This window comes from Zalophus californianus, chromosome 8 (assembly GCF_009762305.2).
Source record: "Zalophus californianus isolate mZalCal1 chromosome 8, mZalCal1.pri.v2, whole genome shotgun sequence".
In the NCBI taxonomy this organism is placed as follows: Eukaryota; Metazoa; Chordata; class Mammalia; order Carnivora; family Otariidae; genus Zalophus; species Zalophus californianus.
The window spans coordinates 136,638,435-136,708,942 of record NC_045602.1 but is presented as its reverse complement, the minus strand read 5'-3'; the positions used below and the strand labels follow the sequence as shown (position 1 = coordinate 136,708,942).

The window sequence follows — 70,508 nt, the reverse complement described above, 5'->3', positions numbered from 1 at the left end:
CGGTCCAGAAAACGTCTTCTCTGGAACTCTCACGCCCGATTAGAACATCACCACTAATTCCCAAGGGAAGAACAGTGCCCGGGGCACAGGAGGGGCTTGGTAAATACCAGAGGGAAGGAGGGGTGGAGGAGGGAGGCAGAGAGGGAGGACTCCCTGCATTGAGAGGGTCAGATGAGGCTAATCAAGTCCCCCCAAATCATACTAGTGTTCTAGAATGCTGTCAAGTGCGAGGCCAGTACTCCGCATGAACAATGGTTGTGATTAACGGGACCCTGAGTCATTAAGAAGAGATGAAATGGTGCTGAGCGTGTTCTGTTAACCAGGGCGGGAGCCCAGGCAGGTTACCTGCAAAAGCGTCCATCAAGAGAAGCTTCGAGGAAGGAAGTGTGGGTGTTCAGAGTGGTTTCCGCCGTCCTTATTGGGAAAGCTCCCTTATCCAGACCACTTTGCACCCCAAAAACACCAGACACTGAGTGCTGTTGGCCGAGCTTCTGGACAGCGTTGCTGAGTTTTGACATTCTTTTACCGTGCTCACTTGAACTATTGATTAAAATCAGCAGTTCCCTTGCAGGTCATTTTCTCAATAATGCCAATTTTAGTAATTCATTAAGTTAGGCCTGACAGTGTGTCTGCTTCTAACATGTGTAATGAGCCAAATCACAAAATTAGATAATGTATGAGCTCCATGGCGAAACAGGTAATTGGCCAAGCATCGCCAATCGACTTGGCACGCAGCTGTGAGGACGTGAAAGCCCTGGGGCACCCGGACCAGCGAAGACCCCGCCCTGCTCCAAACGCCCATCTCAGAGCCAGAGTGAAACTTTTACCATGAGGATAAGTGAGTCATCTTGTTTTTGAAGCTCTTTGTATTGGAACGATCTTCTGCCCCAGACTGTCATCATTCATTTCAGAGTTTAATATCCTGAGACATCAGGAAACTTTCCACAGTATCTAAATTAAATTCTTTCTTCTGAAGCTCAGATCCATTTCCTTCTGAGGAGATAGCAAACCGCCAGCCACAACTGTCTCTGATAACCAGAGATTCATAGATTTTTAGGACTATCTGATCCAGACCCCTCTTTCTGAAGGTGACCGCACGCATAGGTGGGTAAATGTCTTGCCTTGCGCAAGACCACATGCGGAGTTGGGTGCAATGCTAGTTTTGGAGCCCAAGACCCCTGCACCGCCTCGTGTGACCCTGCCCCGGATCCACCCCCGGTCACCCACGCAAGGAGATCAGAGGAGCAGCATGGGAGAAAGCCACGGGTGTGTCCTTTGAAGGACCAGACCAGCTAAGTCACAGGGAAGGAAATGACAGTTGGTCTTGAAAGTATATGAAAAGTTGTCCAGCCTCACTCATAGTAAGAACAAAGCAAATGAGGCATCTGTCAGATCGGTGTGATCACAAATTTTGGCAACATCCTGCTTTGCCTGGCAGGGGAGCCCCTGATGCTCTCCGAGGTCGTAACTTCTCAAGGGCCCTTGGCAATGTCTGCGCAGATTCAAAATGGACACACCTTGGGACCTGGGCGCGCCCTTTCTAGGACTCTGTGCCGCAGACAGTGTCCCGCCCCAGCCGAAGTTCCGAGGAGATGCCAAGAGTACAGGTGGGCAGCTCACCCGTACCCAGCTGCGAGCCGTCTAAGAATGGCTCAGTCCATTCTGCACAGACGAAGAGCTGTTGCCCCAGCAGCTGCTAATGGAGAAAAGTGAGGCGCGCAAAGTGCACGCACGTGAGATGCAGCTATTTGCATAAAAAGCAAAAAGAGGGTCATTACGTATAAATATGCATGAAATATGCATATGAGTCGAACATCCCCAGAAGGGTACCCAAGAAAGAGTCACCTGTTGCTGCTTCTGAGGAGGCAGCTGGAGAGCCAGAAAAGGACAGAGACTGATTTTCCTTTGCTCCCTTGTTGTTTGGAGGCGTGCCCACGTGTGTGCCTTTCTCCTGCACGCAGGATGCCTGTACACGCACATGGCTGCATCCTTCCCCAGCAAGCTGATCACAGCCTTAAAACCAACCAGGCCGGGCTTGAAGGCCAGCTCCACCGCTCCACACTCTCAGTGTCTAAGACTGGGTTTCCTCATCTGTAGAATGGGGAAGCCCTAATCTCGAGAGTCTGCCCAGACAGGGGTGCAGCTCCGTAGGGAGCACGTGGGAGGTATGGCGTTGGCATACCCTTGGAACTACAAGGGGAGGCCTTCTCTGCCTGCACGTGAGTGTTCCTAGATAGCTGAGGTGTCCCACGTGATCTCATTTGGCCCCACGTGGTGCAGGACCCCGCCTGCACCCGAGGGGCCTCCCCCTCCCCTTTGCCGGCCCCCGAGCTCTCCCAGGGACTCCTCATCCACACCCCGCCCTTGTTTGCCGTGTCGCAACGTTCCCCCCTTTCTGTCTCACGACTGGCTCGACACTGGCAAGGATACAGGACGTCTGGGGATCCCCGGAAACCACTGACGGTGGCAGAAAATGGCACAAGCCCTTTGGAAATTTCGACAGTTCCTGATAAAGTTTCACACACAGGGATCACATGACACAGCAATTCCACTCCTAGGAATTTACCCAGGAGGAATGAAAACATAGGTACACCAGTGTTCAGGGCGGCTTTATTCCTAAAAGCCCCAAACTGGAAACAACCCAAACCTCTACCACCAGGAGAGTGGTAAACAGATTGAGAGATCTCCAAACAATACAATGTATTTGTGCAAGAAAAATAAAAACAAACCATTGCTGATACACACAACAACACGGATGACCTTCAAAAGCACGATGTTTCGTGAAAGAAGCCGGATGAGAATGTGGACATCTGTAACATCCCACTTACATGAAGTTCGAGAACAGGCAAAACTAATCTACGGTACTAGAAATTGGAATACCGGTGGCCTCTGGGTCCCCAGGTTGAGGTGGGGGGAGGGAGATTACCTGGGAGGAGAGAAAGGAACTTTCCGGGATGAAGGAGACTCCCTACAGCTGGAGGGGGAAGCTGGTTACGTGGGTACATACCTAGTAGGATTCATAGCACTGTGCAAAATCTGAGCATTTTACTGAGTGTAAATATACCTCAAACAAGCCCAAAACGTGGGTGAAAAACTGCACATTTCCCAAGGACAGATGTCTAGCGGCTTCTCCATCAATGCCTCTTAAACTTTAGACTGTCCTAACTCTGCAGGCAAATACCCTCTTGGCAGGGCCCTCCCGTACTCCAGACATATGCACACGAAAAGTGTGCATCCCTTAAGCGCTTTGCCACACCAAGAACGCTGAGAATGACTCACAGCTATTTGGACGATGCGGCTGAGGCGTATGGAACCGTTCTGTCTATATTAACACTTCTGGGTGTTTCACTGCCTAATAAGGAGAAAGTTATGCGTGCCATTTCTTGGCCTTGGAATTCCTGTTTGGGCAATCTATCAAGGCCAAGGAGGGTCTGTGTTATCAGCGGAGGAATTTTGTTTGCGGACAGCGAGGTACCCCAGAGCCCGCCCAGTAATCTGATGTTGGGAGCAGCCCTTGGGTGACGGCTGACACCCCATTCTTGCTCACATAGCAGCCATGCTGGGGCTGGGTCTCCAGACGCAGATGCCTCTGTGGAGCTGTTGTGTTTGGTCCCCAGCTGGCCACTCATTTGGGCTTCTGAATGTTTAATTACCCTGTCCCAATTCTGGGTGGTGTCTGCTCCTTCCTGACAATTCCAAAGAACTATTGCCCCTGCCCCCCCCCCCCGCCTTATTAGAACCTCTCAACAGCCCAGGGAGATGGGGGTCATGAGCTCCCTCCCACAGGAAAGAAGGGGGAGGCTCTGGATGCTTCTGTAGGAGCCTGTGGTGTTCAAAGATGGAGACCCTCCGCCTGTCACCTTCTCTCTCGTCACTCTCTGGCCCACTCCCTCTGGCTCTGCAGATGGTCCTTTGTGCCCCGGGAAGTCTGCTCCGATTCTCTCACCGCCCCCCCGCCCTGCAATCTACACTGGCTGGGTCTGTCCCGTGTCTCGGACCGCTCACCATTCAGTGTGAGTGGGTCTCAGAACCCCTTCGAGATTCTCAACTCTTTGGACATGGGACCCTCCGTGTGAGTGATTCAAGCACATAGTTCAGGGCTAAAGTGATCTGGAGGAGAGAGGATGCTCAATAATATGGATTGATGGATTGATTGGCTCGCACCCCATTGGCAATCTGTTTTATGAGACTCCTGGGGCATACACTCTTCCTGATTAGATTTTTGCTCCGTCAATTAAGGATGCTGTGTGTGAGCACGCTGTGTCAGCTAAAGATCAAACTCTAAATAATGGTTGGTGTCTACCCTGGAAGCATGCTTGCTGAGCCTAGATCCCAGGCTGGTGAGGCAGGACTATGAAATGTCAAACACGCCGTGCAGTGCAAACACACCGGGGGGGGGGGGGAGGGCCGCATAAATCAATTCAAAGGACAATCATTAGCATTTGGGTGAAGGCAGCACCGTGAAGGGTGATGGGGTATGAGGATTCTGCTCACCTGCAAGGTCAGTTTGCCTTCATCAATCTATCGACTGTTTTCATCCCCAGAATCAAACAAGAAGATGTGTTACCAAACTAAGAATGCCACAGTAAAGTATCTTTATCACTCAAGTATAGCTTCCCAGCTGTCGACTTGGATGATGCTGGGGGAGGGCAGAGGCAGGTGGTTCTGCAATTGCTCCTCGGGTCCTGACCCTCAGCAGAAAGTTTCCAGCAGGTGCTTAGGTTGTGAAGTTCAGGGGCTGACAGCCATCCCCAAGGAGGGCCGATGGAAGATGCTTGGCTCGTCGAGCCGGGCTTGGACCGCAGACGTGCCCCAGCTGGGTGGGCCTGCCTGCACAGCGGGGTAGGATGAACCCACGCTGGGCTCCTGGGCAGGTATTGTTTGTTATTCTTCTTCCTTGGTACTTTATTTTTTTTTTTAAGATTTTCTTGATTTGAGAGAGAGCACATGAGCAGGGAGAGGAGCAGAAGGGGAGGGAGAGGGCGAACAGACTCTGTGCTGAGCGCGGAGCCCAACACGGGGCTCGGTCCCAAGACCCGGATCATGACCGGAGCCGAAACCAAGATTCGGATCTTTCACTGACTGAGCCCCCCAGGCGCCCCTCTTTCTTGGTACTTTACAAAAATCCACACGCTTGGGGACCCTGGTGCCGCCGAGTGGAGCAGCTCTTTGGACTGGAAACAAGCCTGGTAGGTTGACTACTAGCCCAGCCCTGCCTCAGACCTGACCTCGCCCTTCGCTCCAGCCCAACGTCCACCTTCGACCAGCGCAGCCTCCTCGGTCCTGGGGGCTCAGTTGGTTAAGCGACTCATCGGTCCTTCTGAGCAGGCCCACGCCCACCGTCACACCCGGCTGGAGTGCCCAACGCACAGAGGAGGCACAAGTGCGTGCCCTTCAAGCAGCCAACCTCATCAAGGGACTGGATGAGTAAATTGGATTCCTGATGTTATAAATTAAAAATTATGCTAACTTTCCTTCCATAATGCCAACCCTACATACAAAACTACATTAAAATGCGTGGCAGGACCGCGAGGGGAGGCTGACATGGGGCTGACATGAGGCGGGACCGGTGCGCAGTGAGGCAGCAGCTCTGTCCGCCCCTCCCCCACGCTGGAAGAACACTCCAGAAAGTCCTTCCCATGCAAATTCCTGACACTGAACGGAAGAGTTAATATCAACGATGAAAGAGAAACTGACTGTAAAGAACGTCAGCGTCCTGAGGTGCTGCTCTGGGTTGGAGTGGGAGGCACCTGCTAGGTGGGGGGCTACCTCTGATTGGGATTTCCTGAGTCTCGGGCCTGGGTGGCCTCACGGGTTGCTCCCCTCCCAAATTCGCCCAGGGCTGAACACAGGCACCAGGTGGCTGCCTCTTGCTCAGAAAGTAGCCTGGGGAGCTCCCCAGGGCCCAAAATGATTTCTTCAATAGCTTCCATTTGAATTTCTTCCCTACATGCGCAGGGTCTCCAGTTTGCGATCTGCAGGGAAAGCAGGTGTCCGGCGCTCCAGGGCTCCCCCCACCTCGTCTTCTTCTCCCCAGGCTCTGATGCTCACTCCTGGCAGCTGCAGGCTTTGTCAGGAGCCCCCACCCCGCTGACGGACCTGGCTGTGAGAGGGGGTGGCTGGTCGGAGGTGCGGGCGTGGGGACAGAGAAGTGGGGGCCAGACCAGGGGTGAGACAGCCACCTGAGGGCAGATGGCTCGCCCTGGTCTCGGGGTACCGGGGGCACAGGGCGGGGCAGCCCAGCTCCTGCCCCGGAGGAAAATAGCTCTGCCTCTCAGAGTAGCCCAGAAGAGGGCTTTCATCTTCAAACCCTTCCCTGACATCCAGCTCCTTGAGGTCTCACGCCGCACAGCCCTGCGTCACCAGCCCCCACATCACGAAACTGAACGACAGAGATCTCAGAAGCCACTTGTCACCGCCCCGGTCACCGGCCCCTTACGAAGGGCAGCCACGTCCTGACCCCACAGCACTGATTCGCGTTCCCTGTTCTGCGAAACTGTTAAGTGGAACCATTTGGAACGTGCTTCTTCAATCTAGCTGCGTTCACTCACCATGTCTGCAGGATTGCCATGGCTCGGAAGCTGCGGGCAGCGACGGCCATCCTGAGCACCATCCTGTCCCGCAGATGGACCGCAACTCATTCATCCTGGCATCTGGGTAACTCCACGTTTGAGCTCCTGGGGAAAATGCTGCTATGAATATTTAGTCCTTGACCCTTGGTGAACTTACGAATGCACTTCTGTCGGGTATGTGATACCTGGCCTTGGCACTGGGCCATTGGTGAGGCACACGTGCAGCTGGGAATATACTCTGCTCAGCCCCGGAAGGCTGGCTGGTGCTCATCATTCAGGATCCATTTAAATGCCAGATCCCGAGGGAGCCCTTCTCAGATCCACTGACCAGCCTCCCTCCCCTGGAAGGCCCTGTTCCCTCCTCTTCTTGCAGAGCCCTTGGCATCACGTGTACTTGTATGTTTACTTGTGTGTATTTGTTTAAGGCCTGGCTCCCTGCTCTGCCATCTGCAGCATGAGGGCAGGGATCTGGCTCAGCCTTGTTCTCTGCCCTCATCCACTCACGCCCTCAATATCTGTTAAGTGCTGGTACCAGTGACTTGGTCCCGAGGAGGACAAAGCCCCCATCCTCATGCGTCTCAGAGCCCAGTGGCGGAGGGAGATTTTAAGCAAATGGGGAATGTGTAATAAGCGCTCAGAGCACAGTGAAGGGCTGGAGAGAAAGAGCCGGTAGGGGTGGGGGGAGGAAGAGCAGCAAGGCCAAAGTGGCCGCTGCACGGGGCATGAGGGGACTGGAGGGAGTGAGGTCAGGGACGGAGCTGGCTGGTAACGTGGGCTCTGCACACACATCAGGAGCTCCGCGCAGAGGCTGGGCAGCGGGGGGCTGGGGGGCGGGGCTCGGTAGACGTTTGTTGAGTGAATGATGAATGAATGAAAACATGCCCTCCACATTGCCACACAGCCAGCAGAAGTCCCGGGCACTCATCCCCTGCACCCCTCTGAGTCCCTGTCCCTCTGGCAGCTGCAGGTTTAGCCAGTCCACGGAACGTGTCTGCACGTGGAGAGGCTCCGACCGCCCCTCCCTGACCTTGCTGGACAAGAGCACCCACCGCCCGCCCCACCCCTGCCGCTGCCTGGCAGCCCCACGTTGAGTGGCCCCTCCCAGGCAGATGCCACGGGTGAGCTCTGCTGAGGGCACGTGGAACAGTGCAGCTTAGCAGGCATCCCCCATGAGGGCAAGCCTGTTCCGTTCTTGAGGCCACTGGGGCCACTCGACCCTTGGTGCTCTGTCACTTCCCAGCCATCTGTTTTTGCTTCCTAAAAACAGGACTGCGACGGCAGCAGTGCAGACCATGCTTACGTTTTTAACCAACTATTTGATCATCTAAACCTCTATCCTATTAACAAGCATTTTGTTTATCCATACACTCAACTATCCAGACCTTCATCCACTCATCCACTGAACCATCTGACCATCTATCCACGTGTCTGCCCTTCCTTCCATCCTTCCATCCATCTGACAGCCAACCATCCGATGAGACATAGAACCATCCACTCATCACCCCCCATCCCTGCTTTCGTCCAGTCATCCATCCTACAAATGTGCATTTTGCACCCATTAAGGACCAGACACTGTGTTAGGGGATGCGGTGGTGAACAACACAGACCCAGCCCTCGTGGAGCTTCTTTCTTAGTAATAAAATCCAACAAATAGACCATGACTTGCCCACTTTGTGCCTGGGAAACACAAAGACAAAAGACGTAGTCTCAGCCTGTAAAGGGTTCCCAGCTCTGGAGGGAGAGACAGGCAGAATAAGCAGGCGCCCCAAAACACTGAGGAGGTCCAGAGTCTCGGCACGCCTCAAGGAGGCCCCCGGCTCCAGCCAGCAAGTTCAGAAAATGCTTCTCGGGAGAAACAATATATGGGCTCTGGAGGGTGAGGAGAAAGCTGGCCTGCCCTGCCCTGCCACCATGCACTCTCTAGAACTATATGTAACACACAGGAGGGGCTCGGTAAATACTTGTTGAATGAATATTCAGTGAAGAGAAAGAGATGGTGCTTTCCGGGAATTTCGAGGTCTTGCTTGGCACAGGGTCCCAGTCACATTTTTAATGCAATGAAAGGATATTAGAAAGCACAACGGTTGGCCGACCCGTAAAATGGGGATGATAATCGTGCCTTGTAGGGTTATGACTACAGTTAGGGGCGTCTGGAGGGCTCAGTCGGTGAAGCGTCTGACTCTCGGTTTTGGCTCAGGTCCTGATCTCAGGGTCCTGGGATGGAGCCCACCTCAGGCTCCTCGCTCAGCGGGGGTCTGCTTGACTTTCTCCCTCCCTCTCCCTCTGCTTGCATGCTCGCTCTCTCCCTCTCTCTCTAAAATAAATAAATCTTTTAAAAAAAGAAAAAAAAAAGAATTATAGGTCTCAAAACCGTGATGGCCTGGCGCATAATGGTACTCTAGGTTACTCTTAATAATGAGGGTGAATCACATTTGATCGTGAATAATTAAATAATACAATATTAAGCACTAACACTTGATGATATATTATTAGCACATAGCTATTGTTATCTGATTATTGTCATCACATACAGCCCCTCATTTGGTGATGTTTTCTGGTATCCAGCTCGGCAGGAGGGGTTTGCCCAGCGAGCCCAGGGGCAGCCTGTGTGCTGCATTCAGACTCTCTCCCCCCCTCCAGAGCCCTGTAGGACGGGAGGAGCCTGCGTGTGCCCGGCCCCAGGCCGCCAAGCACGCAGGTGGCCGCAGCAGGTCCTCGCTCACGCCTGCCCAAGGGCTGGCCTCGGCCCACGGTACCACGTCCCACTCTCCTCTAATCATGCCATCATGCCTGTCACCCCTGAATTTCGCTAAAACCTTTCGGGAAATTGTTTCTACTTGCAGCTGAATGACCTCTTGGGGTAGAGAGTTTCCATAACGACTAATGGGTGACCAGCAGGCTTCCACCCTGGCTGGGCACTGCCTCCTCTTTCCTTGCATCAGCAGTGTGGTCGGTGGTCCCAGAGATGCAGGGCGGGCACAGAGCCCCAGGCCCAGCAGGCTCAGCGCCCCCCGCCCTACCCTCCGGTGGCCTGAGCCTGTCCCTACCTGGGGGTGAGGGACGAGCTCATGGCTGGCTGGCAGCTCACAGAAAGCATGCCTGGACCCCAAGTGGGGGCACCACCGGGCTCTCCCTTCCTCAGCCAGACAGTGGGAAAAGCTTCCAGAGCAGGAAAACAAGCCCATGAATCGTGTGTCGGCACCCCTGCTTGGTGACCTCCTCTGCCCCGTGTTCAGGTGTTGAGGGGTGGGGAGAGAAGGGGAGAGGGGTCACCTCCAGTGGGAGCCGTGCAGGAGAGGGGCCCGGTGCCAGCCACCCCGTCCTAACCGCGGGCCCGGGGGCAGGAGGCTTTGGCCAGTTTGGGTTCAGTGTCCTGCCAGGAGCCCTCCTGAGTGGGGTTCCCAGTGGAGGGGAGAAATGCACAGAGATGAGCTGGGGGGCAGCGTGAAAGGAAAGATGACAGGGCGCGTCTAAGAGCCTGGGAAGCCCTCGGCCACAGACGAGCCGCTCTGCCTCGGACCCTTCCTCTCTCAGGACCTGCATGACCCCAGCTGGAGGAGCCAGGCTCCCCGCTCTGGGTGCAGCTCCTCGCTTTGGGGCCATGGTCACCACCAAGGCCAGTGGTCCTATCCCTGGACTCAGAGGCCACCCGCCACCAGCCATCTTCTTTTCAGATCCCCCAGCCGCCTGGCATCACTCCCAGTGAAGAGGGGGCAGCCAGAGGACCCCAGTAATAGCTATGAGAGGAACCCTCCCATTATCATCAACCCCACAGGGACCTCTGCTTCTTCATGTATAAAATGAGGAGCTTGAGAGAGATGAACCCAAACTCATAAAACGTCACAGCTGCAAAAGGCCACTAATGAGGGCCTGACTCGGCTCCAGGGCCTCCCAAACTCGTCTGATCCCAAAACACATCCACCCACTCAACGGACGTCCCCGAGGACCTACTGTGTGCCAGTCAGGTGGGGGGGGGGGGTCACAAGCAGGGAAACCAAGAGAACAGAACTGCAGACCCCTTCCACGGGAAGGGCCAGGGAGAAAGTAAAACGCACAGCAGCTGAGCTGAGGATGGAAGAACATGACGGGGCTGGCCACGGACGGATTCTACGCAGAAGAAACAGCACAGGCAAAGACCCTGGGGCAGGAACCAACTAGGAGAGGACCACCAACCGAAGGAAGGCCAGAGTGGTTCCGCAGAGTAAGGAGGGACAGAAGGACACAGCCAGAGACAAAGGACGGAGGACAGTGTGGCCACGGTCCCAACTCTGCTTTCACTCCAAGGGAGGTGAGAGCCCCTGAGGAATTCTGAGCCGGGTTTATACTTTCAAGTCCTCTTTGAGGAAAAGTGGAGGTGGGGGCCAGAGAGGCATCGACCCCTGAAGATTCTGAGTCAGTCACCCTGGGCGAGGCAGGGGTGCCTATTTCTATAGGGTTCGGCATTCAGGCAAAGGGGGTCAACTCTGCAGCCTCCAGCCCCTGGGCCATGGCAGTGGGGAGACCAAGACCCCGAAGGGTCAGCAACTTTCCCGAGGCCAGCCAGGGCTGCTGGCTTCCCCGCATTTCCTTAGCACAGAAGCTGTGCCAACAAAGGCAAGAAACAGGAAGAAAGAAACTTTCTGATCCTCTGTTAATTGTACCTCAAGCAGAATGGAAGAAAGGGAGCTCAAAAAGGACGGAGGGGGGTCGATGAGCAGCACAAAATTGGGCTTATAAAAGAAAAATCAATTTGTGCTCCTTCTCAGGAAGAAGGCTGCATGTGGCCTGAATTACTCCTCTGGGTTATTTGGTTTTGCCTTCAAATCAGAAAATTGTAGTTATTACTGCCCCAGGATTGATTGGCGTGGAGGCAGCTTCGGGTCCGCACCTCTGTCTTTGTCTGCTCCGATCTGAATGGAGAGCGGGGTTCATTTCCTCCCTGGTGGGTGGGGGCGTCTCCAGGGTGGGAAGGAGAGAGGGCAACGGGTTGGGGTCTTCAAGGGCCGGATGAGCCAGCAAGTGGCTTTCCTAATGCATTGGAGCCATGATTCTTTGGGTTCAACACGTGCTCACATACTGTACGCTTTGGGTGTTCGAAGGGGTGCCGTCTGAGCCTCCAGCTCGCCTCCTAACACCCCTGCCCCCGAGATGAGAGAAAGCTGGTGTGCACCCTCCTCCATGGTAGTAATTGCCCGTTGATCATCTTCAGGCTCTAACCTGAATCCCCTTAAGCCCCAGCAAATAACCCCTAATTCACAATCACCTGCAATGCTATTGATTTTTTTTTTAATTTAACTTGCAGTAAGTTTCCACCCACTCTGCCACCCAGAGGGAAGAGAATGATTTCAAACTCCCTCCCCAGAGCCATTATAACACCTCCCACCCCACCTCTCCCAAAAAAAAAAAAAAAACCTATCTCCCGAGCACAAAACAGGAGTTTATTATTATTATTTATTGTAGCTCAATGACCTTTTAAGTCCCTAACAGCGTCAAGAACAAAGGCAAGTCCCTAGCGTGCATTTGTTTTGCAATTTGTTATTAATTTGAAGTCCTAGGATACAAATAACTACCTTCCCTTCTGTGGGGGGGCCGCTCCCGTGGGGTGGGGGGCTGGGTTTCGGATGGCCGGCCAGTCTCCCCGCACCCTGGCTGTCCCCGATCAGGCAGCCACGTGCTTTTGTCCACACGACCACACTGGAGACACATGTAAAACCCTCCACCTGGCCCATCACATCAAGAGCCACGCAGAGACAGGAAGAGACATTGCACCAGACTTTTTGTGAAGCTCTGCCCTTTGTGTATCATCTTTGGAGGAGACAAATTAGCAAGACATTTTTACCACCGGCCACACACGAGCTATGTAGTTTTTCAAGAGCTAAGTTCATCTACAAGTAAAGTCATCTTCCCTTGTCAGTTCTGTTTGCAGCTGGGAGGGCAGGGTGGGGGCATTAGAAAGCCTCACGGGGTGGGGTGGGGTGGGGTGGGGTGGGGCGGGGTTACGGGTGTAGTTTTGGAATCTGACTTTGATGTATCTGGGCTTGGCCACTTCCCCGCGGTGTCCCATGGGGCCAGTCCCTTCAACCTCTCCACAGTCTGGTTTTCTCACCTGTGCAGAAGAGGTAAGTGTGACAACTGCATAGAACCACACACACACACACACGCATACACACCGCATACAAACATGCATACATACATATACACCCCACACACGTGCACAAACACCAAACATACACGCCCACGTAAACACACAAATGGTGTGCGCAAAACCGGTGCTTTGTGACTGAGGGCTGTGGATTGCACCAGCGTCCCAGATGTCACCATTTGGGGGAAGCTGGTGAATGGTACATGGGACCTCTCTGTACTATTTTTGCAATTTCCTGTGCATCCACAATCATTTCAAAATTTAAAATTTGTTTGCTCAAGGCCATAACGACACCTGTTGCGCCAGGGTTTGGACAGGACTCAGAGTCAGTGAAGTTGACACTGAGCACTTAGTTCCGAGCCTGGCAGCAGGATATGTTTGATAAATGGGATTTATTTTTGACCTATTAGTCTATGTATTTAAACCACCAGCAGTTCCTTTTCTCATTAGGAGCATCCAGAAAATCAGAATGGTGTTTGTTGAAAGGGTGTCTGTAGAGCTTGGCAAAAGAGAAACTTTTTTCTTTTGTGATGGCTCATTATTCTCAAGGTTAATCATTGCTAATTGCATTATTGGGTTGCCAGCAGAAGTGCCAACGCAAGCCCCACCACATGTGCTGGTTGCTGATTGGCTCCGGGGAGGTAGGCTGGAGGCAGACCCACACAACCAGACTAGAGGAGACTCTGAACAGGCGGGGGAACAGGGGAGGCTGGGCTGCTGCTTGGCGGGGTGCTCATAGTCGTCCCGTTTTCCCCGCTACCCTCTAGGAGGTCACAGCTCCTCTGTGCCTTTGGAAGGCAGGATCTGTCTTGGACGTAGGTGCGGTCTGACTTCATTCTGGTTCTTAGGCACAGACACCACCTTTTGCAGAGACCTCCCGCTCTGCTCCTGATTCTATGGTTGCATGACAAGCACCTGCTCCTTCTTTACAGGAAGCTGCGGTGTCCCAGGCGATGCTACACCCAGATCTAGGTTCAAATCCCACCATTGCTGTGTGACCTTGTGCAGGTTCCTTAACCTCTCTGGTCCTCAGCCTTCTCTTCATAGACAATTAAAACCACTTCCATGTGAACACGAGGGGAGGCTGGGTAAGGGTTGGACAGAAACTCTCTACACTATTTTGGCAACTCTCCTGTAACCCTAAAATTATCTAAAAATAAAAAGTAAAAATTAACCCAAACACTTCCTCGGTCATCTGAGGACTGGAGATGGCAAAGGTGAAATACCTGGCGTGGACTTGGTGTTCACTAGCTTTTGTACGGAAGGAAACAGCCCACTCATTGTGTCTTTTTTCCCCCCCTTTTATTTCAATTTCCCCCCCTGCTGCCTCCTATGTCTCAGATAAGCAGACTGATCCAACTCTGAAGGGGTGACAGACATGAAGGAAATCATGGAGGAAGGCACACCCCCGATACTATGGAGTGGGGGAGGGCTCTCCCCTTGAGATTACAACCACAACCTTAAAAGCAAGTTCCGGGGTGCTGGGTTCCCCGGCTGAGCTTGACTGCTGCTTCTCTCTCTCTCACCAAGGGTTAGAGGCCACCTTTTCCCCAGTGCCATGCAAGATAAGAGACAGAGGCTCTGGCATCGGACCCATCCCAAAGCCAGCGAGAATAGAAGCGGGCTCAACGTCCTCCCGCGGCTGATCCTCCAGAAGCTCCTTGGCAAGCTCGTAGCGTTGTGTCATTCTGGAACATGGGGAAGGTGAAAAATACCTTCCATCCATTTCCGCTATTAAAGCAGGAGGAGTCCCTGATTATATTTACGGGGACACTTGGCAATGGAAAAGCAATTCAATTAAACACAAGCAGGGCACAGGGGAAGTTTGGAAGGAGGGTCGATGGCCAAAATGCTTCATCCAAATAAAATTCCGTCCCCCACCTGGAGACTGCAGAGAAGCTATGTCCAGCATGAGATTTACAGCCCCAAGCATCGCCTCCACTGGGTAATAAACTGTGTCCTCTAATCAATATTGGCGCTGGGCTGCCTGTCTGCAGCATGGCCGCCCATTTAGCAAAGTCACTGAGTAATGGAAAACGCAATCAAGTTGTATAATGAATCTGGGTAATTGGATGGACTAGGCAGAGTGGTCCAGCTAAATATATTCAGTCTGGCGCATTAATTAAAAGCTTGACACTCCAAGCGCCATCCAAAGTGCCCCATTAATGCGTCTCTGAATCCAAAGGTCAGACGCAGTGGATGAGTTACAAGACAGTGCGACCATTGCTCAACTCTGGGGCCTTTGTGCTGAGCGCGTCCACAGGGGGTTGGGTTCCCTGGAGCTCTGGTGTGCCCTCGCCTTGGCGGCACACCTGGGTGCTGCTGGGCAGGATCAAGGGGGAGGGGCACGCAGTGCTGAACCGCTCCGCCCAGTCCCCGTGCCCTAGGCCACAGCCTTACGTGGTGACATCTCTTGTGTCATCCGCACAAGTTGTGACTAGTCCCATCATCATCCCTTCTTCATCCAGCCCTGAAGGCACACACAGCGGAAGCGACTCATCCAAAGGCAGAGGTCGGCAGGGAAGGATTCAGACCAAAGCTATCTGGCTCCAGGGCCGTAACGAAGTTCTCATTTCATGGAAAAAGGAGCAAAGAAATTTCATATAAAGCAAAACAGCGGGAGCAGTGGAGCTCCCTATGTGAACGCGACAAGCTGGGTGACCTTGGGCAAGTTGCACTGCCTCTCTGGGCCCCTGGTTGCTGTCTGTTATTGAACGGCCCACCTCACCTCTGGGATTCGAAACTGCTTCAAAGAAGGGTGGGCCGTCAGGGGCAGCGGTCCCGCGGGGTAGCGGGGCAGCCCGGCATCCCTCTGCAATTCTGAGGGCATGCTTGCCCAGACATGACTGCTAGCCATCTGTCCAGAATCTCATAAACTCACACGGCAAAGATGGCACTCGGCTTCCCTCGACCTTCCTAGAACAAAGAGCCCTCAGAACTGCTCACGTCAATGGGCACTTGGGCACACCGGTGGCTGGGAGGCGTGCATTGTTCGGATGATTTTTGACATTTGACCCCAGGGTCTTCAATCTCACCTATCTCCTTGAAGACAAGACAGATGCTCCTTGGACTCTCCACAGCCCCAGAGGGCCCAGGACTCAGGACCAGCAGAGGTGCTCCCAGCCCGTGGGTAGCACGGTCCTTGAAGTATGTACCACCAGCAACCCCATTCTACAGATGGGGGATCAGAGGCGAAGTCGTGATAGCCAGAATGCAGCCCATTCCTCCCTGGGCCCCCTCTCAAGGTCTCCACCTTCACTGGGCTCTGTGCCTCCTGGCCCTGAGAGGGTTGCATGGAAAGAATGTACCAGAGTTCGGGGAAAAACAGAAGACGTGCCAAGAGTCAAGGACCGGCCACCTCCTCTGACAGGTCAGCAATTTAACAATATCCTTCAGCATTACTGACCTTGCACCCTCTGACTTAGGGACTGCACTTCTAGGAACTAACCCTCCTGATGTGTGTACGTGGCCAAGCTGCGAGTCTCCTGGGGCAGGATCTGTAACTGCCATCCGCACCCCCAGTTCTCGGGGACCCTAAAATAAATGAAGGGGTGTCCCACCCTGAGAACCCCACACAAGGAGACTGATTTGTGTTCCTTCATTCAACATGTTTCCCAGCTGCAAACTATAAGCGGGTCCCGACCTAGTAACCAGGGTAGAAGCACCTCACCCCTCAAATCCGGAGCTAATGGAAAGATGTCCCAGTGGGTCCATAGGAGAAAAAGCTAGTGCCACCCAGGACATGAGTGGATCCACTGTAGTTGCTAAAATGTAAGATATACATACACGTGTGAGTACATCTGCAAAACGTAACCTTGGGGTGAAGGTTTTCTTTGTGTTGCGTTTCCTCCCATCGTGATTAATTTGTTTTTGCACTATCGTGAACATATTTTATATTTAAAAAAAAAAAAAAAACACTTTGAATTTCAAACTTCCACAACCAGCTCTAAAGTCAGCAGATGAGGTGGAATTCCTCTATGCTCCTGGAACAGCCCCTTACCCTCTGGGGTCCTGAGCGAACCACACTCACATCAAAGTCCAGCAGTCAGCAAATGCCATGGGTGAGCAGCCAGTGTTCCCAGCCTGGCTGGCCCTGGGACCCAGACATGTGTGGCTCCTGCAGGAATATCCCAGACCTCGCCAAGGTCTCTGGGCTGCCTTCTCCCCTCCTTCAGCATGCTCTGGCCACACGGGTGCCCTTTCAGTGTCTGGCTTTGTCCCCTCAGCAAAGGTTCACTAGGTGAACCAATTAACTCTGTTTCCATGAGGCTCTGACATGGCTTTGGCTACGACAAGCTCATGCCCTGGAGGGAAGGACTGAATGGCCCTGATGTGTGAGCACATGCATCCATCCATCCGTCTACCCATCCATCCATCTACCCATCCATCTATCCACCCAACTATCTATTCATCCAACCATCCAACCATCCATCCACCCATCCATCCATCCACCCACCCATCTATCCAACCGTCCATCCGTCCATCCACCAGTATGAAGCTCCTGCTGAGTGCTGGGCACCATGCTGGGTTTGGGGGTCTGGCAATGAGCCCATCACATGGGACTCTCCCCACAGGCCTCAGCTTAACAATCTTCCCAGTCAGCAGGAAAGGGGAAGTCTTCCCAAGTACTGTGGGCACTCGGGGAGGGACCCTACCACCACCTAGCACAGGTGATCAGGCAGGATTTGAAGCCAAGGGAAGACTGCCAAGGAGCCTCCAGATTTTTACCAGCTTCTTGGGACGGGCACATATAATCTGGAGCTGCCTGGGTATCGATGTTGTCCTGTCGCTGATGCTGGTTCTTCTCTGCTAACACTGGGTGAGCCTCTCCTAGGAAGCACTGCCCACTCCCATCCCACCCCCCCAACCCCCTGCACAGGCTTCTCTTTACTCCTTACTCCCTGGGCCTCCATTGCCTTGTTTCTACAACAAGGATGGAATAGCCACCACTTTTGAGCATCACGTGCAGGCTGTCTCCTAAAACCTGCCTGTACTTCTTCTCTGTCACCCATCCAGGCAACCCACGCGCAGGTCCAGGATGGTCCACGACTGTGCGCGGTGGCTGAGTGGTGGAGCCGGGCTTTGAATGCGGCCACATCCGACTTGAACGCCATGCCCTTGAGCACCCGCTTCTTCCCAGGACGGGGCGAGGAGGTGCTGAGCTGCAGTGCGTGAAGCCAGGGCTTGGCATGGCCAGCTCGGCTACAGCTTCCTTCCTTCCCTCTGAGGTCCAGCCGGGGGACATGCCTGCCCGCATCCGGTCAGCATGAAATATGCTGCTGATGACCTCACCCCCAGCTCCAGCCATATCCGGGATGTGACCTCGGGGGTGTGCCCAGAGGGGACCCCCTCCCAAGCGCCTACGGTGCCACACCGTAACCCCGGGGCAGCCATCACCCACTGGGGGACCCTGCTAGGTGGATGCAGGAGTCACCTCCACTTCTGGATAAAACTCCTAGTATTCCATCACCACCTTAGTCCCTTAGAGGGTTGGCCCTGGTCCCGGAGAGCAGGTGGAGGGAGGGAGGGAGGGAGGGAGGGAGGGAGAGATGGGGTGGGGGGGACTGCGCCCATCCCAAAGACAATGGAAAGCAAAGCAGAGGAAGCCCGGCCCCAACCTCCACGGTAGCTGAGTGGGGCTGGGGAGACTGGCGGGGGTCAAAAAGGCCAAGGCAGCATTTCCTGAATCCCAGGAGCCGCTTGGCAAATGGCCCTGTGGGTCTCTTGGGGCCATCCCCGAGGCCCTGCAGCTGGGCGATAAACCTGTGACAATGGGCGTCCCCTGAGGCCCCCTTCCTTCTTCCCCACAAGCACTATTAATAATAATAATAACACTGAGCATATTAAAAATAGTCACTTCCTGAGCTCTTGTGCCCTGGGCATCCTTACCACCCCAAACGCTCACATCAGCCCCGGGGGAGAGGCTATGCGGTCACGTGCATCGCGGGACGAGCAGACTGAGGCTCCTGGAGCCCAGCAGCCTGCTGTCCAAGGGTGTCAGTCCTGAGGCTTGGGGCCGCGCAGCCTCATGTCCACTCAGTTCATCCACCTGTTCCGTTGACTTTAGTCACCTGCGTCCAGGTACAGGGAATGCTGGGGGTGGTCTAAGCTCTCAGCCAAGCAACACAGAAGGAAAACCAGCTCCAGGGACCTTTAAGGAAATGACCAGCTACACCATCAGAGGAGGCCGATCCTGTAAGGAGCAAAGGTGCAGGGGGACCCAAGGAGACCTCCCGCCCCGAGTCTCTAAACCATCACTAAAAAAACGAAATAGAACCATCTGGAATCCAGTGGGCCAGAGGGAGGTGCAGAGAGAGGTGTGTTCTCGGAGAGGGGAAGGAGACATCTCGCCATCGTGTGAGATTCTATCAGCCCTGCATCTCCTCTTGGGAACAAATTATTGATCACTGAGACTATTCTGGTGATTCTAGCCCTGAATTCCTTTGCCGATTGAGTACCGATGTCAGGGCTCAGGCGAGTGAATAGTTCTCGCCTTGGAGAGAAAGACCTGTAGCATCTGCCTCTCTTCCGATGAAAGATTTCCAGCTAAGTGGTGTTATCGCCGTGGTCCGTCAGATACGGCAAGTTTAAACTATTCCAGGCCCGCAGGATGATGAAATGCTCCCATCATTTCAGGGGAGATAAAGTCGTCTCTCTTTTGTTTCTTTTTCACTCTTAAAACTTAGTTTCCTACACTAAGGCCTGCACTGGGGTCTCCTGCTGACAGGCTGGGTCCACATTCAAGCTGCCGGCCTGCGAGCCCCACCCCAGCGTGCTTCTCCTGCCCCCGCCACCCACCCTACTCGCGGGGCAGCGGGCCCCCGTCACCTCTGTCACCACCCGTGATCCGACGGGACTGAAATGTAGGTATTTATTTATCTTTTCCTACCGTGATTAACTAAGCACTTCTAGAACCATCACTCTTGTTCCGAAGGGCTTCAGACAGAGCCTCATACCACAGGGGTACTCAGTGATTGTAGGACAGACGGAGAGACGGACAGAAGGAAGGAAGGAAGGACCTGCCAGTAATTACGGCCATGTCGAGCAAATCCTAGAGTGCAGGTTCCTCATCTTGGAAGTGAAACAGTAATCATATTTCTCTTGAGCCTATTGTTACCTCTGCTTTACAGATGAGAAGGCTCAAGCTTAGGGAACTGAAGTAAAATGATCCCAGTCCCCACAGGCGCCTGGTGACAGAGCCCACGACAGCCATCCACATGGTGAACAAGAAAGACACTCTGTCCTGGGTGCTCAGGTCTCGACGGGGAAGAGGTGGGCCCCAAAGATCCGAGCGCAGGACTAAGCTGTCCACTACCACCACTGGGTAAGGGCGGAAGAGGGGCTCACAGTGCTGGTGGAAGGGGGAATGGCAGGGGAGAACTAGACAGTTCTGGATTCCACTCTCACGGTGAATATTTGCTTTGATTGGCTCAGAGTCTCAGAGAGCTGCAAAACCATGACCGAGCCCAGTGACTTGGTCAACACGGTCATCCCTTGAAAGGGCAGCCTGTATGAGGAGCTCCTGGGAAAGATCCACGGATAAGCTGATGTTGCATCTCTCTGAGTCTCCCCGTGTTCACGGGCGTCCGCCGGGCTGGGTTGTGTCCTGGGTGGTCCACCAGAGCACAGGCCCAAAGCTTTGCTGGCTCCCTGACAAAGGGGCCCGTTTGGCCAAAGACCCTCAGGGAAAGAGGAGGGAGAAGCGCCATCCACACGGCCGGTGACAACCTGCCCCAGGCCCCGGGCATGCTGCCTTACATTTTCATGTCATCGTTCCTGGCTTTGGCTCCTTACAGTTTTGTTTAGTGACAACATAATTCCTGGAAGAGGTAAAAGAGTCTTCCAGAGCACATTTGGAGACCCACTAAGAAATATCTGCAGCATTCAAATGAAAAACAAAAACAAACCAAAAAACCCAGTAAGACCCAGTTTAGCCAACCGCTTATCCGTGTTTGTTTGAACTTGGTATCCTAGGGTGTCCGCCCTGGTGGATGGTCTCTTCTTCTAAGCCCTGTTTTTTATAGACGGGGAAGCTGAAGCCGGCCCCCCCCACCCCCAGATCAGCTTTCTCACTGTAAGACCTGCACATGCAAGGGGAGGAGGCTGAAATGTGGAGACATCAGCTTAATACAGGTGCAGGCGGTGGTTTGTAGATGCGTGCGTACGCACGGGTCCATACACATATCGACCCGCGGGTTGAAGCAACAACACCCCGCAGCCAGGCACGTACCCAGCACCCGGAGCTTGGCCTCCATCGCCGTTCTCCAAGAAAAGGACCCGGGGCTCCTTGCAGAAGTGGTTTATTCTGCACAGGAACGTACCAGGTGAACTTGGGGCATCTCATAGTGCTCGACAGTGAGGAAATGATAAAAAGTGGCAGGAAAGATGAGCAGCCACAATGATGGGCCGTGTCCAAGCAACGTGGGAGACAGTCAGGGCTGGAGCAATCGGAGCGATGAAACAAATAAAGTAGTATTGGGTTATACCCAAAGTTAGAATAAATATCCACGGGACCATACCGATTAAAGAGATGATTGAACAAATAAACTGGGGAGAAGAGACAAATCTCCCATGAAGACGAGTCCCAAATGGTTTATGGGCCCTCTAGCTTCTAGAAGGCGGAGCGCATGCCCTCCCCTGAAGCGTGGCACGCATGGTGACCCTCTTCCCAAGAGGACAGCGGGGGAAAGGGACAAAAAAGCAGGAGACAATACCCAGTAGAAAAGCCTGACAAGCATGACATCAGCCAGGGGATCAAGGTCAACGTCAATAGCCATCTGTCGGGTTGAAAGTGTGGACCCTGGATGCGATGTGACGAGAAGGGCCCCTTTTGCGGTCCCCCTGCCCTAAACCATCACCCCAGTCGAGCCCCGAGAACATCATCAGACCAGCCCAAGTTGAGGAACATTCTAGAAAACAGCCAATGAACGTCTGAGAAAGAGCCACAGACAAGCCCAGGGAGGTGTCACCACCCTATGTCCCATGGGGTCCTGAGTGGGACCCGAGAAGAGGACACTAGGGGACAGCTGGAGAAGTGTGGACAAACGTGTCCACAAAGTGTGGACCTTACTGCTTCAGCAAGTATGATGCTAACAGGGGAGACAGGGTGTGGGGTGCCCGGGGACACTCTGTGCTTTCTTCACCATAACTACGTAAATCTACAACTGTTCTAAAATAAGGAGGTCATTTTCGTAAGAGCTCCCCGCCCCACACACACCAAGCTGCAGTACGCTGAATAGCGGCCCTCCACAGACATCAGGTCCTAATCCCTGGAAACGACAAATGTGACTTTCTTTGGAAAAAAGGGTCTTTGCAGAAGTAGTTAAGGAGCTTGAGTTGACATCATCCCTGATTACCCAGGTGGACCCTCCGTCCACGACAAGCACCAGACCCAGACGGGGGAGGGGCCGTGGGCCTTCCGAGGCAGAGGCTGGAAGGACATGAGCCACAGGCCACCTGGAGCCTCCCAGAAGCTCCAAGAGGCAGGAAGTCTCCTCACCGGAGCCTCTGCAGGGAGCATGTCCTGCTACCACCTCGATGTCCAACTTCAGCCTCTCAACTGCGACAGAGTAAAGTCCTGCTGCTCTAGCCGCCCCCCAGTTCGCGGTCCTCTGTCCCAGCAGCCACAGCACGCTCATCCAGCCAACCGCCTTGTCCTGGAGCTTTGCCCGGAGCCCGGGGCCCTCGCAGCCCTGGCCCTCGGCCCTGACAGTGACGGCGGGCAGAGCAGACGAAGATGGTTTACAAATGTTCACGGGATCACAGCGTGGCCACAAGGGAAGCGGAACAGGACCCCCGCAGCGTGAAATGGGGGAGCTCACCTCATCGGGGCGAGGAGGCTCTGCTCTTTGGCCCAGATCTGAGGAGGAGAGGGCGCGGGATGGTGGGGATGTGGGGAAGAGCGTCCATGCGCAGGGAACGGTGCGAGCTAAGACCCCGAGGCAAGAGGAGGGATGGCCTGTGGCAGGAGCAGCAGCAGAACCAGGGGCGGGATTTAAACCTGGGCAAGCTGTCCCCGGGGCTAGGGGGCCCCAGACTTCAGCTGTCAGCCCTTAGTTGATGGGTTGGGAGAGGTCACTCGGACTCCCACAGAGGGGTGCTTTGCATTCGGGGTGCTCAGGGCAGCGACCATTTAACCACCAGCAGGGAGAGAGTCAGGAATTCCAGCCAAACACCGGCACCCTTTTTCTGTGAAAGGCCACCCTTTGTGAGCGACGGCTCACCTCTGTCACTGCATCAGGAACCCAGGGGGGCGATCTGGAAGTGAACGTCCCAGTAGCACTTCGTCTGTGGACACGGGAACGTGGATTTCATGCCAAAGATATTCTTGACTTTTTTTTTTTTTTGGTTAATCAACCCTTTAGAGCTCACAGGCCTTACAAATACGGGGAGTGGGCCAGGTCTGGCCTGCAGGCTGCACGCTGCTGATCCCCAACTGTCACTGCTGACAGAGCCCAGCCCGGCGTGCGAGGCTCAGCCCCGAGGTCTGGGCGGCCAGGCCGAGGGGGCAGGGAAGCAGGGGGCAAGCAGGGCGGGGCCAGAGTGCCTGCAGATCAGCAAGTTTCACCCCAAATCTGCCCATCGGGCTTTCTCTCCAGAAGCCCACGGAGTAGCCCGTGGGGGGATGGGGCCCTTCCCGTGGGTCCCACTGCCTTGGGCTTCGTTTGCTAAAGGGGGTGGTGGGGGCGAGGGGCCTTTTGCTGCGGGACTGTGGTTTTGCCACTGACCTCGGGCACCATTAGGAAGAGCTCACCCCTAAAACCACACGTGAACCTGTCGCCCTCCAGCCCCGACCCCAAGCATCTGATTCCCATCAGTCTCGAAGGTGTGAGGAGGGGACGCCATTCCCCTCCAGGAGGGTTTTACTTGGAAGTTAATTTTTTTTTTAAGATTTTATGTATTTATTTAAGAGACAGACAGACAGAGATAGTGACAGAGATAGAGAGAAAGCAGGCCTCCCGCCCCGAGCAGGGAGCCCGACGCGGGGCTCGATCTCAGGACCCCGGGATCATGACCTGAGCCGAAGGCAGACGCTTAGCCAACTGAGCCACGCAGGCGCCCCGGAAGTTAATCTTTAAAGTCGCAGCTTTCTTAACCACCGAAGGACCACCACATAGAAAAAGCAGGTGAGGGATGGGTAGGGAGCTCAGGGAGGCAGGGGTTGCGGGAGACAGAAAGGCCACAGTTATCCTAGGCTCAGGGAGGCAGCCTTGAGCGTCAGTGGCTACAAAACTTGTTTTTGTAAAGCACCTTTGCAGTGACAGCCCCAAGGGGTGGAAACACCTGGCTCCCAGGGCCACAGCCCTCACCCAGATCACCTCGGTCTCTCACCTGCCGCCCTCCCAGCTCCTCCCACAGACCCCTTCACATCTTGCTATCTGCTGCTCAGTGCTCTCCAGGGACTCCGCCACCTTGGCCTCCGAGGCCTGTGTAGGCCCAGCCCTTGTTGACCTGCCTGGCTACATCTCCCTCAACTCTTCTTTCTCAAATGCCCCATTCCCCACCCCAACCACAGGCCCTTTGCACTTGCTGTTGCCGCTGCCTGGAGATCCCTACCCTCTTGGTTTGGTTACCTCCTTGCCCATCAGGGTGAAGATCCCAGATCCATCTTCTCTCTCTTCTAGACCCTCAAAGGATCTTGTATCCAGAGTGAGCTCTCTTATCACAATGGTGATTTTTTGTGGTAATTTGCGTGTCTGTCTCTGTGAGAAACCCCTGAGGGCAGGGGCTCATCTGTCTCACTGTCCGTTGAGCACAGATCCTGGATCATGGTAAGTACACATATTCTCTTGAATACAGGGCTGGCTACCTAATTGGCAAGGCAGATGCGAAATGAAAATGTGATGTGGGGCCCTTGTTTAAAAATGAAGAATTTCAAGATAATGACAGGAAAGATTAAATCAAGTGTGGGGCCCTTCTAAGTGAGGCCCCGTGTCCCTGCACAGGTCACAGGCTCGTGAGGCAGCCCCTGCCCGAATGCATGTCCTTGGGCGAGGCCATCCGCCTCCTGGGCCGTCACTGTCCCCACCGGTGCCCTGGGCCATGGGCTGGTTACCTATGGGGCTGCGAGGAACACAGAGGCCCGTGGTTCTGCAGGTCAGAGGTGCGGGTTTCTGCTCGGGCTCTCGCCAGGCTGAGACTGAGGTGCCAGCCATGCCGTGCTCCTTTAAGGAGGCTCTGGAGAAGAATCTACTCCCGAGCTCCTCCGCGGTCTCGTGTTTGGAAGGCTGAGGCTCCCATTTCTCTGCTGGCTCCTGGCCCAGGGCCTCTCCCAGCTCCAGAGGCCTCCCACTGTGACCACGCGGCCCCCTCCACCTCCGAAGCCAGCACCAGAGATCCTCTTGCGTCCAAACCTTCTCCGGCTTTGAATCCCCCTTTTCTCTGGCTCTGACCTCTGGACACCGACTTTCAGGGCCCCCAGGTGCTCTCCCTTTTAACCAACTCCCAGTCCACTGGTTCATAGCCTTCTTCCCTCTGCAACCCTTCTGTGCGGTGACGGAACCTAACTCTGGGGTGAGATCCCATTACGTCCCCGGGTCCCGCACACACCCGAAGGGAAGGGACTACACAGAGAGGGGCGTCCTGGGGGCCACGCTAGAATTCTGCCTAGCACAGGCCAACAAATACACACTTACCGGCCAGGCTCTGAAGATGAGGGGTAATGCATCCCTCATTTTATAGGTCAGCTTGGCCAGGCCACAGCGCCCAGCCGTTAGGTCAATGCTACAGGATGTTACCGTGAAGGCGTTTTATGGATGTGATTAACACTTACAATCAGTTGACTTTATGTCAAGGAGATAATCCTCAATCACATAGGTGGGCCTCATCCCATCCATTGAAGGCCTTCAGAACAAAAATTGAAGTTTTCTGAAGACGGAATTCTGCCTCAAGACTAAAATAGAAATCCTGAGATTCCCGCCTGCCCTACAGGTTTCAGACTTGCCAGCCCCCACAACCGTGTGAACCAATTCCTTAAAAATCTCTTTCTCCATCTCTCTCCACACACACACACACAGCTATAGACCCAGATCTACACAGAGCTTTGTTGGTTCTGTTTCTCTGGAGAACCCTGGTGGATACACTACACAAAGCACTTGGCACATAGCAGGTATTGAGTGAATCGCTACTATATTTTTTCTAGTGGGTTCGACCGCTATTTATCAAGAGCCTACCACGTAACAGCCACTTCTCTAGGTGCTGGGAGGAGGAGGGTTTGGGGTTGAAAAGGCTCAGTGTGGCCTCTGTTCATCACTCCTGTCTTTCGGTTCCTGTGGTCGGTGTTACTGTCTTCCTTCCATGACGAGGACGACAAGAGGGCTGGAAAAGTTCCGTGGCAGCTGCTGGGGGGCAGGTACCTACCTGACCTCAAGTTCGTGGTCTTGACCGCTATACCGTACCATTCGGTGCAGGCTTTCCCATCTTCCCGCAACATGGATCTCTGGCTTCGTCACAGGGTGGTGTGGTTGTTAGCCCGCGTATGATGGGAAAGCTGATGTTCGGGGAGGTCCTGCAGAGAATGCGGGCCCCCCACGTGCCCCCCGGGCCTCCCTTGGCTAAGCCGGGCCCTGGTTCCTGGTGGCAGAGCAGTGTCAGGGAAGAGTGTCGGTATCCGGCCCGCTAAGCCGTGTCTTTCCAGAACCGCAAGGAGCCCCCCAGCCACGTGTCCCGCGGAGCGAGTGAGAGCTGCTTTTGGAATCATTGTCTCCGTGTGTTCCTCTCGCCTTACTACAGCCCAGTATGTTCCTGACATGAGCCAGGAGCCCCGTGAGGCGCTAAGAAAGAGAGTCTGAGCTACGGATCCGCCTGGGTGCTCTCTCGGGGCTCCGTCTGCGACGTGAGGGCCACTGCGGGTTTTCTAGGCCGCATACGGTCCTGACATGAAGCCTATTTCTCCTGGAAAGGGTTTTGAGGTCATTGAATCAAACCGCCATGTTGACTCTGGTTGTGTTTCTGGGGGGACTGGTTCCTCTGGGGGAAGGGTCTGCGCTTGGCTCCAACACACACCCTAGCATGATTTGGGGCAGATCGAGTCTTCGGTCTTGGTCTATCCACTGTATATCACTTAGCTTTTGCTGCATAACAAACAAGCCCAAAAGTCAATGGCTTGAAATAATGAACGCTTATTATTGTTCACAGGTCTACGGATCAGCCAGTGGGTCTTCTAGACTCAGCGGACTCACTCAACCCATGGGCAGCGGCAGTCAGGTGGGTAGCTCCACTGGTCCAGCCTGGGCACTCTCACATGTTTGGGGTTGGTGGGCTGTCAGGCTGGCCTAGCATGGCCTTGGCTGGGTAACTGGTCTCTCCCACATGGGGTTTCTCATCCCCCATGGGCTACTCCAGGCTTATTCTAATGGCAGCTGGGCAGGCTCCAAGAGGGAGCAGAATCACACAAGGCCTCCGGGCTGGGCCTTCAGGCTGATACACCACTGGTTGTGCCCATTTGATTGAGCAAAGCAAGCCAGAGTCCAGCCCAGAGTTGAGAGACGGGGAAGCCAATGTCTTTACGGGACAAGCCACAAAGTCATGTTCCTAATCCTACAGACACAGGGAGGGCTAAGAATCACAGAGCTTTTCGCAATCAGTCCATCATCTGATTACCGTAGTGGCCACTGGCTTAGCTTCTCTGTATTTTGGCTTTTCAGCATCCATCGGCTGCTCCTCACATCATCCTGTTGGGGAAATTCCCCGTTTCCCAGCCTCACACACCATCAGGTCAGACTGTGAATCCAGAGTCCTGAGCTCCCCTGGCCGAGAAGCAGACCCTCCCTCCCTGGTGGGCGGGTCTCAAGCAGAGGGCTACAGAGCCTGGAAACAGCTGGATTCCCTCACTCCAGCAGTGATTCTGATCCAACTGTTCCTGCCCCAGAGCCGTCCCTGCACCCTCTCTGTCCCTTGCAGGGTGCCTCTGGTTCCAGGCCGATTGCAGGCCTGGTTCTCTTGCCTCCTCATCAGATCTGTGGGCTCCGATTCCTTAATGGACCTCCTTGCCCCCCCCACAACAGTCTGTTCCCCACTCTCCAGCCCATGCAGTCTTCCTGAAGCACAGATCTCGTGATGTCAACCCCCTGCTCTCGGCCCTCCAGCAGCCCCCCACTCACCCAGAGTCCAGGTCCTCCCCTTTGGCCTCTGGGCAACCCCCTCCCGGGCTGCTGATGACCGTTGGGGACCCCTGGCTCAGAGCCACATCCCTCAGTCTCTGCCCCCAACTTCACATGGTGTGTCTGCTTCCTCTGTTCTTCCGAGAAAACCACATCCTTGGATATTCACATACTTGTTTCTAAAGGTGGCCGGGGCCGGGGTGGTCTTGGGGGTTTTATTATGCAGGCTGCTGCTGGGGAGCTTGCTGTGGCTCTGGGTTTTTCAGTCTCCGCAACCTCTGGGATGAACAGCCCTCAGCAGAGACACCCGCACTCCAGGGCCTGCTTCCCGTGACGATCCGCTGGGTCCAAGAGTGCGTGAACTTCATGTCTTGGCCTCAGCTCCTCGCGCCCCTCCAGAGAGGCGGCTGCCATTCTGACCTCTGCCAGCTGGGTCTGGGGCCCCCTCCTCACACTCACACTCTTGCCCACACCGTGCAAGGGACTCAAGAGCCCTGGGATTTTGCCGCAGACCCGACCTTAGCCGGTTTGACCTGAGGGTGGCCTGTGGCTTAATAAAGTGGCACCTGAAGGTGCCGAAGGCTTGTGTACCAACCCCACCAAGGCCAATACGGGCTCCGTCTGGGGTAGCGCCAGTGAAGCAAGGTACAGATCAGAAAGGGGTGTGGAAGTGTTGATTTCTGGGAGATCTTGGCCTGCCGCCTGACCAAGCCACATCGCCACCCAGCAAGTGACAAGGCCTGAGCTCATTTCAGCGGCTCAGACCACAGACACGGGCGGCGCTGAGGTTGGCTTGGAGGGAAAGGGGCACCCTCCTTAAAATGGAGTTGCTGGATCCCCTGGGATCAATATTGCACGTCCGGCGATGTCTGGGCACATCTTTGGTTGTCACCACCGGGAGTGGCTAAATACCTGATAAGGCCCAGGACAGCCCCCACCAGGGAGAAGGATCTAGTGCAAAATGTCAGTGGTGCTGAGCTTGGGAGATCCTGGGCTAGAAGTGCTGGAGAGGCTAAGACTGTGGGCTCCAAGGTCCAAAGTTCAAGTTCCGCTTGAAGCCCTTCCCTGCCTTCCCACAGGTGGGAGTAAGAACGGTCCCCAGGAGTGCGGTGAGAACTCAGGGAGACCGCAGCTGAGACCTTGGCCCCCAGCGGACGCCGACCTCCATCCTCACGGCCTGTGGCACCAAACAGGCACCCCGCCAGAGCCAAGGGGATGACGCCGCCGCCGCCGCCAGCCACCTCCCCGAAAGCACCTTGTTCTCATTTCCTTTCTCCACAGAGCATCCATCTGTCGGGGCGTAGCTGGGCCCAGGTGAGAGCACACACACGACAGGGCACCAGGCACCTCCCCAAACCACAGCCAGCCTGTCACACGGCAGGGGCTTTCTTTGACAAAGGAACTCGGGGCTACCCAGCTGCCCCACCAAGCCCAGAGGCTCCTGAGCTTTCTGGGGCAGAATTCTAGTCCGCGTGGACCCAAGCTCAGGGGCAGCCGAGCTCCCCCCGATGAGGGACACGAGGGGGTGAGAGATGCCACCGGCCTTAAATCTCTTCTGGAGAGAATCGTCCTGGGAGCACGCTGGCAGCACGGCGATGACCCAGCTGGGCCAGCAGCTCCCTCCAGCCTCGGGTGCCTCTTGTCTGGCTGGGCTCCTGCTCTGCTGCTCACAGTCTCCAGCCCTGTCTGACCTTCCCCACCACCTTGTGCCCCTGGTGGGGGACCCAAGTGCCCTTTCTGAAGTGTGATCCTCATTGTCCCTTCCTATTGCTTCAAACCCAGTCACGGCTCCCCCGGACCTACGGGGGAAGCCCCACCTGCCCTCCTGTGGCCCTGCATGACCACAGTCCCTTAACCCTCTGTTCCCTGCTCTTCCCCAGGACCCAGGTCCCCACTGCACTCAGCAAACCTGCACACCACACACTCTTACGTGCTCGTGCACGCACAACTGTGCATATGCACACATGTTCACCCCCCTACACTCAGACATATCCCGGCCTTGGGGGCCTACACCCTGGTCCACAGCACACCATCTGCTCTCATACCCCTGTCCTTCCCTCGGTCTGAAAGTCCCTTCCCCAAAGGACCACACCTTCTGGGCATGCCTTTTTATCCCTTGAGGCCTCACTCAAAGGCTGCCTTCTCCAGAAAGCCCTCCTGGTGACTTCTCCCAACACTGGGCAGAACAGTATAGAAACAGGGACTTTGTGCAACTTTTCCAAACACTCAGACATATAATCTCATTTCCCTCCCCCAGCAACCAGAGATGAGGAACCCGGGGCACAGAGGGGTTGCCCCGAGTCACAGAGCCAGTAAGCAGCGAGCCCCGATTTGCACCCCAGCCATCCAGCTCTGGGCTAGAGATTTAGTGGCCGTTCCGCACCGCCGTCTCTGGAAGGCCTGACACCCCGAGCTCCCGTCTCTTGGAGCTCCGACTGCCGGCAGGTGGCTTCCCTGGATGCCTATCCCCATAGGATCAGATTCCAGAAGGCAGGGGCCAGCCCCGCAGCTGAGCCCAGAGCCCCGGCCCCCAGGTTCTGAACAATTATTTCCACTTCCGGCTTGGGTGTCCTCCCAGCTGTTGAACACGCTGGCTGAAGACTTTCACCAGCACCTGCCTCCCCAGCTGCCCCCGGCAGACACCCCCAGCCTTGCCGTGCTGGCTGCAGATGCCCTGCTGACACAGGGGATGCCCCCAAGTTTGGCCCCTGCCTCTTTGCCATTCCTTCAACGTGCTTCTCCACAAAGAGGAGCACTTGGGACCCCCAGTCTGGCCTGGTGCACGTGCCAATAACCCAGAGTCCTTCTTGAGCCGGATCACATCCCGGCCGAGGCTGAGAACGGCCCCAAGGGGACTTCTCCCGGGGTGGGGCCGCGGCACGGTAAAGGGGTTTGGCCTTGTTTCCTAGCCGACACATAGAGATGGCAGACATAGACCCCCCCCCCCTGCTTGCCCTCTGTCCCTTCCTTGTGACTTTTACGGATGACACGTGCCCAGCATGCACTCCTCTGAGCACTTACATGCCTCACCTCATCCTCAGAGCCGTCCCATGAGAAAGTGTCCTTACTATCCTTACTTCGCAGATGGGGAAACTGAGGCAGAGAGTGTCAAAGAACTTGCCACAGTCACCTGGAGGAGCGGAGCCAAGCTTCTAACCCGTCGTGCTCGGGCCTCCCAGATGCTACTGGCAGAGATGATCCGGCATCTCGGGATCTGCACCCCGGACCCCCAGCTTCCGATGCCAGTGGGTTAACCCACCCGCACACGTAGAGTTTCGGGGAGTCTCCAGGGTCACTCACATCCTCGGGCTGGACACTGGCCCTTCTTCTTCCTCCGGAACTCCACAAGAAAACGAGTCTGCAGAGAAAGCCGTGAGGCACCCCTGCCTTCCTGGTCCCCTTCCTCCATAAAAAGCTTTAGAAAGTGTATTTTACAACTGTGCTGTTATAAAGATGAATGTCATGTTATTAGATATTCATTATTATTACAATATTCATTTTTCTTCCGATTTTATGAGAAGTCACAATGTTTTTGCAGGAGCCGGGAAGTGCTATGGGCCCAAGCCCTGGGCTTCCCGTGTTTCGTGGGTAAGGCGGCCCGAAGCTGCCCTGGGCTTGCCACCAAGGAAGGGAAGGGGCCTCGGGGCCCCAAGGCTGCGCAGTGTGAGCGCGCTCTCCGCCACCTTGTGCAAAGGCACCTCCTTCCGGTTCTTGCCTCTTCTCCCCGCGGGCTGAAGTCCACACTGCAATGGGAAGGTAGGGGAGGGGACCCCCACCAACCCTCCTGCACCGTGTCCTTCAGGAAGCCTCTCCAGAGACTCAGCCCCCAACCCAAGGTCTGTGGGTGTCAATTCATGCTCCTAGATGTCGCAGGAAATCAACAACCCACGTGTTCCCAAATATCAGGCGGTAGAGTCCAGCTGGTGCTTGGCCAAGCCACCATGCACCCCTCTAGCGGTTCAGCAAATGCATAAGGCTACCTTTGCAGACAGAGAATGAGCCAGAAGGAGACACCAGACCTCTCCTGGTGCCCGGCCACCAGGCTGACCCTAAGCATTCTTGGACCCTTATGTGCCACCCCAGACATCCCTTTTGCCAAGATGGTATTCCTGACACGTCCCGCTGTGAGAAGGATTTTGTCTGAATTCCGTGTGTTTCCTGAGACTTCAACTGAACCCTCTGATTTCCAGTTTCACGGAGCTTTGAGCCCTTGGTCAAGGAATCAGAGCTGCCGGTCGGGGGCTGAGCTGCGAGCCACTGCGTTCGCGGGCACAGAGACGTCCCCTGCGCGTGAACAGTCGCCTCCAAAGCGTCTGTTCCCAGGCCAACTGTAGCCAACCAGGAGGCTACGTTTTTGGTCCTTGTTTGTCACTCCACCAAAACCTTTACTGACAGCCATCAGAGTATGTCTTGCTCCTTGCTGGAAAACTTAGGGGAAAATTTCATATTATTAGTATTATTTGAGCAATGGGGTTTTTTTTCCCCCCAGCTATTTTGGGTAACGCTGTGATGAGCACTTTTGTAATCAAAGTTTGAGGTATGAACATTTGCAAGTTCTTCAATCATTCTGACAAACTGTTTACATAAGAGATCATTCCAGCTTACACTTTTCCCGGGATGCGAAGAGAATGTCAATTCTTCTGTATTGTTGCCAGGTTTGGTAATTGCCAAAATAAGTTTTAGTACTCAGAAACTGCTATATTTGTTTTTTTTTTTCAATTAGGGAATACGAGGACAAAGCACACCGGAGACAGACATCGGTTGGAATCTGAGGAAGTGAAGCCCCTCGATCTAGGATTACCAGATAAAATAGAGGACACGCAGTTCAGTCTGAATTTCATATAAACAACGAGTCATTATCAACACAATGTGTCCCAACCATTGCGGGGGACTTGGGTCCGCTAAAATTGTATTTATTGTTTATCTGAAATTCAAATGGAACAGGGTTTCCTGCATTTTTACATCCTAAAGCTGGCAACGCAACACGAGAGTGGTTGTCTCCCCTGTTCGGCAGCATGGACTAGATGCTGAACTTATACCTGTCCTCACATTAACTCAGTCCGTCCTCAGAATAACCCCAGAGGTCGGTGCTGTTATCATCGGGCTGATCTTACAACAATAAACACTTATCTTAAAAGTGTCTGTGAGGCAGGAGCACAGTGGCGGCAGCTGGGTGGTTCCGGCACTTTCAGAGCTGTGGTCAAGATGCAGACCCCCGGCTGCCGCCCTCGGGCCCAGAGGACCCACGTCCAAGGTGGTCTGCTCATATACCTGGCATGTGGGCTCAGACCGTCGGCAGGGGGTCACGGGTACTTTTATCATCCCCATTTTACAGTTGGGAAAACTGAGGCTCAGAGAGATTAAGGAACTGACCAGGGAAGCAAGTGGCAGAGCTGGGGCTAGGCCCCAAGACACCTGACTCCAGACCTAGGCCCTTAACTCCTTCAGGGCGTCACTGTGAGCCCAAAGTATTCCATGTGCATCCTAAAGGAAACAGTTGTAATTAGCTACTCGAAATGCTTCTGTGGGTGACTTCAAGCACAAGAACCGAGACCATGTCACCCACCAGCATTCTGGGGGGCCTAAAAGAGAGCCACTGGCCATTGCCCTATTAATTTATGACCTAGTAACAGATGCTCTGAGAGATCACGGAGTTTGTTCCTGTCAGTAGGTTAGGTATGTCCCATGCAGTCAGGATTATGCTCTTAATTTGCTTTTTCATAGATTATTTGAAGAGAAGATCCAATCCATAGCCTGTCAGAACAATTATAACCTCTAAATTTATGGAGTCCACATTACCCAGTGTTGACCACACAGCTCTGCAGGTGCAGAGAATGTGACATCAGAGGATGACTTACTGGAGGCCTCAGGGAGAGCGGTGCAGATTTTGCTGCTCTGGGCCTTCTTGGCAATGAACCCCGAGCCTCTGGGAGGCTTCCGGGCTGGAAGCCCATCTCCTTGATCCTTCCAACAAATAGCGTCTCTCTGCTTTCTCCACGTTCCCTGCAGCTCTGCAGTGAGAGAGATCGGGCCTCCCCAGTGAGGGTGGGAAAATGTGCTGACCGGAGCAGGTGGCACCACCTGGGCCCACAGCTGCCGCCCAGCTGCACAGACCCAAATCCCAAAGTTTTCGGAGGATTTTCCCACCATCTGGGCTCAGGAATTCCCATGCCCGGAAGGTTCCTCCGGAGCCAAAGTGTCCCATTTCAAATGTGACCAGTGTCTACAGAGGATCCACTCATAGTCCTTTCCCCTGAGAACATTCTAATCCTCTCCCACCGATGCCCCCGCCCCCAGCAGCCATCTGCCTTCTGGCCAAGTCCGTCAGAGGAGGGCCTCTGTCCACATCCAGCCCCTCATCCACACCCAGCTCAAGGCGCTTGGGACCTCTCCAACGATATTCTGTTGCCCTTTGCCGTCATCGTGGTTTTACCATTCTAACAGAGTAAAGGAAGAGCTCAAATTTCTTAGAAAAAGCCTTCTTCCCATCCTTCAGTAGTCTCGGGCTGATCACATTTGGTTATGTCATAGCCCAGGCCTTGGTCTTGGGACGGGGGATCAGGGAGCCATGTTGTTCCTAAAGAGACCCCAAGGGCCTGGCCCTATGTCCTTATCTCCTCTCCCTCACGTGCTCCGCATTTCTCCGCCCTCACATCATCAACTCTTTCAGTCACCAGATTTCCCTGAACGCAGACTGGGTGCTGACCGGGTGCTGGGCTCTGGGGAGCCAATAAGAACAACAATGGCAGCTAACGCTTACGGAGCATGTTCAATACGTCCAGCAGCAACGCCAAGCCTTTGACACGTATGATCTCCCCGAGTCCTTGCGACCCTGTGAGCAGCTCATGCTGCCATCTCCAGCCTACAAAGCACCTGGGACGCAGGGGTTAGTTCGCTTGCTCAAAGGCAGACAACCCTCAGACAAGAGCAGAGTTACAGACTCACAGCCCACGCGATCACCGCCTCGGATAAAACTCCTGTGGATGCCCCACAGCCCAAGGCTGGGAAAGAGCATCTCAGCAAGTGTGTATTTTGCATCTTTGTTCTTTGACAGAAGGTTGAGGCGACATAGATTTGCACTGGATCGCACAGACAGAATTTGGGTGTCACAAAGTCTCGTTTCATGCTAGGGCTAAATATTTCCTTGAAATAAGAAGCACAAATGACAGATTTGCTGTTCAGCTGTGATAAATACCAAACTGTAACTCCAATCCTCCACCTCCTCGACAACCATGCCCTTTGCGGTGTGATTTCGCAGTCACTGCCTGGGTCGCTGCGCCCCTGGTTCTGGACGGCCTTTGCCTTGCTTGGAACAGCAGGGTGTGGAGGCGCCTGGGTCCAGGAGCCCCGCATGCCTGTCGCCTCAGCCCCCCACCCCGTTTTCCTGCTCGGCCGCGAGAACGGGCGCAGGCTAGCCTGCTGGGAGACAAGGCATCACGTGCCGCAGAGCCCAGTGACCCCAGCCAAGGCCACGCCAGACCAGCCAGTCCTGAGCCAACCCCCAGCTGGCTGCTGACATCAGCCGCACCTGGCCCAGGGCACCGGAACCCCACAGAGGACCCTCGGACTTGTGGGAAAGAACAAAGGGTTATTTGTTTTTTTATGCCATCAAATTTTGAGATGGTCTGCTATCTGCCCAGGACGAACAAAAACGTCCAGCGTGCCACTTTGTCTCTCAAGACCCATCATCGGAATGTAGGCAATATTGGACCCATGTTGGTAAGGAACCCTACAGAAAGCCAGGGCTGTGGCTCCGGAACCTTCCACAGGGCTGATATCTGAGAGTTGAAAAAATTGTCTGTTGGCTCCGAAATACAAACAAAAACTTACAAAAAAATGACAAGTACTTCATTAAGTGCCTTCAAAACTAGCATTACATCAACCGGTCAACTGTAAGCCTACTCTATTAACACGTAATCACGAGAGTGAGGTGAAATTTAACACAACCAAGCCCAATGAAGGATTTCTTCCCAGTAAACTCCAACCTTTTTTAAAAATCGTAAGAAAATTCAAATTCTCTCTTGCACTTTGACTGAGCCACATTCCACATCAGTTTGCAAAGAAAAATAATTACGCTCTCAGAAACTCACAGCCCTGCAGAGTGGTCTGGCCCAGGATAGGCGTGCATTCAATGTGTTGTGTCACCCGAGACCTCTGAAGACCACAGCGGCCCGGCCTGCAGGGGTCTGCAAACGGCTCGCTGAGAGCATCCCCGTGTTCGGGTGGGCACAGCGAGGACTGGCAAGGCTGGGCGCTTCCCTCAGGGCTTAGGTAGCACTGGCCCGAGTCAAGACTGGCCACTGTGGTGAGTCGCTGGAGCAGTGGAGGGGCCCCACCCTCGACAGGCTTCTGTTCTGTCTTGTCCCGAAGAGTGGACCCTGTTCCCCTTTGCTCCCATAGTGCCCCCTTGTCACCGAACCCCTGGGCCAGTAACGGTCTGTGTGCTTGCTTGTCCAGTAGCTTTGCGACACCATCAAGGCAAGGACCCTGTGGTGCTCATCACGTCTTCATTTACTGGACGAATGTTCGCGGAATGCACCCAAGGGCTAAGTGCTTGGCTAAGTACTGAGTTTATAGCCGTAAAGACAGCAGGTACTTACTCCACCCTCGTGAGGGAGGCAAAGGGAGGAACGAGCACTAAGCAAAAATGACAAAGCTATGTGCAAGACAAGCTATTTACGAATTAACTGTGAGGTCTCCAACCTTGACCTTTGCCTCCGCCTCTGGCTTCTCATTCTACGCGCTCTGAGGAGGAACCCACGTAGGCCAGCTCCCTAGGGCCTTTGGGAGGCAGAAGCAGGGACAGGGGCTGAGGACAAGTGGGCCTTGGGGAAGGCTTGGCTCGTGGGAGGTGTAGAGGGAGAAGGGGCCTGGTAAATAGTGGGTTCTTAGGAAATGGGGGTGTTTGCTTGTTTGTTTGTTTTAATGCTTCATATTTATATAAACCAAGAGAAAAGGAAAACCCCCTTAGAACTTATCCTACCCCGTTTCTAAGCTAGGGTCACATTTAAAATTCCTGAGCCAGCATTAGTTACCGAATTAACTCTGGAGAAGATTCAATGCAATTCTAATGAATAGTGCTGTTTCCTGATCTCTAACTTATAACTGTATTTAGGGTTCCTTGATCCCAAGGCCAGTCAATTAGTAGGAAAAGGGTTCCCCTGGTTCTTGATCTAAGCACCTAAGTGCATGAACACTTAAGATATCACAGGTTCAACTCTGAAACTCTGGAAGCTCTGCCCCTGGGTATGACGGGGATATGGTTGCGGGCAAAGTCTTCCCGGGCATCCCATAATGAGTTTCCCACTCATTGGCCTCAAACTTGTGACTGTGTTGCAACACGGGAGGCAGCCTCTTCTGACACCCTTCTTAAAAGAGCGCATATTTTCCCTTCGAATGATCTCTTTCCCCTACTTACAACACTAGGCTGTTGCTTGGGCCATAGGGCATGACGAGAAATAAAGATGTCACCCCGGACCTTTCGCCAGTGACAAATGCTGGAGAGATGTGTGCTTGGAAAGAAGTCTCTGAACAAGCCTGTCAAGATGCATTTCATATTGGCTGGCTGGAAACTGATGAAAAGCATGGTTTCACTTGGAAGAAGCACTTAATTCACTTAATTCAAGACAGGCATGATGTCTTAATCAACAGCCTTGGACAACTAGGCACCTGAATATGCCCTTGTGGGTTTTACTGCCCGTCACCCATTTTCCCTACTTCTGGGAAGACCATCCAAACTTCCTTCGGCCCAAGAGCCTTGTAAGTCTCTGAGCCCAGGCCCATCCTGGGCTGTATCATCCTGGCCCAGTGACTGGTTGGGGGGTGGAGACGTGACCCAGGTCGGTGCAATCACAATGGAGCCAGGATTTGGTGCAGGAGCCACCAGACACAAAGCTCTCCCTTTTCCCTTGGACTTGAGGCAATAAGAGCTGGTGATTACTGGATTCTGGTTGCTAAGTTAGAAGAGGGTATCCACAGGGCGCCTGGGTGGCTCAGATGGTTAAGCGTCTGCCTTCGGCTCAGGTCATGATCCCAGGGTCCTGGGATCGAGTCCCGCATCGGGCTCCCTGCTCCGTGGGAGCCTGCTTCTCCCTCTCTCTCTCTCTCCTCCTCTGTCTCTCATGAATAAATAAATAAAATCTTTAAAAAAAAAAAAAAAAAAGAAGAGGGTATCCACATTAGAATTCTTACCCCATTTCGTGAGCTTCAGGAACTGGAGGGATTAAAAGGAAAGGAAAATGTATGGTTGCATGAAATCCATGTATGAAGTACAGCCAGTCCTCGCAAGAAGCGTCACCAAGAACCGGGCTCTGTGCTGATTCATTCTCCCAGGAGCGTAGCGTCCCTGTTCCTCTGTCTCTAGAGCCCCTCTTTCTTCAGCGCTCTATGTAGAAGGCAGAAGAGGGAGCCTCTTTCTGAGGTCCTTCACCCCCGACATCTGACCACCTCCCTCGTGCCATTGCACTTCTGAGCTCCTGGCAGACGGCCTGTTCAGTGCCCAGCCCTGGTCCAATCAGATATGGCAGAGCTGTGGGGTCATGTGGCATCAACTGTGCCACAGGTCTAATCTGGGGGTGAGGTTAAGTTTTTACAGACACCCCCAAAATGCCTGGCATGCATGGATACAGACCTTGTGTTTTGCATTCTCAATGAGGAAATGATTCTCATCTTGGTGAAAAGATGCAAGAGCTATTGTTATGGGATGGGGGGAGGGGCTAGCGCTTCTGCAAATGGCTCCTGTCCTCCACCACCAATTAGCCCACGCGGAAAGAAGTAGCTCCCACAGTAAGGACAAGGGGACATACTCTGTTGTTGATGGTTTCCACTGTACTTCCCAATGTTCTCAAAATTCCAGAAGGGAGTCAATCACCTCCAGGAACATGAGGCGGCAGGGGAGAGTTGTCAGAAACCCCCAACAGCATCCTCTGCCTTCCATTCCGGACCTCATGCCGCTTGCTGTTTCCCCAACGTCCCAACTCCTAAACGCCCTTCATCTCGCTTCTCCCCAACAGCATTTCCCACTCTAGTCCCCACCCTTGTCCTTGAAGCTGTGTCCTTCCTACCCCATTAGCTGTGTCACTTTGGGAGAAATGACTTCTCCTTTTTGAGCCTCAGGTAGACTACTTATCTGGAGATGGGGATGACAGTGATACATTCCTCAAACATGATAATATCTACGAAAACCACAGAAGCATGTACCCCTTCACGCAGCAGTCTCCCTTCCAGGAGGGGTGAGTGCAGGGGAGCTGTGGCCTTACTTACTGGGGCGACACTTGTCATGACAAAATACTGAAAGTGACCCAAGTGTCCATCAACAGGTACCCGTTGAATAGACCATGGTACACTCATCTCCTAGATATATTAAGCCAAAAAGCAAGGTCAAAAAAAGTATGGGTTTACGGTATAATAGAAAATTAATATTTGAACTTTGTCCCCAGTTTCCGGCATAGAACTCCTAAAACTTTTGACATTGACTCTCTTTTGTATGTTCATGAGATGGCTCATCAGGGAGGGGCAGACTTCTTCAGGATGGGGGCCCAAGGGCCAGAAAGACCAAGCCAGGGTGAAAGGGTTGGAACTCTCAGGGGCACCCTATGACCTCCAAGAGGGGAGGGGCTGGAGACTGAGTTCAATCACCTGTGGCCAGTGATTTAATCAATTGTGCCTACATAAGGAACCCGCAATAAAACCTAAAAGCTTCTGGGTTGGTGAATACTTCGATGTGTTGGGAAGGCGTTGGGCTCAGAAAGGTCATGGAAGCTCCGTGTGGCTCTGCCACCCCCTTCCCCCTACAACCCACCCTCCACATCCTGTCCGTTTGGCTGTTCCTGAGTTGTGTCCTTTATAATAAAGCTATAACAGGAACAGAAGAGCTTTCCTGAGTCCTGAGTCACTGTAGTGAATTATCAAACCTGATGGGGGGCAAGGGTTGTATGAACCCTCAAGTTTGTAGTCAGCTGGGCAGAAGCGTGGGTTACCAGGGGACCCCATGTGCACTGGTGTCTGAAGAGGGGGCACCTGGAGGATCTGACGCTCACTCTGGGCGGGTAGCTTCAGAACTGAATTGGATTGTTGCACATCCAGCTGGTGTCACAGAGTTGGAGAACTGGGGTAGAAAAATGACGCGTATTTGGTGTCAGGAAAAAAAATCTGCACATTTGGTGTAAAAAGTGGAATCAGAAAAAAAAAAAATCACACAGTGTTGAACACTAACTTTTGCGGAAGGAAGCAGAGAAGAGCAAGACCACGTGCTTGTACCTGCCCATGTCCTCACAATGAAATAGTGGCAGGTAGACCAGAGAGTAGGAAATGTGATTACCTACAACAGGGTGGGCAGGAGCAGGGGTGGGGCAATTTTGGAGGTAGTTTTAATTTTTGAATCATGGAAGAGTATCACTTATTAAATGCTTTAATTAAAAAAATCTTCATAAAATTATTAGGAGCCTTACGTCCTCACTGTGTCCTGCCATTAACTAATCATCTACTAGGACCAGTGGGCACTTTGCATGGAGCTGAGGGCTAGTTACCAGCTACAGGACCACGGGCTCATGACCTCTCTGGGCCTTGGTTTCTGGATAATCTGTAAGATGAGAACAATGACAGTACCTATGTGGTGGAATGATCTTGAAGACTTACAAAGGTGACACATGGGTGAACAGATGGGAGAACTTAGCACGCATGTGGGCTCCTCGCAGCACCTTGCACAAGGAGAGTCCCCTAGAAACATCTGCGGACTGGCTGGTAGTCAGCTTCATGGGAAGACTTGCTCCCTGGATAACCTAAAATAGTCTAATGATAGGTCTGGATTTTCAATACTAAACTCAGACTCACAGTAAGAAAGAAAAAAAAATGGGGCGCCTGGGTGGCTCGGTTAGTGAAGCCTCTAACTCTTGGTTTCAGCTCAGGTCATGATCTCAGGGTTGTAGGATCGAGCCCCACATTGGGCTCTGCATTGGGTGTGGAGCCTGCTTAGGATTCTTTCTCTCCCTCTGCCCCTCCCTGCTCGCTCGTGCTCTCTCTCTCAAATCAGGAAGGAGGGAGGGAAGGAAGGAGGAGAAGGAGGAAAAGGAGGGAGGGAGGGAGGGAGGGAACATATGATAGCAGGGAAGGGAGGAACGGAGAAAATATGTACTTTAGATGAAGTGCAATTAACAGGCCCTCCAGAAAAAGAGCAGGGTGGAGTGGTGGTGTTAGGGGGAGAGCTTTAGAAGGAGAGTTTGGGGGATGAGGATCCTCACATGGGGGAGTCCTGCCAAGGAGTGCTAATTGCTATAAACCGGAGGAAACAAAGATCCACACCCAGACACTTGTTACTGAAACTGCAAGACATCAAGGATAACAAGAAAGTCCTGAAGGCACCAGGGAGCAAAGAGGACTCAGCTGCGGCAGGATTGCCAGGCGTCCCAGAGAAACTTCCAGGCCGAGGTACTGACCTCAGGAGGGAATGAACATCCCCACGGGCCGGAGGGGACACAGCGGTCCGCCTAGAATGCCACCCCGAGCCAACCTAGCGCCCACGCACGCCAACACAGAGGCATTTCCAGATGGACGGGGATACGGAACATTCACGACTCGCGAGCCGGCTGTTCAGGGGCTGGCCCGGGGCAGGCCGCCCGGGGAGTCCAGCCCACCGCCGGTCTCTGCCCCTGGAGCTCTCCCGGGTCGCGGTCGCTCCCTCCCACAGGCGCCCGGCTGGATGCTGTCCCCTCGGCGGCCGGTGGCCCCCGAGGCCAAAGCTGCACAGGGCCCGGTCTGCAGATCGCCATTCTCCGGGCCCCATACCGACCTGCGAGTTCGCTCCTTCAGCACGTACCCCACGAACCCCACTGTGCGCGGGCCAGACCCAGCACGCGGCGCCCGGGAAATGTCCCCTTCCCGCCGAGCGGACGGGCAGCTCCCCTCTTCTCTGGGATTCGTGGGCTAGGGGGTGTGTCTAAAACCCAAACAGGTGTTTGCCCCCCGGACGCCCCGCCGTTGCAGACAGGGAGCGTGGCGCCGCCCGTTTCAGGTGGGCAGAGCTGACGGGCGGGGGCGCGGGGAAGCAGAGCTGCCTTTGGCTCCTTGTGTTGTGACCCTGGTCGTAAGTCCTCATCATTGCTCTCCCTTCCTGCCCACGTCTGTTCTCCCGCCGCCGGGCCTGACCCACCTACAGCCGCAGCTCCTCGGCCTTCCCTGGGCGCCCCCGCCTCGGCCCCTGGGCTTCTCCAAGCCTCTGCTCAGCTGGGGCGCCCTTCCTCCGCGGCTTGGCTTGGCTCACTCTCACTCACTCACCTCCTGCAGGAAGTCCTCCTTGCACCCCCAGCCTGAACCGACAGCCCTCCGCTTCGGGCCGCGTTACAAACATCAGCCGGGTGCCTTCTGTTGCAGGGCAGGCCCCGACCCCTCTGCCCCTTCCATTTATCACCTCACCTGTTGCCAGGTACTCAGTACATCATTCTGGAAGGCTGGAAGGATTAATGACGCACACCTGGAGGAAGCCTGGCTGCATTCATTCCTCCTGGCCCCTGATGGTGACTAATTCTTAAATTTCCCCACGCAAAATACCACTCAGATCTCAACAATGCCGAGCACTCCTGCCAGCAGAGAAAAAAGAAATCACATATCCAATGACTGCAGGACCCAAGTGGGCTTATAATGGCCTGAATAACAGGTAACTGATTTGCTCGAGCTTTGAGATACTTAAGAATTCCTATAAAAGAATTTGGGGATTTAGAGAATATATATCTTCTGGGGCAGAGGGGAATCAACTAGCCTGACAATTTCTAGAAATCAAATTCTATTACTTTGAGGAACAGTCTAAATTCAAAAATGTGCTTCCATGAGGAACTTTGAGTACAAATAGGAGCTAGTGACTAGTTTGGGGCAAACTTGGAAGATGTGGAGACTGTGCCTTATGCCTGCTGTGAGTTTAGGGTTAAAAAAATTTTTTTACATAGATTGCTTCTTTCAGTTGTACCTCCAGATAAAGCAATGAGGTAGGCAGGCCGGTATTATCACACCCATTTTATAAACGAGGAAACTGAGGCCTGGCTTAAAGCTAGGCCCCTTGGTGATTCAGTGGGATCACTGGCCCTCCCGCTGGGCCTCAGGGCCCACAACCTGGGGCAGGGAAGCCCACATCTGGCCGGGTGCTCTGCCGTCTCCATCCCGAAATTCTTACACGTTTGAACCGAGAGCCCGGCATTTGCTTTCCCCCCTGGGCCCCAGTGGCGGGCTCACCACTCCATGGACTCCCTTCTCTTCCTCCACCCCCATCCCAGAAGCGCCAGGCACTCCCCGGGGCTCCACCGCTCCCAGCTCCTGGAGCTCCTCTCTTCCTCCCCTGCCCTGGGATGCAGCATCTCCCTGGGCTTGCGCACTGCGGGTCCGGCTAGGGCCTCCCCTGGACCCTGGCAGCAACTCCTACGCGGTCTCACATCCTGCAGGAAAAAATTTGTTCCAGTGCTACCAGCTCATCAAAGTCACAATTCTCTAAAATGAGTTTCATTAAAATGAGAGGCCCGTGGGTTTTCTCGGATTGGATGTGATCAAACCCACGCAGAATCCTGGGTTTCCCTTTGCTCTTTAGCTGAGCCTCTGTCCACTTCCCTACCCCGGGGGAGTCTCCAATCCTCGGTGCAAAAGAAAGCAAGAAAAAGGAGCTGGGAGGGAGGAGGGGAGGGGGAAGAAAATGAAGAAACCCAAGTCTGTTCTGACGCTTCCAACCCCGGAGACGCCCTCGTTGTCCTAAAGGCTTAAAACTATTGCAACGGATGGAGGAGATCAAATCAAATGTGGTCACTGGTGGCTGCTAATTCTCGAGAACGGTAAGCAGCAAAGCAAAATAAAACGACCATCTAAAGGGCTGATAAGGTCAACCGCGGGTTGCTGGCCGTGATTGCCCTGTCCCCGGCTCCTGTCCCAGCACTGCCGTGGCCTGCAGGCCACGGGAGCAAGCTCGGTGGCACTACCAAGGTGAATGGGACAGTGCCAGGGCAAGGAGCCAATTCTCTCCCCAAATTTCTCTCTTCCTGACTGCCTTGAGTTGTTTATCTTCCTCGGATGGTCCCCAAATCCCGCTCCTTCCTTAAAATTCAAGCAGCCCCATGCTCGCCTCCCTCCATAATTGACTTTGGATGGATTCTACTTCCTGGACTGTAACTCCCTCCACGCTCTCCAGAGGTCCATGAAAAGTTGATGTGTAACCATGCATAGAACACCAGTGAGAAAAACCCACAAATCAGAGCAAACTTCTAGATTTTTTTATTATGCATTTGACAGTTAGTATTTTCTGAGTGTTAGCACAATGAATGAATTTCTCTCCAAGATACCTTCTTGCCACAGAGCCAAACAGTGCATATGCATTTTAAAAATGTGATTAAAGCTCTAAGGAATAGGAGTTTGGATTCAGAACACAATTTAAAATCTACATATATATATATATATATATATATATATATACACACACAGTGGCTTTACTTTTAACAGATCCACACAAAGGAATTGAAGTAAAGAACAGTCTCACAATAAATAATTGCTTCTCTGAACTATACACAGTCGTAGCAAACCAGTTCCTTCTGTTTCCTCATGATAGATACTCACTTTTATACCTATAATAACTTATGAAATACTCACGGAGAACTTAACATTTGGTCAAGGCCAACGCTCTGTCACCCACCACCTTAAATTTCTCTGTATAGTGACCTGGGCATGCGCTGAATGCGGGTTCTCATCTCTCTGCCCAGCCGGGGGCCGGGGGCAGGGGAAGGGGGAGGGGAGGGGGCCTGTCCCCATCAGTGGGCGACGTCGCTGCCACATCACTTTGTAATCTTGGGCCGGCCGTAAAAGCACAGTTGAAACAGATCGTGAACTGCTGGGCATTACAATCCCCAGTGATTGCCAATTATATAGATAAAGCGGAATTTACATAATTTACAAAGAGTTTTGCATTTGTGGCTTATTTTGAAGCCATTCCCCAAAGATCCACATTTATTCATGAAAGCAAATATTCGCCCAAATAGCCCGGAGCTGCAGCTGGGCCACCTTTGCGGTGGCCCTCTGGGGACAAGGCCCGCCGTGCCCTGGCTGGACTATCCGCAAATGACACAGAAAGTCAGGCCCTGATGGAGAACAGACTCTCAGCCGCCTGCCCCGGGTTCAAAGCCCCCAGATACTCATTTACTCCTTTCCTGGTCACAAACATCACAAACAGCATCCTTTTTTCTCTTTTTCTGTCTTTTTTAAGATACATTCTTTTGGTGGGTACCATGCACAGCTGAAAATTTCTGTCTACATCCAGATAAGCTTCGAAGTCCTCAACTCCCATACAGCTACGACCCGCATCCAAAATCGACACCCGGCGCCCTCCGAGCTCCCACCACGTGCCTGCTCCATGTCGGGGCACGAACGTCGTATGCTGCCACCACCTGCCACATCCGGTACAAGGGTACACGTGTTCACATCTGCAGAGTCAGCTTGGAGCCCACGTATTCTCCAGGAGAAGGCGAAAGCCAGCAAGTGGCTTTCCGACGTGCCCTACCGCTCCAAAAACGATTTCCTGCACAAAACCCGAGCCGTGGGCGTCAGGCTCTGGGGCACATCTGGGATCATTTTACCCATTTGAGAAAGTAGGTCCTTTGAACGGGGGCATTCTTGGGGTAGGGGTGTATTGTTAAGTGAGGACCCTCTGGGTGGGTTTTTCTCCCCCGAGGCAAACTCATTCCTTGTCCTCCGAGAGGTGGGAATGTGAAGCAGGAAGGAGCAGGGACTGAGGGTCCCTGAAACGGGGTGCCACAGGCCTGCTTTGGCAGGGGCTCCTGACACCACAGAGCCTCAGGCAGAATGCGGCGGGAGGGGGTGCTGATGGGCAAGCATTTGATGCTGGAGGCCTAAGGCCTGCTCACTTCATCTGTCCTTGACTTCAGCCTATCTTGGAGAAAGGGGTGAAGGAGAGAAGAGGTCTGTGATGCAGCAGAGTTCTTACTGGCTGAAAAAGCTGACTGCTGCCCGCTCCCTCTCTAGCCCCATTCCCTGCTTTGAACTGAACCTTGTTGCCCTGTGCATCCTGCCAATTTCAGAGCCTGCACCGGCCCGGGAAGGTGTGAATAAATCACACCAGCGGACGTGGCTGCTGGGAGCTGCCCCACAGCCTGGTCACATCTTCGATTATCACAAGCTCAGGACGGTGGCAAGCTTGCACTCTGAGAATGTGAATCTGGAAATTACTAACTTGAGTCTTGCAAGAAAGTAGGGACCGTGGCTTTTAAGAAAAGACTTTTCTTCCCAACTAAAGCTTCCTACAGGAGCTTTACATGAACCGTAAAGACCTGGAAGAACCACCTTTCCAGGCCGCAGGGGGGCACCTGAGCTACCTTCCTCATCTTCCGGGCCTTCAACAGAACAGGAACAGCGGCAAGAGCAAAACCAACCTCACACTTTTTCCGTGCAGGCCTCTCTTGCCCTCCTTGAACATACCCAGCACATTCCTACCACAGGACTTTGCACTTACTGTTCCCCTGCCTGAAAGCTCTTCCCGTTCCTCATCCCCCTGGCTCACCCCTTGACTTCCTGCAGGTCCCTAAGCCAATGTCACCTGCTCAGGGACACTACCCTGTCTCCACCCAATCCCAAACTGCAACCACCCCCAGCACTTCCTAACCCAACCCTGCCTTCCTCGTCTCCTTCACACATCTCACTCCTATTTCATGTACAGTGGTCCCCTCTTATCCGTGGTTTCAGTTACCTGCAGTCAGCCACGGCCTGAAAGCAGATGTTCCTGATCCTGACACAGTGTCAGAAGGTCCCTAGTAGCCTCGCGCTGCATCCCAGGCCTGTGTACCCAGCTCACTCATCTCTTCACACAGCGTCTTATGTCACCTCCTCACAAGGAGGGGGCAAGTACAGCCCAAGATGTTTTCAGAGAGAGACAGAGAGACCACATTCACATAACTTTTACTACAGGACATTGTTCTGCTTCCTCTAGACTATTATGGGTTATTGCTGTCACTCTCTTCTGTGCCTAATTTATAAATCAAACTTTCCCAGAGATGTGTACCTGGAGGAAAAAACATAGTACACACAAGGCTCAGTGGTGTCCGTGGTTCCAGGCATCCAGTGAGGGCCCGGGAACGTAGCCCCGCGGATGAGGGGGAGACTGTGTCTGTTTGCTGCCCGCTTCCCCACTATTTAAGTTCCACGGAGACAGACCCTTGCCTCGCTCCCTGCAGACCCCCGCTTCTAGAACAGTGCCCAGCACGTCACAGGTGCACGATGTATCTTTGCTGAATGAATGCATGAGTGGATGAATAAATGATGCAAAGGATGGATGGTTTTAATCACATCCCGCCCTCGCTGAGAGGAGTGTGGGTTTGGGGCAAAAGAGAGAAAAAGGAGAAAAGACCAAAAAGGCAAGGCAGGGACCAGCTGGGGCCTGGCTTGCACTCTCCCGGGGCCTCTCTCTGCCGCCTCACCCGCCCCCTCCTCTCCATTTGTATTAGGGATGCTGACGGATCTCTCTGGATGCCTAGAAGCCACTGCCACCAATTTGGAAAGCCTCCTGTATACTGAGCATGGTTTAATCTTCCCTTGATCAGTGCCTGTAGGAACCCAAGCCACCCGCAGGCTATTATTATGGACATAAATTACCATCCCATTGCAGATGTGTAGGCGAGCCATTAATAACAATTTCTGATTGATAGAATGACAAATAAACCCAGTTTGGCTGCAGGAAACCCTCAGAATCTCTCATACAAAAAAGACAAGCAGGTTAAAAAAAAAAAAAGCAAAGTCAATGGGGGACATGGGGGGTATGCTGCCAGGCCAAGCTGCTATAATTCACCTCTGTCCAGAGTCAGCTACTGAAAAAATGATTTTTTTTTTTTTTTTTTTTTTGTAACGACCACATGTTGCTTCCATAAAAAGTGACACCTGGGCCCAGGTAGATGAGCCGGGGGTGCTGGGGTGGGGGAAGGGTTGTCTCTGAGCAGCAGTGGCCAGCTAGCTGTGTCTGGGCCCAGTGAAATCCAGAGCCAGATGTCACTGCTCTAAAGCTACAGGGGATGCAAGGGGTCAACTCCTATGACAGAGACTGGATGGCCAGGGGCAGGGCAACAGCAGTGACAGTCCGCAGCTTCGGCCTGCTCTGTCCCCAGAGACAATCTACCAAAGGCCCGGGCCCCTGCGGATGCAGCACTCCGTGCCTGCTGGGGCCCCCACTGGCTGTCCTCACAAAAGCCACCCTCACATCCTCCATGTCCCCAAGGGTGTGACGCCTGAGGAAGCAGTTTCACCTCCTTGGACGCAGGCCTCCATTGGCACCGCTGGCTGGCTCTTCCTCTTCGTCGGGATTTTGTGCTGTCCTTGAATTCCTGTGGGGAGAGAGCTTATTTAATGACTCAACCTGCATTTCCCTGTGGCTGGTTTTTCAGTGTCAAATTAGGACTTTCTCTTCCTCACCAGTGGGCACATTAGTGCATTCCCCAGGGACCGCATCTTAGGCATGGTTTCCTAAGGTTGAGCACACGGTGGGTGGATTTCTACCAAAGCACAATGTCGGCTCGCTCCTCAGTTATTCATCGGATGTTACAAAACCAAGAAGAAAATGAGGTTAGCACTGGGGTTTTCAACAGAGAATCCTGGGTCCCTGGCCAGTAGGGCACCTGCCCATTGAGCGAATGCCAATGTCAATGGCCACCCGGGGTCAAACCTGGGCTCTGCTCATTTATTCAGGTCCACACAGACTCACAAACGTCTTTTTAGCAGCCAGAGTAGGCTACAGGGTCTCAAACTCAAGGGCCCCTGGGGTCCCCAAAGTAAGGTGATGGGTAATGCAGGTGAATGCATGCAGCATTGCTCCCCTGATGTGAGGGGCCCCCACGCGGTTCCAGCCTCTGCCGGCCAGGAGGGGATGTGAAGGCCCCGTGGGACCAGATGGTCCCATTTGCTGTTTTTGAAGAAGCTAAAAATACACATTTGGCAGGGGTGGGTAATTCTTCAATTTTTAAATGTTGGCAACTTATGCAGATTTCGGCAAAGTGCTGGGCAGTCCAAAACTGTGTCTGGAGACCAGACACGGCCGCAGCCACGTTGCGGGTTCCGTTCTGAAAGGCAGCAAGGGGGCTGGACCCACCCTCCTGGAGCCGAGGCGGCACATGTGCTACGCAGAGCCAAGCCCTTCCTGCGCCCCGCCGCGCCTTGCGCGGCGCCCTGCCACGTCACGCCACGCCACGCGTCCCCCGCCCGGCACCACACCCCGCCCCGCCCTGCGCCCCGCCACGCGCCTCCCCCGACGCCACGCCCCGCCCCGCGCCGCCCCACGCCCCGCCCCGCCCCATACCCTGCGTCACACCCCACGCCCACGCAACAGACTCTTCTGGCCTCATTTCCCCAGGGGCGTCCTACCTGCTGACAGCCAGAGTGCGGGCACAGAAGTGCAAACAGGCGCTGTCCTGGCTCTGCACACAAGCGCAGCGCAGTGTCCACTTGGAGGGCTGTGGACTCTGCGGGAAGGGCCCTGTGGACCTCCTGTCCCGGAAGCTTCCTCTGTAGTTGGACAGTCCATAGGGCACGGTCCGTCTGCAAAGGACAAAGCAGCGTCAGGGCTGCGTGTGGAAAAGCACGCCCGGCCTCCCCACTCAGGGGGCAGCCTCGTGGAGCTGGCTGCGGCTGGGAGACCGTGGACGCGGCAAGAGTGATGAGGTGCAGCGACACCTCCAGATCTGGTGTCCACATGCTCCCCCACGCTGAGGGTCTTAGGAAGCCTCTGCAGGCAATCTTTACCCCTGCTTTCCCCAAGCCCCCCAAAAGTGCCCTGGGGCCGAGGGGACAGAGAGGTGGGGAGCCCTGGGGGAGGAAAGGTCGGCACTCCCCTGGGCGCACCCTCTCACACTTTCAGTGCGCCCCCAGTCGGGAGCCCTTCGAGGGCAGTTCTGGATTGTCCTCCTGTACCCGAGCCCGGCACAAGGACATTCTGGTGGATGCACAGGCTGGTGCCCAGCGCTTGGGGCTGGTCCTCCCTACCAGTAAGAGGCCTGCCCAGCCCCAGCCCAAGGCCGTCCAGCCTCGCCCTGCAGGCCGGATGCCCAATGTCTTCTGTGCCGACGTTGCCTCGCCGTCTGCACTAACGGGAATACACAAATGTAATTACAGACGCATCCTGGCCCCAACACTGCGTCCTCCAAGACACAAACATCAAGAGAACCCCTGGCGCCCTGTAAGGCACAGCCAAGGACAGAACTGGCCTTGGGAAAAAGCTTATGTAAAAAGTCTTATTAAAAAGTCTGAAGCTGTTTACCAATCTCATTTATGGTTGGAGCTGGGAGGAGTGATGGTGTCATTTGGAACAATTAACATTTGTCTGTTTCTTATGCTCATGTGCATCCAAACCATCATTCTCAAGAGAAGGAAGAAGACTACCAGGCGGCACTGTGGTGGAAAAAGTTAAAAGCATAAGCTTAAATCATTAGCACCATTGAACAGGACTGGGGACAAATTGCTAATTACCAGAGGAAACTTCTGTGGCCCAGAGTTACTGTTCCAACAGGGCCTGGTTTTCCAAGATGAACCACCTTGGTTTCTGTGAGCCCCATGGAGTATCATCAATCATCCGCCTCAAAGGGGGGTTCTGACATCCTCTCTGCGTTTTCAAAATAAAATCAAATTGGATTTACTTTAATTTGAAACACACACCATGGAGAATTTCAGGGTGGTGGGGACAGAGTGGGGGGTGGTGGCAACGCTCTGCGACCTGACGCTCCAAACCCACTTTGCCCTGCTGGGCTGGAGGCCAGAGCGAAGGGGCATTGCCACCCTGTTCCCTTTCTCGTGTTCTGCATTGTGGTGGGTTCCTTCCCCATCGGTAGGAGATGGGTTCCTCCCGCTCTCGAGGAAGACCCAGAGTTGAGCAGTCTGTGCCCCCAAAATGGAGAAAGCAAGCAGGGTCCAGTCCTGGTCTGAGCTGAACCAGTGCTAAAACCCCATTTCTTCTCAGGAACGGGGCTGGGGGATTGGGGACAGAACCAATACAGACCCTGTTGTAAGCCAGGACTTGGCTAAAGGTGTGTTTTTCCAGTAACAGGGCCGCATTAGATCTCAAGGTGTCGACATTAAACCCAGTCCCCATTTCTTGGTGAAAATTACACACAGGAATAACCACGCTCCCATTTTTCCATCAACAGCAAGACCTGCAATTTTGAAATTGCTGTCAGGTGATTTGTGCATTTGCGTGCGCAGAGCCAGTCGACTTCAGTGAAAACACTCCAGAGTGTTTTAAGTAAGGAAATGAGGCAAGAGGCAAGGGGGTATTTGTTAATGGAGAAATGTGAAGGCTTTCTCAGCAGCCAAATGCAAAGAGCTCATATGTAAATGAGCCCTTGCAATTTTCAGAGAGTGTTTACAGAGACACAGCCCCATTCTCTTTCCCAAAGGCAGGATGAGAAACCCCTGCTCTAAGCCCTGGGGTTCCAAGCGTGCTCTTAGGAGGCTGACCTCCTGGAGGGGGTTGGGGAGGACAGAAGCTGAGCAACTGGAGGGTTTAGAAGGCGGCCCAGACCACAGAAGAGTCAAGCTCTAACAAGGCTCCAGTTCCACAGATCGACAGTGTGGGGGTTTTAAGTCAATCTGATAAGTTCTTAAATAAGACAGTTCTATCCTTCTACCTGAACAAATATGGCTTCAAAACACCTTGGAAGTCCGGGCTTGAATTTAGAATCCTGGGGCTCCTTGGAGTTCGGTGTTGGAATGTGGCCGCCCAAAGAGGTTCAGCACCCTCTCTTCCATCCCACTCTGCCCTACACCAAGGGGGACTCATCCACCCCTTGGCCACCCTGTGGACTTTGGGAGACGTGCCTGGAGCCCTGTTCTGTCCCTTGGTGTCAGGCTCTGGGAGACACCTACCTGCACAGGCCCTGGGAGTGGGCTCGGGGACATTTGGGTAAAGGATTCCAGGATCCTGAACACCGGGAACTCAGTCTAGAAGGGATACACTATTAACGCAATGGAGTGGGAGACATGGCCAGAGGAGGGTCAGAGGCAGCCCTCGAACCCACAGGGCCCAGGGCAGGGGACTTCATTGTCTAGGTTTAAATATGGATCACCGCTCAAGAGTAGAAGGCTGGTCTTCATCTTTTGTACCTGCCATGGACCCAGCATGAAATTGAGCAAAGGAAGGCTGTTGACTGAGGAACTGGTAGTAATTGTGAGATAATCTGGTCTGGTAAGACTGGATTCTTTCCAACCTGAGAAGTTCAATAACCACAAGATTCATTACAAAGAATCTCCAACATCTGCCAAGCATCCCATATATATGTATGTATGTATATGTCTCTAGCATTATTCTAAGTGTGATGGAGAGATTGGAAGGTCTTCAGGAGTTCATGTACTACTGGGGTATGAAACCAGGTAAAGGAAACATTACAAGCCAATATATACAGGTGCGAGGTGCAGAGAGCCCAGAGAAAGGTTGCCGGTGATTCCACTATTACATTGTAAAGCCCTTACATGAACGCTCCACACTCTGGACAGCTTCCTGATCTAGGAAAGGGCTGTTGGCCAGACAGACTGGATGTAAAATAGTTAGCAAAGGGCTAGCAGTAAATTAATGATAGCTCTCATTGTTGCCTATTTGGTCAGGGAATTTAAGGGAGTTGTTATCAGGCAGAAAATTGCCACCTACCCGGCCTGCGTCTGAGATGCATGACCAAGAAATAAAAGAGTCAGAGTACCATGCTCTGCCGAATTTCCTTCTGGCTGCTCTGTCTGCACGGCCCATCTAAGAAGCACTTGGACTTCATTTGTCTTGGTGCCCTTTCTCACGTGTTAATGTTTCCCCAACAGTGAACTGGAAGGACCTAACAGTGGAACAATGACAACGAAGTCAAATCGGCTGAGAACCTTTGACCCGCATGCTCTCCGACCAACTGGTGTAGCTACTGTTGAACAGTAGGGCTTGGGGAACGCGATTCTTGGTAAAAAGTAGGCAGCTCTTGCATCTGTTCATGTTTCAGTTATAACACAGAGCTCCATACAAAAGAGAAGCAGATGAGAAGATCAATCCAAATGCTCTTAGACAAAACAAAACAGCCTTCCAGCATACCTTCATATGTGACGTCTAGCGCTGTGTGTCTCTGTGTAATAAATTGTCCCTCAGCCTACGTACATTCATTATTGATCAGAGATGGAGATGCCAGAGTCTTATTTATCACAGTGTTCCTTATTTACCGCTTTTCCCAAATGTCATATATAAATGTTATTAAATATTAAACTTCCAGATTCCCCGTATTCATTCTTCATCTGCATATCACACTGAAAGCACTTGATTTCTCTCTGCAAGAAGTTTTTAAATAAGGAAAGTTGGCTTTTTTTTTTTAAGATTTTGTTTTTAAGTTCGGTGTTGCCTGTTCGATAATGAATTAATTACCCCATCTTCCTGACCAGGAAACTGGCTTCTACACCTGAAGTTTAGAGGAGAGATACAGACATTCACCAAGGCCAGTCAGAAGCAGCAAAAAGAGCCTCACTAGTCAAATTCTCATTTCTCCGGAGAGTTTATCAAACTGCCATTGAAAAACCCAGTTTTTACCCCCCCACCCCACCCCACCCCATGGAGAGGCGTGCAGTAAATCTCTGCCGAGGGCTTTTCAATGTGCAGGCGCTGGACTGGACTCTGGGGGAACATCCATGAACAAGAAAGGCAAGTGGGCCTCCACACACACAGTTTTAAGCTCCTACAGGGGTTAGCCAATTAGCATTTTATGGGTTTCATCCAACCAGCAGAGGGTTGTTTTTTTTTTTTAATTTGAAAATTTCACATGAATATCCCAACTCGCAGCTTCTCCTGAGTAAATGGGAGCGACGCTCACACCAACCCCGCTCTCCAACATGGCAACGATAGTCTGGAGCTGAGTGCCAAAGTCAGAGATGGGGCACGAATGCTCCATTTTGCCCCCGCCCCTGCCGCGCCCGATGTGTCTACACCTTTCCTTCTTTGCTCACTTTTGTCACCTGCCAGGCCATCATGGGGCATCTGCATTTACCCCCGTCTGGTGTGCTGTCCCATAGAGCAGAGCCAGAGAGGTCATACGGCGGAGTGACAAAATCAGTGCTTGATACTATTTTTACATACAGTTGCCAACATATAGTTGTTCGCAACTTAAAAAGCCCACGTTTGGGCTGAGCGCCTCCTCAACAAATAGATGGTTTTCACTTCAGCTGGAACGTCGACTTGACGACCTGCTTCCTTCGTTCACACTCCTCCTTCTGAAACGGGAAAAGCAAAGGCAGTATCGCCCGAGGGCCCAGGAGCCGTCCAGTACTGACTGTCCCCATGGCGGAGGGGGACAGAAAGGACTGTCCCGCTGCCGGACAGGCACCCGCGGCCATCAGCTCCCCTGAGAAACAACTTCTCAGGCCCAGCACGCTTTCCGGCGACAGCTCCACTTCAGACTTTATTAAGCCCCCTCTGCAGCAGGCATCGCTGACCAGCTCTCCCAAGCAGAGCAACATCCTCTTGGGCGAGGAAGAAAGTGGGGTTCACCTTCATTCACTGCCTCTGTCCCCTGAACCGGAAAGAAGCATCAGGGGAGAGCTCTGTTCCGACAAGGAGGAGGGGTCTCTCACCACAGGACGCGTGTGTCACTACAGGACTCACTCCCACAAGCACCCAGTGCACCTGCTAAGCACAAAGGTAAGGAGGCAGAAGGCACCAGCTTAGAGACAGGAGCACCCCGCTCAAAGGACCTGAAAGCCCGGAACTCTCTAGAGCCCGAGGCCAACGTTGGTTGCTTTCGTCTCCCCGAATCCAAGCGCTTCTCTTTCCTCCAGGAATGATCCCTCCCCTCCATCAATGTGCCTCACCTGCCCCTGTCTAAGGACTCACCAGGTGACCCCCATTGGGCAAGTGAGACCCTGTCTCTCCCAAGACGACTGAGTGAGGCAACTCAACATCCGGAAATACTCTGGAGCTGCTCTTTGCCCGGTGGCCCCACCCTGCCTTGTCCATCTGTCGTGCCCCCGGGCCCCCAGTCGCCAAACCTCTCCCGCTGCTGGAGCTGCTGCTTCCCCTCAGTCCGCGCCCTCCCCCTAAACAGCTCTGACGCCATGTTAGCTAGACTAGGTTTTCTGTGGCTTGTGACCAGTGATGGCTAGCTGCTCTGGAACTCACTCTCATGAGACCGAAGTGACCGTGATTTCTCGGATTTAATAGGAAGACCCCGAGCGTCTCCAGCTGCTGGGGACAAGCGGAGATTTTCTTCATTGCAACAAAACACAAAAGGGTGGGTTCAGAATCAGGACAAAACCCAGCAAACGAAGCTGGCTGGAGTCCTTTCTTCCCAGGTGTGCCCCCTGTGAAATGTTTGCTTTGGATCATACTGTCCTTTGGGCAGGTGAAAGCAAGCACACCACACACTCCCCTCCGTTTCAAGATGCTCAGAGCCCAGCCCCAGACTCGGCTGACCACCCCGGAAGTCTTACCCTCCTGCGAACTATCTCTTGTCCACTTATCAAATGCTTGTGCAAGTCTGCCGTGGGCCAGGCCTCGTGCCAGACAACCCACAGGGGGCCCTTGCAGCCTCCAGGAAAGAAAACAGGCCAGGAAATACAGCTCCTCAGTGACCTTGTTATACAAGCGGAAAATACACACATGCTTTCTGGTTCTAAGGACGACTCCACAAACCCTATGCTCACAAACAATGTAAAGTGAACTGGCAATTTGTAGCTTTGCTTCCACGGCAGAAAATCCTTGCGTCTTAAAGTTGGAAGACCCCAAGGCAGAGATTGCTCACCCCACCACCCGCCCACGTGGGAAGTCCTCCTCCCACAGCCTCCCAAAATAGCCAATGATCCTACAGTATTTGGAAACATCAAAGGTGAGCAATGGGCTGTGTGTTGGTGGTTAACTTTTTTTTTTTAGGACACTCCCCTACCAAAGAGAAAAAAATATACAAAAGTTTGATTTATCCAGGACTTGGCTATTTGGGAATATTATCAGAATCATAGGTACATTCAGAGTCTGTTGAGCACTGACCCCCACCAATCCGGGCCAATAATGAGGGTCAATTCTGCATCTCTGCTGCGAGTGCGGCTTGCTTCTTGTGCCCTGGGGTCGGCGACCCTGGACCTTTCCAACCGGAACCACCGATCCTTTCTCCTTTGTTCACTTCCGTACCCAGGGCAGCTGATGTAGTGTCTGGCTCAGAGTGCTGCCCAGGAACCCCTCAGTATCTCAGCAATAAATACATGTTGAATGAATGAGGGAAGGAAGGAGTGACGTCTGAGTTTAGCCATTACTTCTGGCCCACACCCCATCTCCCATATGTATTGATTCTTGGCTGCTTTCTTGGACTTCTACTGTTGTCCTCAACTGGCCCATCTCAGAGGATTTTTCCTGAAGAGAAGATGTCTCGAGATGGAAGGGAAAGAACTAGGAGCTCCTGGTGGCCACACCCGTGGCATGAGGGAGAAACCAGTTTGCACAAATGCCTGAGGCCCCAGAGGTGACACAAGCTTCACTAGGCGGACCTAGGTTTCTGGTCCAAATGGAAGACTAGCTCAGTGAGAGTCCCCAGGGAGCACCTGCCCTCTGGGCCTGAGAGAGGAAAGGGCCGGCTGGGTCTCTGGAAATGTTGTCCAGCTCCACATTCCACCTTGAGATTCTCAAACACCCGCGTCCCCCAGCTTCCAAACCACACGGCTGCTGGAGCAGGCGCGACCCTTCACTCCAGCAATAAAACCACAGCGAAATGTGGGGTCACTGCCCCCCAAGCCCAGAGGCTCCAGGGCTCACCACCTGTACTTGCAACACTTCAGCCTATACTGTTGTGTCCTATCACCATATAAACAAGCTTACAAATAACACCAAAGCCACAGACTTTTTCACGCCACCAGCTCCCTCCCGAACACGGGCATGTCCCTCCCAAACACAGGCACTCAAGGAGGTTTGGAGGCATGAGGGGTCAAAGGAAAGGGGAACAGAAAACTGCTCCGTGCTTGTGTTGTGGTGTGAGATCTCCAAGAGTTACGGCTCAAAAAAGTTGGGGAAACAAACTCCAACACTATGTGGGGAATGAAACCGACTACGGAATCCTACAGATTAGCTGGTTTCCCCTCCATCTGGTGCGGCCCCAGTGCGTGCACGGGAGAAAGGCTACAGTTTCCCTCCCCAGGCCCCCAGTGACCCTAACGGATTCCAGGTTGAATGTAGGCAATTCCACGTCTGTCTGGCACGGCCTCATTAGAAGTTTATGCAAAGCTGCAGACAGATGTGGCTCAAAATAGTTCCCAGCAGTGGAAAGAGTGACCATAAAAGAAGGAGCAGGTACTTTTTTTAAGGATGGGGGACAGGGGGATTTGCAGAGGGATAAAAAAAGAAAATACAGACACCATCCTGCATCCTCTAAATAATCCACAGTAGGCAAGAGAAGACACTCTTGGTAATTGTCAGGAGATTTCACCGTAAGGATGAAAAAAGACACACTCACCAGGGCAACTCTAACAAAGCCTCCTTCTCCTCTGAATCTAGCTGTTTGCGTCCTTGGGTCGGGTCCTTGTGGTAGCTCTGAGGCACTGATCACTCACCTCAAACCAGGAATACTCGAAGCCCTGTCGAGATACAGTCTTTACCCCCACAAGAGAACCCGGTGTTGGGATCTGGGCGAGGGGAGGGAGGCAAGGCGGGCATGCACAGTGTGGGATCCTGCCTTTATTACAGATGTTGATGTTTTGCTGATGATGAATTTTCTGCTTTAATTTTTTTAAAAAATTGCATTAACACTCATTTATCTTGACGACAGACTCTTGGGCAGATCCCCAAAGATGGTACCTGGGGGAGTGTGTTACTGGCCTCACCCCAGCCTCAACCCTGCAAAGAAACCCATGGAAAACAGTCCGGGAAAGGTACATACACCTCTGCTTTCTCGCTGACCTGCTTCTGACTTTGGGCGGAACTTTCATGCTCCGCAAGTCACAGGTGGAACTGTCCCCACTCTGGGCCATTCGTGCCACTGTCACGTTAGCCTCCGTGCCTCCCGTGGACTCCTGAAATGAACCTGTTTCATTCTTTAAAGTTACAGGGGCCAGGCCACAGGGCTCCTTGGCCACCCTGTTCTAGAGTTACTGTGTCTCGAGGGGCGCCTGGGTGGCTCAGCCATTAAGCGTCTGCCTTCGGCTCAGGTCATAATCCCAGGGTCCTGGGATCAAGCCCCGCGTCGGGCTCCCTGCTCGGCGGGAAGCCTGCTTCTCCCTCTCCCACTCCCCCTGCTTGTCTGCTTGTGTTCCCTCTCTCACTGTCTCTGTCAAATAAATAAATAAAATCTAAAAAAAAAAAAAAAAGTTACTCTGTCTCGAGGCGTCCTGCTCAAGTCATCCCTGAGCAGGCCGTCAAAGAAGGGAAGGTCTGTGCCTCCCAGCCTTCAGACACGTTCTCCAAAAGCTCTGGGCTCCCCCAGGCTCCGAGCTGGCGCAGCTGAGAAGGGCAACTGGATATCCCATCCTGCTGTCAGTCTGTTCGAGCAACACTTGCTGGGAACGTGGGAGTTTCGACGCACCCCAAACTCTGTCCCCACAAGCAGCTCTTCCTTCGCGGTCAGAGGGGTTCCTATCCCAAGTAGGGGAAAGTGTGTGCATGTCCCGTTTGAAGGAACGGTTTCCGTCGGAAACATGACACAGAATGAGAGCAGGTTGCCTCTCAGGCCGGAGGCCGAGCAGCGCTTTCGCGGGCCTCCTGGAGATATGAAAGGTGCGCGGAAGTGCTGTGGGTCCCCGCCGGCCGGGGCGCTGGAGCAGAGAGCGGGCTGGACCCCAGTACCGCCGTGGGGCCTCCTGGAGGAAAACGCTGTTTGCTCCCAGCTTCCTTTGTTTTAAATTCTTGCAGGAATAAACCACACCAGAGATGTCAGAGCCTTTCACCTGCCTTCAGATTTAAGGCCAAGTTCCCAGCTGTGAGGTCCCTTTCATCTAGTAGAAACCCAAATTCTCCCCCCCAGGGTCACACCGGGTCAAGCCCTTCGTTCCAAGCCTTCTTGCTACAAAGCAAAGTGCCCCTCGCGGCAAGTCACTCTCTCTCATCATGGGGACCGGCTGCGTTTCGGCCCGCCCCGTCTCGGCTCCTACACACCCCTGGCCTCCTCACCCCCACCCCGGGGTACAGAAGGGGGCTCTCGGTCCCCATGACCCCTATAGTGGGGTCGCCTGGTGTGTGCTGCCCTCTCCAACAAACTGAAATTTAGCCCCAAGGCCCTCGACTTTTAAAGACCTATCTTGCCATGAAGTGTCTTCGGAGATATGCTACCTGAACTCAAAACCGGGATCTAAACATTTACCAGATTTCGAAGGACACAGAAATGGTTACGCGGGGAGACAAACTCACAAAAGTCGAGCAAAAGAGTCATCGGTCAGAACCCCGCGTCCAAACTCACATCCAGTCTGGCCAACGGCAGCTTCTCTCATGGGTCCTTCTCACAAGCGTACCACGAATGATTTCTGCAAACCAGTGTGCAGAGTGTCTCCTCCAGGCCCCGGGACAGGGTCCTCTGCCCACAAACCCCAAGGCTCAGTGTTCACTCGGGGGAGCACAGGAGAACGCAGACAGCCCCCTCACCAGGCTTTCACCAGGAAGCGCCAAACAAACAGGGTCTAAACTGATCATTCAAAATATCCTGAAAGGTCAGGGCCCCCCCAGTCGCTGCCCACACCGCCCCACTAACGGAGGGAGCCCCAGGCCAGTGCCCACAGAGAACACCAAGCCCCAAACATTCCAATGATTTACCAAGGGGAGAGGTAAGCAATAGAAAACAGGAGCGGCAGAAAGGGCAGGACCAAATCTCATCAAGCCTGGACCGACCTTTGGCCCTCGTGTCCTTATCAATCTACTTATCAGCCGCAGAGGCAACCAGGCACACCTTTAACCGCCCCCCCCCCCCCCCCCCCCCGCTGGTCTGTACACCTTATGCCAATGGAATGCTGAAAGACCGTCTACCGAACTTGCTCAGTGCTACTCCAGGAGCCGGGGCGCTATCTGGGGTGGATGGTCCTAGGAGGTGACCTCAGCAGTCCTGGAGAAAGCACTTCCTACTCGCTGGCACCCCCCAACCACAGAATGCACAGAATGGGGGATGGCAGGTGCCCCCAACCACAGAATGGAGGAGATGGTGGGCAGGCCAGGCCCTGGCCCAGGGGGGTTTACACAGTCCTGAAGCCGCGCAGTTATCCCGATGGTCACGTCTTCGCGATACCGAGCGTTCGCCAGACTCCATGTTCCCTCTCCTTCTGATGTCATCCTCACACAGCTTCAGTGAGCAGCCTGAGCAGCTGCATCTCCCGCAACAGTGCTCCCAGTCCTGACCCATGGGCTAGGGGGAGGGTCACACCCCGGGGGGCACAGCTGGCCTCATATCAGCTGGAGACAGGGGGTTCCAGATCCATCCATTTCACTGGAACGTTCTAACATTTGGGATGCCCCTTCTTGGAAATGTGAACATGACTTTCTTGAACAACACAGGGGCAAAGATGAATCTGTGGCATTGTTGCCTTTTTGTGGCAAAACATACTAAAATACAAATTTCGATTTTTTTTAGTTACCATTATTATTACTGGGTTTTTTTGTTTTTTTGGGTTTTTTTACTCTACTTCTTTGGGGAGGAAAAGAACCCAAAACAAATGTCATTCTTGCTGGACTGAGTCCGAGAGGCATGCTCTGAAGCAGCTGGGGTGGCAGGCAGGTCGGTCATCTTGTGAGGTCACTGTCCCAGAGTTAGCCTGGCACTGACACCTCACCCCAGGGGTGCTGAGAGAGGGGGGCTGCACACCCAAGCCACTCAGCTTGTCAGCTAGGACACGGAGCGGAGCACTGGGGTCTGGGGCCTTCCCCTGAGTAGGCGTTGGAGAGCCCAGAGTTTCCACCACCGCTGAGACTGCAAACATCCCCACCACTCTTCTCATAAATACATTCCTCCTGGTCAGCTCACATGGCTCCAAGTTTTGTGTGGAAAACACGGTCCCCATCACAGCCTCTCCCTCATTCTGGGCTTGGAGGGATTAGCAGATGGCATGTTCTCTCAGTTCTTGGGAACAGAGTGGGAGGAACACAGAGAAGCTCCTTACTGGGTGAACTGCAGCTCCGTCGGTCATTTGACGACTGGCTCACTCTTCCACCAAGTGTATGGTGGCCAGAACAGAGGGATTAATTTTATATGTCAACTTAGCTGGGCTACCACAGCCAGATGTTTGGTGCAATGCCAGTCTAGATGTTGCCGAGAAGGTATTTTTTTAGGTGGGATTGAGATTTAAATCAGTAGACTTTGAGTAAAGCAGATTACTTTTCACGGTGTGGGTGGGCCTTGTCTAATCAGTCAAAGGCTTTGGTGGAAAAACCTGAGGCACCTGAAGAGGAAGGAATTCTGCCTGCAGAGTTGAGGCCGCAACATCACCTGCTGTGTGCATACGTATGTGTGTATATTTACACAGATGCGTCTGCACACACGCATGCACACACACACACATGTCCTGTGAGTTCTGTCTCTCCAGAGACCCTGATGAATACAATCTCCTGCTGTGACTCCTGGTTTTCAAGGACTCGTGGAGAACAGCCCCAGGTGTACAAGCATGTAAGCACATGGACTACTTGTGCACGACCTCTCCCTTGTCATCTTATTCTTGGCAAACTTTTCATGATCATAAGATGGGATGTGTTTTTTCTCTGATTTGGAGTTTTGTTTTTGTTTTTGTTGGCAATGGGGGGACCACTGGGGGAGGGGTGGGAGCTCCTTAACGTGGCCAGAGAAAGTCATGAAAACCATACTGTGCCACGGACCGTCTGTGGCCTCAGCCGCCTCCACAGGCCCAGGATACATTTGGTTCCCCTTTGGGACCACAGACTTCGTGGAGGCTACAGTGGAAGTTATGCGCAACACCTCTGAAAAAACCCACATTCCCACACGTGTCTGCTGGGGCCTCTGGAGAACATCCAGTTGTCCTGGAACAAGAAGCCTCGTTTCTGGGAGAAAGCATTGCAGACCACAGCCTCTGTGAGAGTGAAGACAAGGAAGAATCTTCAGGCAGCAGGACCTCACTGAAAGCCAAGCAGTGTTACTGAACATCTAGTACACACTGGGTGCCGGCTGAGTGTGCTGAGCAAGCTCAGGTCTGGAAGAAGGAAGCATGTGGAGGGATGTGGGAGAGCCAGAGATCCTCAGCTCTTACACCCAGAAGATACTTCGGGACTACCCGGTCTCTCGGGCCCTCCCCAGCCCTGACTTTGCACATAAGATGCACAAAGGGTCTCAGCAGTACCTTGTGCACCCCACCTGTAGTTTTCAGGTCCTTACACACAGCGTGAGTGAGCACACTCCCTGCAACCCTGCAGATGTCCTCCCGAGGTGGACTAGGACTGTGGGGTCTATCTTCATGTGACAGGATGGGCAGTAGGAAGAAAGACACCAAGAGCTGAAAAATCACCCAAAGTCAAGCCTCTCGATGTAGGCATGAGCCTCAAGGGCCCTACAGTTCCCAGCACAGCCAGCGGCAGAGCCTGGATGCACATCACATGCTGGAGAAGTTTCCACAGACCAGGAGGGTCTGCAACAGGAGGTGGGTACGGGAACGGACAGGAACCTGGAAAGACCTCATTACTCTCCACTGTTGTCCCGTTAGCTCAGTTCGGCCATTTTTCATTCTTCCATTTCTCCAAAGGCCCACATTCCCTGTCCCTAGAGCCCATTTTCTCACATTGCAATCTTGTCCAAGATGTTTAAAGACAGCAAATGGACTGGACCTTCCTTTGGAAGGAAGGAAAGAAAGGAATGGAGAGAGGCAAGCACGGAGGGTAAGGGGGAAGAAGAAAAGAGAAAGAGCATCTGGAAAAATCTTCCTTAGGAAAACTATTTTGCTTGTCTAACTTCAAAATGCTCGTCTGGCTGTTGTCATTTTTGTTGTACGCAGAACTCTCAACACCATATTTAATCCTTCTTTCCTAGTGTTTAAAATGAATCAGGGTCAGAAAAGAGAAGAGGTCAATCAAACTGTGAGGGGGGATGTCAGCAAGTTGGCTGCCCTGGAAGAAGTCAAAGGTCCATGGCTTCATACACGACAACTCAGAATTACGAGCCAGGGCTTCAAACAGATCAGAGGGTGTTTGTGGAGCCTCCTGGGCGAATTTCAAGCAATCAATCCTCCAGCCAGTGCTAGGAGCCTGGCAACAAGCAGAGAATGGAGGTAGTCTCCAAACCCTCTCCTTCTCTCCTCTGCCCCAGGCCCCCTGTCCCTAATGCGGTTGGCTTTCCTTTCTTCTTCTATATTCACAGCTTGGGACTCAATCCTGTGCTGACTGCCCTGCGTCCTCAATTCTGTGAAGATACTTTGGTCAGATCACGATGCCAGGAGGGTAGGAATCAGAAAAGACAAGTGTCAGGGTGATGGGGGCTGCGAGAAGAGGTGACCCTGATCGTTGTCTGAGAAGAGAAGGCAATCAATGGCAGCCCCGGCCTGGAGCCCCTCTCCCACCACACAGCACTTTCTTCTTCCCCACGAAGATGAGGCTGCGTCCTCCCTGCATGGGCTGACTGTGTGTACCGGAGCCTGATCAGACACAGCCTGGCAAGCAAATTCTGCCATCTGGATCAGCTACATAATGTATGGGGCCCAGGAAAAAATGCAAACGTGGAGCGTCTGGTTCAAAAAGTGTTAAGAATTTCAAGACAGTGTTAAACAGAGCGTGGGTCCTTCTGAGCCTGGAACCCTGAGCATGAGTCAAGGTGGTTTAGTGAAGCCAGCCCTGCCTGCCATCTGGCATAATGGGGTCACTTTCCAGACCTATCCCAGACGTGCTTAGGGATCCTGTCACCTGGTTTGAAAGCTACTCGGCCCCTCATTCTGCAGGTGCTCACAAAACAAGGTGGGTAAGTGAGCCCATCCAAGCTGTCACCCAGTGTGCTCAGAGGTTTGAGGGTGAAGGAAGCCATACGGGGGGCTGAATCAAGGTGGCTCCAAACATAGCAGCCAAGTTGCCTTTCCCAGAGAAAGGTTCCCATTCACTACCAGCTCTACCTAAGAACCCCTAGTAGGGCACCAGCAGGAGTCCACGAGGTCCCAAGAACACCCCAGGAATGGAACATGGAATCATCAGGTCCAAGTCCCAGATTTTAGAGCTCGGGGTGTCCAAGCCCAGAAGGCATGTAACCAGGGCAAGGTCAAGCCCTCTTTACAGTTGGTAAGGTGATTAAAGTTGATGTGTCTGCAGAGGGAGGTTGAGATAGAGTAAGTGAATGGGAGACACCGTCACATCCTCCCCCAGCAGAGCACCCTGTACCCCACGGCCTTGGAAGAAGGTTGACTTTACAGCAAGGCCGACCCCAGGACTCCTCGTGGCCCTGGCCTCAATCCTACAGTAAGTGTTCTTAGGGGCTGCAAGGGAGGAGGAGAGGCCGTCTGTGGCAGGAGCTGACAGTGGGTGCCACTGTGGGTGACGGGGCTCAGCCTGTGGCAGGACCAGTTGGCACTCCAGCCCCGGGAGGAAAGGAACCTGGTACCCGTGGAATTTCACTGTTCCTGGGAAGGTTCTACCAGGCCCTGCCAAGCCCACCCCTGTGCTCTCTGGAGAGCAGGCTGCTGTCAAGGAATTTGAAACTCCTTGGAGCGAGGCAGGGTCGGGAGGGGGCCCACTCAGCCCCTGGGGCAGGAGATAACTTTCCTCCATGGAAGAAGGACTTCTCAGGTAACTAATCCCTCTGCCAGCTCATTTCTCTCAGTGGGAGGGCTCCCCCTTCCACTGGATCAGAAACTGAGATTGGGTTTCTCCCAGGCCAGGCCCTCAGAGGGGATGGGAGTCACAGCCCTGACCCGCAGACCAGGCCTGAGATGGCAGGAGGCCCCAGCAAGAGCCCGAGGCTGTGCCAGGGTGGGCTCGGGCGGGCTCTGGGCTGACCCAGCAGGGATGGGATGGATGAGGCCCTCCAGGAGTGAAGATGTAGGCCAGCCCTCCCAATCACTTCCCACCGCCCAGGACTGGGCTGACTCACTCAGGAGTGTTGATCCAGATGATGTCCAGGTGACAATAGTAGACACACTCCTTGTCCTTGTAGGTGAAGCACGTACAGCGCCTCGCACGGCGGTGCACAGGACCCCCCTTGGACGCCTGCTCCCCAAACCGACCTGGTTCCTGCTCCTGCCCAAGGCGTCTGGGACTCGGACCCTGCACTGCGGTAGTGGCCACAGTCTCCTCGATGTCCCCCTCAGATCTGGCTGCAGGGGGGGCCCCGGGCACGCCGCTCCTGCCAGCGTCCCCAGGCTGGGGGCGAGGCACCAATCCTGCAGGAGGCAGATTGAGGAGCTCCTGAGCTCCTGAGTGTGCAGATCCCCCCGCCCCGGACACACACACCTATCATTCCCCAAAAACCTGGGGGAAGGGGACAACCAAAATTTCTGCAAAGTTTGCAAGCTAGTTGCACTTTCTGTAAAGTCTCCAAACTCTGCCATACATTCTGAAAAGTTTGCAAAGCTATGTGCACAGTTTCTGAAAAGATTACAAGTAATGTGCATACTTGGTGAAAAGCTTGCAAGCTATTTTCCCTTTCTGCAAAGTCTGCAAGGTATTTGCACCCGTTGAGAGCTTTGCAATCATTTTTGCACAGTTTCTGAATAGTCTGCAAACTTTTTGAAAAGTTCCCAACTTCATGAAAAATTCACCAAGTCCACCGGGCCAGCCGAACCTCTGGCTCGCCGGTGGGCTGCAACCTCCAGAGCCCCCGGGGTAGCTGGCTCTCGGCTTCGGCCCCCCGGCCCACTCCCAGGCGCCTCCAGGGTTGGCGAGCCCAGGCCAGAGGTTGCTCCCCACAATGCACCCTTCCCCGCGCCCCCCCATCCCAGGGTCCTTTTGTGTGCGCTGGCGCCCGGAGTGGCGCGCCGCCCCGCCCGCTTACCTGCGGCGGAGGTCACTGTGAGCCCGAAGAGCAGCCAAAGCCCCGGCTCCATGAACCCCGATCGGGCGCCGGGGCACCGGGCCAGAAGCACGGACGCCTGTGGCCGAGAAAGGGCGCTGGGCCGGGCACGGCGGCCTCGCCCTCCAGCTGCGGGGTCTGAGGCCGGCGCTCGCTCGCTGCGTCCCGGGCCCCGGCCAGGAGTTGGCGACGGCGGTCACACACTTGAGAGCGCGCTGCCCATCCCTGCGCAGGGCCGGCTGTGGGCTCGGGCTTTTCTGGCGCCCGCACCACCCCCTCGCCTCCCCGCCCCCCGGAGGGGCTGGGGCCGCCGCGCGGGGCCTTTGAACCCGGGCCGCGCCGGGGGTCGCCTCCCAGCGCCGGGAGGGTGGGGGGGAGCGGGGCGGCAGCTCAGCGGCCCGGGGCGCACCCCGCCGGCCAGGGGCGGGGGCGGCGGGAGGCGGGGGGTGCGGTGCGGTGGGGGGACAGCTGCCGGAAGGCCACGCGCGCGCACACTTACACACATACACACATGTGCACACGCACACGCGCGCTCACACTCACAGCCCGCCGCCTTGCTGCCCCGGGACCTGCAGCTCCCACCCCAGAGCAATGCGAGCGATAAAAGGCTGCTGGAGGAAGCTGTTTCTTTTTATCTCAGGGGCTATGGGAAAGCAGCATTTCTCAATGTTCACCTAATGACACCTTACCCTTGCACACATGGTCCTGCCAAGGTCCTGGGTGTACTTTACACTCGTGACTCACGGGCACGGGCCACGGCTCCCTGCCTCTCCCCGGAGCTCAGAGCCAGCGGGTGTGGGCAGTGGCAGGGGGGCAAAGTCAACCCAGAAGCACGTTAGCGGTCTGGGCTACCCCGACTTGCTGCCAGCCCACTGCACAGGGGGAGACTGGAGTGGGAGGCCTCCTGGCATCCCCTCTGCGACCTTCTGGGTGGTCCAGGTGCAATGCGTGGAGGACTCTCCCCCCTCACCTGAGTCTTGTCTTCTGCCCTGAGCTGCACAGAAGACAAGGGTTGCCTTATTTTGTTGTTACCAAGACCGTGTGCGCTGGGCACGGTGCCTGGGCTCACAGGACGCACGCCGGACAGATTTGTGATGAGCGGATGAATGAATGAAGGATTTGGCCCTGGGCTGCTGACCTCTGAGAAGCCCGGCAGACCCCCAGAGGCCCTCCCTCACCAGAGGCCTCTGACCAGAGGGACAGACAAATACACAGAGGTGGGCCCCGGATGGCACTGGGCGGTCCCCGCAGGGCCAGCTGCTGAGCCCGTCAGCCTGTGCTGGATAGGGAACCTCGGGCACCGCCAAGTCGTGGGGCGATAGACAGGCCTGAGGCCCTGGAGTTGCTCCGGTCTCAGGGCACTTGAGGCCGACTTCACACACGTTCCCCAAATCCTTTGACGCTCCTCCCGTAGACTCCTCCAAGAGAAGGCGGCAGATGTCATAAAGAGGCCACAGCCTCCACCTGGCCCCCTCGGCGGGACGCTGGTCCTCTGAGCACAGCGGCCATGCTGGGAGGAGGCCTGAATGAGCCCGCGCGCAGAGGTCACACGGAGCAGCCCACGTGGAGAGAATCCGACTCCTCCCAGCAAAAGCCGGCGCCAACCAACAACACGTGAACGCCCGGGCCCAGAGGTGACTGGAGGCCCAGCCTCCCAGATCTGTGGCTGAGGACTGGCCGGCCCGGCGGAAGGCTGACCCAAGAACCCATGAGCGCCACAGGTGGTGGTTTGCACCAGTCACTGCTGGGTAATTCGTTACAAAGCCATGTGAGGCGAAGAGCATGCAAGCCCCCAGAACCGGGCTGATGGGGAAGTCTCTCCAGCCCCTTCTATCCTGCCCAGTCCTTGAGTCCAAGTCAAGGACTGGGACGTGGAGACATCATCCTCCAGGGTGATTCATCACCAAGCAGGACGTAAGCTCTGCAGGGGGGCCCTGCTTCATTTTTTTGTGCTCCATGCTTTGAAAATTAGAAAAACACCCAAGACTAGGATTATCTTCTGTTCCTGCTGGGCCAGAACTTGGATCTCTTCATCATTATCCCTTCCCTTAGAAATAAAATGCCCATCACCTACAAAATAAGATGTTTTGGACTGAGGGGTGGCTGGAGAAAGAGAAAGTACGCTAACAAGCTAAAAAGAAGAAGGGGTGGAAGGTGGTTTTCGGGTGCGCCCAGACACAGGATGCCTCAGAGCTGCTCAGGCCACTCACTGAGTCCATTGTCTTCCACAGCTTGGACCAAAACCAGCACACCTGGGTGGGCGCATTGGCAGGCAACTGCACTGCGGGGCACCAGCCTGGCTCTCGCCCTCCCCTTAGTCTCCTCATCTAGTCGACAGCAGGAATTCTGGGACAGAGAACCCAGGATACAGGGTGCTGAGACCAGAGCTGAGAAAAGAGGCGACAGTCAGCTGGATGGTCGGTGGGGGCAGAATTTTAACTGGTCTTCAGCCAGGTCAGCAACCTGAGCCCCAGGATTTGAGCGGGTATTCACCAGGACATTCAACAACACGTGCTCTCCTGTGAGAAAGTTCTCCCCTTTTCTGCTCTTCCTTGGTCCTTCTGACCGCTCCCAGGAGAGCTCCTGGATCGGGAATGTCTGCAATGACCCTCAAACAATCTTCCTTTTCCCGCTGAGAGACACAGGCTACAGACTTGGAGGCCTCGGGCCAGCCACAGAATCCAGATAGGATTTCTTTCTCTTTCTCTCTCTCTCTCTCTCTCTCTTTTTTTACATGGTGGTAAAATATGTATAACAGCAAATTTACCCTCTTAACCATTTTCAGTGCACAGGTCAGGGATGTTAAATATATTCACACTGTTGCGCAGCCACCACCATGACCCTGCTCCACAGATAGCCCTTTCACCTTGTAAGACTGAAACGCTGTCCCTATTACACACTGACTCCCCGTTTCCCCCTCCCCGCAGCAGAACAAGCCTTTTGTGTCCGGCTTCTTTCCCTTCGCATCATGTCCTCAAGATTCGTTCCTGCTGTAGCAGGTGTCAGAATGTCCCTCCCTTCAAAGGCCGGTACTCCCTAGTAGGTACGGACCACACCTGCTTATCCTCCGTTGATGGACACTGGGTTGCTTCCATGTTTTGGCTGTCGTGAAGAATGCGGCTATGAACACCGCTGTGTGAGTATCTCTTCCAGAGCCTTCTTTCAATCCTTTTGGGTTTATATCCAGAAGTGGAGTTGCTGGATGACATGGTAATTCTGTTTTTGACTTTTTGAGGAACCTCCATACTGTTCACCACAGAGGCGCCATTTTGCATCCCTGCCAACAGTACAAAAGGATTCCTTTTTCTGCACGTTCTCACCAACACTTATTTTTTAAATTTTTTTATTTTTTAATAGTAACCATCCTAATGAGTGTGAGGTGAGGTGGTACAACTACTCATTGTAGTTTTGTTTTGCATTTCCCTCATGATTAATGATGTCGAGCATCTTTTCATGTGTTTATTGGCCTTCAGTATGTCTTCCTCAGAGAAATGTCTGCTCAAGCTCTTTGCCTCGTATTGCATCTGGTTGTTCTTGTTGTTGTCATTGAGATTTTGTAAGATTGTTTTCATTGCATTTAATTTTATATTTATCTTTTATTTATGGCAAGTGGTACTGGTTTTCCATGTGTGGTGGTGAATAGAATTCCTCTCTAAATTAACTTATTAATTAATTTATTTAATTAAAAAAAAAGTAACCTGAACTAAAATATGAAGTAGTCATCGTAAAGGTGGTTTGGAGACTTGGCAAAATCACAAAGCTGGTCTGCCCATAACCGAAATCTAGAAAGATCTCATTAAATTGGGCAAGGAGGAGGGGCAACGTGGAGGGGAGAGGGGGGCAGGGGAGGGAGGGAAGACGACGGGGGGAGGACGAGGAGCAGAGCATTTTGATTACAAAATCGCTCAGGTGGAGGGCAGTGGACACGAGGGCTGTCCCTGGCACTAGGAAGGGCAAATCTCATCATTCTTGAAAGTAGCTCTTAAAAGAATCTGTGGAAATGAATAAAACATTATCTGTTTTGGCAACTTGAAGGTACAGAGGAACTTCAAAAATCCAAATCACTTTTCTTATAACAGGGACAAGGGCCAGCAGCCACAGGAGGATGCACCTCTCCACATCACGGCGCTGCCTGGGGAAGTCCGAGGGCTTGCTCCCTGCGCTCTCGTGGTTTCATCCAGCTGGTTGGGTGTGTGGAGCAAGGAGGACTTGAGAAAATCAGGAGTGGTCTCGGCAGCCTCCCCGTTTCTGTTGGGTTGTTTGTTCACTTCGTGGTGCACTGATTGATTCCTTAGCCATGACTTTGAAGGCCGCTGTGGAAAACATTGGTTATTTTTTCCCACCCAGCATCCCTGCCCTGCCTTTTGGACACAGCATTTTGTTTCTTCTTTGAGGACCCACCCGTCCTTTGTCCATGTGGTCAGTGGGCCTGGGACTCCAAAGTAGGCTTGTGACTGAGATCTAGCTAATCCAAAGATCCCGTCCGCTTGGCCCTGGCGATCAGTTCAGGGCTGGGCAAGGTTAGACAAATCAGTCAATCTCAGGACTTTTGCTAAAACACTTGAGAAAGAAGTTTTCTATTCACTGGGATTGTGGAGAAGAAAGGAAATGTCCCTGAAGCTACTGGTCGCCACCTTGCCACCATGAAGAAAGACCCTGCCTGAGGCTGGACCCAACATGGGGCAAAGTGGAGTCAAGAGCTGGAGAGAACTGGGTTGGTGTCCTGTTTTGAGCCCCTGGATACATCTGGGCCTGAAATCCACTCTGTCCCTACGTTTTTCATTTGTAATAGCTCATAATTTCTTTTTGGTTT

The 70,508-nt window shown here is 53.7% G+C and overlaps 1 protein-coding gene across 3 annotated transcripts; it reads right to left on the bottom strand.

The window, feature by feature from the left end:
* Positions 1 to 44,023: 44,023 nt before the first annotated feature.
* EDN3 (endothelin 3) lies at positions 44,024 to 65,941 on the bottom strand. Of its 3 annotated transcripts, none has more exons than XR_003524431.2 (5): positions 65,678 to 65,941; positions 64,778 to 65,066; positions 49,173 to 49,346; positions 46,516 to 48,139; positions 44,024 to 45,698 (listed from the first exon to the last, which is right to left on the bottom strand). XR_003524431.2 is itself a non-coding variant. In XM_027620550.2 (5 exons), the coding sequence occupies exons 1-4, from the start codon at positions 65,727 to 65,729 to the stop codon at positions 48,265 to 48,267; spliced, it is 585 nt and encodes a 194-aa protein (XP_027476351.1). In that variant the 5' UTR covers positions 65,730 to 65,941; the 3' UTR covers positions 44,024 to 48,139; positions 48,228 to 48,264. The 3 variants fall into 3 exon arrangements, 2 of the variants coding, with proteins under 2 accessions (XP_027476351.1, XP_027476350.1); XM_027620550.2 differs by adding an exon at positions 48,228 to 48,334 and having other exon boundaries at positions 44,024 to 48,139; XM_027620549.2 differs by having other exon boundaries at positions 44,024 to 45,330; positions 48,062 to 48,139.
* Positions 65,942 to 70,508: the final 4,567 nt, after the last annotated feature.

Bases quoted from the DNA above. Each gene is read 5' to 3' on its own strand.
- EDN3 (XM_027620549.2), bottom strand. From the start codon at position 65,729: ATGGAGCCGGGGCTTTGGCTGCTCTTCGGGCTCACAGTGACCTCCGCC. The intron at 65,067-65,677 runs GTAAGCGGGCGG...TGCCTCCTGCAG, and splicing joins CACAGTGACCTCCGCCGCAG to GATTGGTGCCTCGCCCCCAG. The intron at 45,331-48,061 runs GTGAAACTGCTT...GGTTTTGTGCAG, and splicing joins GGAGGCCTGCGTCCAAGGAG to GAAATCGTTTTTGGAGCGGT.